Raw genomic sequence first — 70124 nt, forward strand, 5'->3', positions numbered from 1 at the left:
TGTAGGTAGTAGTATATCAAACCAAATAGTTGTGAGCAAACTATATGGAAGACTTTTAATAACGTAGATATTGTACTCTGCTATTCCATTAATACAAATCACAATCATGAGGGAATAATTGCAATACAAATTACTAACTTCATACGCAGAGCAATTGATCGCGAGTCCAACTACATTTCCTGCTCTAATTTCCCCTTCTCCTCTCGTTATTGTCGATGACTACAGTGTTAATGATTGCATCTGGCGGTGCCACAAATTAATTCTTGCCTCTCTGGCAAAAAGCTGTTCCCCACCTGATTATGCAAAGCAGGCCTATATTCTCTCTCTTTGAAGTGGAGGAAAAGCTGCTTCGAGATTCCCCCCTCGAGGAACGGCAGTAACATGGGTAACATCAACAAACTAGGGTTCGTAGAGAGGTCAGAAAAATGGCAAACTACACTTTACCCTCAATTCATCCCTTCAGATCTTTTGTCTTTGCAGAATACACACTTGGACGAGATCGGGTAGCTACGTAGATTTCAAAAGAAGAACAAAAATAGCCATAGAAATGTACTCAATAGACCAGGCTTGCCCATTGAAGGTGGAGGGAACAACTATACTGTTTTGTTTCTTTTTTGGGGGGTTCAAAAAATTAATTGGTTGGGCAACTAATCAGGAAAAAATGGAAACACATTTCAATTCCCTACAAAGACCACATCAAAACTGAAAAATATATGTACTATACTATACCTATTTTGCATACCAGTAAACACAGAAAAGTGTGATTGTGTGTGTGTGCGTGTGGGTGTGTGCGTGTGTATGTTTGGCATGCAAGCTTTTAAAAAAAAAAATTGGCACGTCAGTCATGCCCAGCAGGCTGTTTGGAGCGAGGATTCCAGATTATTTTCAAACTCACAGTCAGTTCCTCAGGCTCTAATGCATGAAGTGAGATGGCTAAATATAAAGCTGTAATATTTATTTATTTATTCCAATTGGCCACGTCAATACATCTAGTGCCGTTGTGATGGTAAAAATATAAAAGTGTAGGCAGTTGTATTCTGCATTTAAGGACATTTTTGCTGTGAACATTTCTTGCTGGGAAAAGAAGAGTTGTACTGACCACTCTGGCATGACAACATTCAGGTAATGAGCTACTGGGGGATGATAGAACTTGATGACTTGTTGAGGGGTGTATAATTTGATGTAATGGTACTTAAAAGTGGTGGTAATTTTGTGTAGGACAGCACATGGGAGCTTGCTGTTACATTTTCTGAAATGAGCAAACAGGTTTGAGAGCCACCGAAAAGCTTGACATATACTTGCACATACTGATGCAACACTACTAAGTGCACTTCACTTTTGTAACTAAAATCGCACGCCCTTAAGAATTAGCTTTGAAATTCATTCATTCATTTTCTGAACCGCTGATAGGTTCACCAATAGGCATTCCCAAATGCACGCACAAATAAAACAGACATCAGACTCATAACCGGTGTCTTGCAAGAGAGGATCCAAGATGTACTAAAATGACTTTTTAAATGTTAATAAGCTAAGTAAAGGAAATATATAATAATGTAAGACTAATAACCCTAAGTGAAGCAAAGCGTTCTTCATTGCAAGCAAATATATAATAATGTAAGACTAATAACCCTAACATTTTAAATGAAGCAAAGCGTTCGTCATTGCAAGCAAATATATAATAATGTAAGACTAATAACCCGAACAACCGCTTATCCTCACAAGGGTCGCTGGGGGTGCTGGAGCCTATCCCAGTTGACTTTCAGGTACCAGGCAGGCGACAGCCTGAATTGGGGGCCAGCCAATTATAGAGACAAATAACCACTCACGCTCATATCTAAGGACAAATGAGTGTGTTCAACCTGGCTACGATGCATGTTTTTTGGAATGGGGGAGGAAACCGGAATACCCGGAGAAAACCCACACCCATACATAACTCCACACAGGAGGACCAATGTTCCCTCTAATTTTTTGTTTGTCTGGGCAAAAAGACAACCTCCCTGAGCACACTGAGTACTGGTGTGAGCAACATCATCATTGCTCGCTATGGGCACACACCAGTATCACTCACACCTGCCATAAGCAGGTGTATGTCTACTACACATAAATAATTTAGTAATAATAAAATATAATGATTAATATCTATGAATGGGCGGCACGGCGGATGAGTGGTTCGCGCGTCGGCCTCACAGCTAAAAATAAATAAATAAAAATAATAATAAATTGGGATTTAATTTTGTGCGCTCCATATGATTTGCTGTGCGCAGAGAAGACGAGAGAAGTGCTCAATTGCGCACGCGCGCAGCTTAGAGGGAACATTGAGGAGGACCGACCTGGGATCGAACCCAGGATCCCCAGAACTTTGAGGCCGACGCGCTAAGCAACTCAGCCGTCGACTATAAGATAGTACAGCAATACCCCTACCCCACCCTTGTGAGGATAACGGGTTCAGAAAATGATTGAATAATGAAACATAGCACTGTGTTGAAGGTAAATGAGTGAACTTTGTAATTAACAGTAATAAGTGAAAGAATGCAAGAATGCCTTTCAGAAAACGCAAACTGTAATTAAATGCCATTTCCAAATAATTTGTACAGAAGACATTATTTCCTCCTTCTAATCCGCGATAAGAACATTGGCCCCCAGGTTTTATACGGCTGGGGAACTACGAGAATGCCGAGGGAATGGTCATACGGGGACATGACGTCACAATGTGGCTGCAAAGCTTGCGTGTTAGGTAACGGTCCACTAACATGACGGGCACGGCTAAATGTGAAATAGCTTGATAAGGGAAGCGCAATCTCCTCCCAGAGGTCCTCGGGTTCGGCTTCAGGGCAGTCTTTGAGCACAGTCTCAATCACAGCAAAGTTCTCCGAGTTGGACATGGTGCATGTTGAATAGACCACTGTGCCCCCTGGACGCACTGCTGACAGTGCAGACCTGCGGGGAGAGGACCGACGCCGCACTTTAAGACAAAGTCTGACACCCAACTTTTCATAACATTTTTTCAGCTGCAGAATTTGGTGCATCTGATGCCATCCAATACAAAGAATACGCCTCTGAAAGACAAGGTATCCATTTTTCAGAGTATTTTTGTGGTTTGTCCTGTAGAGTTGCAATGGAGCATACTGTGGACTGTTTCTAATATTCTGACTAATATACTAGATAAATATTTTAGAACTCTCAGTATGATGCACGGCATGTAGAAACTTTCATAATAAACACATTCTAAAATCATTACCTCTCATGTTTGTAATTATTTTGATTAACCTAATAGCCAGCGGTTATAAGTGAGTGAATCTAATGTAATTTCACCCCATTACTTTCATACCAAATCCTTCTTCCTACGAGATTTCCATGCACACAGGTAAATCATTTGTCATTTTGGCCCAAGAAATGAAAGCAGCTTGTTAGAAAACGCTTGTCTTAGTCATCAAATCTTGGAAGGCTCGGCAGATATTTTGACTTGCCTTAGAAGTTGGACCTGGAGGTGCGGCAGCCTGCCTCTCTCCTTTAGCCTCTGTTCCACCTGCTGGTCATTAGATGAGAACAGCCAGCTCCTGTCATTGGAGCATGGAGCATCAACCAGGACCTGTCACACACCAAGTGACATATGCAAGTGAGATGTTGTTCATGCTCTGCTGCTAATCCAGCTTTTCTATTGGTTTCCCCAGAACCACGCTTTGCTTCCAGACATGAAAAGATATGACACTCTGTATCCCATCAGGATCCACCCATCGTATTTATCCTAACCATGCCCCACATTTTTGCTTGTTTTAAAACAGGGGTGATCAAACTTTTTTTTCCTCCAAGGGCCCTTTTTAAAATAATCAAAGGATGGTAGGGTCAACTTGAAATCCTTCTTCTTGCATATGTTAAAGAGATAAGGTTTTTAAAATGTATGCTTAGCTATTAACTCATTAATTCACATTGATCAGGGGTGGCGAACAAGTTAGACACAAAGAGCAAAAGTTTTAAAATGTGAGTCAAAGAGCCACACCATGCAGTGACTTGCCAAAACAGACACACACACAAAAATACACAATTAAAACCATATTATTCACCATAACACTTTTTCCCATTACAAAACAACGTGTTCATTTCAACGTAAGTGTCCACCCTGACTTTGAGTGTGTTTTAAGAGAAAATAAAAATAAGAGAAACATGCAACGAAGCAAAGAGCCACAGTATATCCAAAATATGAGAAGCAAAGTGCTGCAAGCGGCTCGAGAGCCACGTTTGCAAACCGTGACATTGACGATGTTAAATCCAACTTGACTGGGGGGGCTATAGCAATTAAATATGATTATTCAGCCAGCTTTCCCAGTTGAAATGGATTTGTTGTCTATATCTCTCAATGGCAGTGAATGAGTTCAGATCTACAAATAACACAAAAATCCTAAATTATAAGGATTTGGGAGTAAAATATAATATTTTCATCATTTGCTGCACACCAATAAAAACTGAGCAGCAAGCCATAAGTGGTAGTTTGGACAACTTTGATTTGAATCCTTGGTGAATACAAATTCAAACAATTTGTCCCACAAGACCTTTGTTATTAAATGAACTGAAAGAAAAATGTGATCAACACAAGCCCAAAACTTCTTTTAAAAACAACATAATGCTAATACGGTTTATTCTCGTGCTCAAATGTGTCATTATCAAGTGTTTAAACTTTGGTTGCAGTTTAACAAGTTTGCAATTCTGTGACAATAGTTTCCAAAATTGTTGTCTGTGTTGAATTGTATATAAAATATAGAGCTATATGTGGTCATCAATATATTTGAATACTGTTCAGAAGAGCAATATCTGATTTAAAGCATGCATGGCCAAGTCTTTCTACTATATATGGATTTAAATGATTCATTAAAAATGTATTTTGACACATCAATTAGCATCACCAACTCATAAATTATTACTGCTGTATAAGATACACAACAGTACCTCTTATTCCTTACATTTTTTAATTTAATTTGTTAAAACAAACAAAAAAATGTTAAATTTGTTCATGAATATTAAGATTGGTATACTATTTTTCTAGTATGGTACATATTTTAATAGTGTGCAAATCAATCTCCTGGTACAAACAAATATTAAATCAATGCACATTACAAATAAGGAAGCAGAATTTTGCTTACTTTGTCATAGATCCCGGGCTGACTTTGCCCAAAGGACCGGCCATCCTGGTCTGTAACAACCACTTTGCTGCTCATCCATTGCGGCAAGAAAGACTCCAAGGTTTTAGCCAGCCAGTCGCGTCTGTGACCATCGGGCTCATTACAGCAGAGGAATGCTGGGAAACAGCATAGAGACAATGCAAAAATCATAATGACAGCCCGTTATAAATATTGCATAAAGGCTCAACTTACAGCATAAAAAAATACATCAATATAAAAAGCATCTACAGGCTTATAAAGTTGGTTTAATTTGTGAATCAATTCAATTATAAACAGGAGGAACTTTATATATAACCAAATCTAAGTTATATTTAAGTAAACTCACGTAATATCATTCAGCCTAAAGGTATTGATAATTTCATGTTTTATGAATATGATTAGAGCATACAGCAAAAGGAATCTTTAATTTATATTGAGAAAAATATATGTGATGTGAGATCAAATGTGATATGTAAAAAATATCGGAATATATTATTTTTAGTACAGACAGTAAATATTAATTTAGACACGTTTTCATGGGTATTTAATGAATATTCATGGTAGATTTTCATTTTTGTATCATTAGGTTAGTTACCGACTCAAAATGCTAATAAATTTCTTACATAAAAGGCCAAAAGGAACAAATTCTGCATTAAGGTGAACAAACTGTGCGTCTCTAAAGTTGTGCAACTCTATTTGAGGATTAATTCTTAAAAGGCTGCTTAAGTAAAGCAGAGTCACCTGGGGCAGCACACTGCATTATAGCAAAAGCTTTGCCCCCGGGAGCAGAGCAAAGATCCAACACCTTCTCTCCATCTCTGACTTGCAAAGCGAGCACTGGGAGTAGAGAGGCAGCGTTGAGGAGGTAGTACTGCTTTAGCTGCCCGGGCCTGTGAGCTTGCGATGGAAAACGCAGCGGATATGGGTGGATGTAACACTGCAGTGACGCCGAAAGTGGACCGAGGCGAGGTTCAGATTGAGCTTGAATGGGAGCTTCAGCGCTATTGTCAGCCTTGAAAAGGGAGTTATCGCCCAGGCGCTGGTGGAGAGTCTCTCCTGACGTTTGACATTCAGCATTGAAGACGGTGTCCAAAACACCAGACAATGTCAGGGCTTCTTTCTGAGGCAGTAGTGTGGAAAAGCCTTGTGACAAGAGGACACGCTGAATATCTGTCACTACAGTGAAGCGATTGAGCAATACACCGTACTGCCAAGATGCAGGGTTAAGAAGCACAGATCTGTAAAACATAAATAGTAGTAGCAAGCAGACATTGTAGGCAATAAACAATACACATTATTCTTGAAATGTGTATCGACCTCACAGATGTCCACAAGTCCCCGAGCTCTTCACTGTACTGCTGGTCAAAATGGTCCAGAACTAACTGACAGGAAGATCTTTGTTTTTTACGTGTCCTGATGACCTGTCATAAACAGAATGACATCAGTTCGGGAGATATACTAACAGCATCCAGTAGGAATCGTACTCTGAATATTTATACAGATAGGTATGAGTCATTCATCCTGGTGACCTATTTTGCTTCCTTGGGATTCTGAGAAGACAAGTAGTAAATATTTTGAGATTCAAACAATTATCCTGCAATCACAATAAATAATTTTAGTGTTGTAAAGTCCAGAGTGCCTTTACAATAACTCACTGGGGACTCAATTGTTGGTCTTTGTTATGAAGGTTTATATAAAGCAATGATAACACAAGTGTGGATTATCATTCATTTGATGTTACACGAGCTCCCTCTAGTGGGATGCAAAAATAATGTAATAGGGACAGTCACCTCGTACTGACTTTGGAGGACAGCAGCTTTATTTTTCAATAACCGGGTTAGAAATTGTTTTTTCCCCAATTATTATTTAACTCTCATTTCCAAATAACATTATTTATATACTGTCCCTCTCTAAAACCATTGATACTGCTCAATCCCTACATAATATAACAATTTCGTACTGTGACATTAAGCATTACTTTCAGCATCAGAAATGTATTTGTCAGCTTTACGAAGAGACATTACTTCCATTGAAAGAAAACAAGTCATATTTCAAAATCCAAATCAGCGTGATGTGTTTACCTTTGAAATTGAGGCTGGTTTTGGCTTGGGTTTTTGAACACCATCGTGACCTGTGTAACCAGCCGGCGAACACACAAGTCTCGGCGTTAACTTCCCACTTCTGTTTAATGTCCTCCGTAGAAACAATGAAATTGCAAACATTTGCTTCTTCCATAAAAACCTAAAACCAAGTACAGTGTCGATAAGTGAAACATCTATTTAATGCCATCTACTAGTCATTACATTTCTTGTTTTAGTTGGGTAGGCGTGTCTTTAGATATCGTTTTTTATAAGTTTAGATGTTTCGGGAGGCTATAGTATGAGACAAGCGCCGTCCCTTGGGGTCATTTTTTTTTTGCGTCGGTGCCTTTCGGCCTTTCGAATTAAAACATAACGGGATGTGCACTTTAAAATAGCTATTAATTGCTCCATTTTCAATTGATTTTCACAAACGTCGGAGATGAATAAAATACTTAAAATAATTACATTTATTTTGACATTAACCTGAATCCTAGTAACATTGATATAAAACTAACCCCGTTGCAAATGAGTCAATGATTAATCAATATATCCATCTAATGTCTAAATTTGACATCTTATTTCCGCACATGCGTGCGCACGAAGGCCACGAACACCGGAAGGTAACCCCGACGGGTGCATTGCGCATGTGCAGTCTTCTGGTGCGTTCGACCTCCACTCGTCACCGGTAAGAGCTAATCTCCTCTAAAGCACTGCGCTTTCAATTGAAATGTTAAAAAAATAAATGAACACGGGCCACCTCTGTTTAAATTTAAATGATCAAACTTGTTTTCCATTAACTTGTTGTTGGCAGCACACCTTTTCTATTACAGTGAACGATGACGCTGACCTTACTCGTATCTCCAGCAGCATTGTGCATGTCTTGCAGCAAATTACCGTGTTTTTCCTCAATGAGTGATGTCTCAATTGTCATTTTTAATTGCGGTGCAGACCTTAAATTGCATCCAGCTCCACTGCTCGATCCAACGAGGACGCCCTTTCGTCATGTATGCCTGTGCTAAATTCGTCTCAACGCCCTCTCTGGTGAGGAAACGCAAAGTATATAGATATAAATGACAAAATGTCGCAATATGTCTTTTTCTCCGTATTCTTACACTTTGGCTTGACAGCTGATCTGCCATTGACCTTTTGCTTCGCAAGTTAGCCTGCTTCGACAAGGACGACGAAAAGGCGAAGCCTGAGTGGACGTTCTCAGGGTCAAATTGTTGGCAATGCCTGATTATTTGGACAATTTAAGTGAAACAGTCATGCTAAATGAAGAATGATCAAAATAGTCAATGTTAACACTTTATGGAATTTACATTTCAAATGAATGAATATCATACTGGATGGAGCACAGTTCTATTCATTTTGGGAGCAGGAGCAAATGTCCTCTCATTTGCAGAAAATCTGACTGATTTGCAACAAAATATTTATTTTAACCAACAGATTAATAAAGTGATGTGTAGCTTCAATTCGAGCCTGTGCTTCCCTTGACTACCAAAAAAGCATAGTGGCCCTTACCACCATCATGTTGGTTGTCAATCTCAGACTTTTACTATTTGCGACAGGGATTGAACTTTACCCTCTACAAACAGCAAGGGTTCACTTTAAATCATATGGATCATTTTTTTAAAGCTACATTCCTGTGGTAGCAATGTGGCTTGAAATTGTGAAAATCAAGAATGACGGTTCATAATAGGACTATCATAACCTGGCATAATTTCCAGTCCATAGTTGTAGGCAACAAAAACACTCTTAGAAAGCAATTAAAATGTGTTGATGTTGTATACATTTGCTTAAGATGTGATCGCACTTGTAGCACATCAGAGGTTTGAATTGTACACTATTTTGAACCCTCCATTTACATGACAAAATATTTTCTTACTGCACTAAAGCATTTTTTCTGCTCTTCGTTCACCTTTTTACAGCTCCGGGCTGGATCTCGGGCTCTCTACAGACCACTGTCAGCAGCTGTTGTGTCAGATGCTAAAAAGCTAGAGGTGAGTAGCTACAGCTTCTGAAAGTTTGTGCAATTTTCAATAAAAAATGATTGCATTAAAATGGGTGTGATTTGCTGAAGTCCAGAAAAAAATAGATCAGATAACATGGATTGTACAAAACACAATGAGAAATGTTCTTTAAAGCAATTGCAATACTATGTATGACCTTTGTACTAACTGGATGCACACTTCTTGTAGACTGCGGCGCTCCTCCCACCACATGGCATTACCTCCTCTCAGCAGCAGGTGGCGCTGCGTGGCTTTCAAACCAGCGCAGTGAGCCGTGACATCGACACTGCCGCAAAGTTCATTGGAGCTGGAGCTGCCACTGTCGGAGTCGCTGGATCTGGAGCCGGTATCGGGACAGTGTTTGGTAGCCTCATCATTGGCTACGCCAGGTAAACCATAGGAATTTTCAATTTTGAATATCTTTATCACACGAGTTTGCATGGGCTGAGTGTTGTTGTCTTTCTCCCTGACAGGAACCCTTCTCTGAAGCAACAGCTGTTCTCCTATGCCATCTTGGGCTTTGCTCTATCCGAGGCCATGGGTCTTTTCTGTTTGATGGTTGCGTTCCTCATTTTGTTTGCCATGTAACCAAAGGGCAGCCAGTGATATGTCACAATGTTACTAAGAATGAGCAGTTGGCATATCCATGAATGGTACCAAAATGCAGTCATGGTGCTTACCCCTCATTGTCTGTAATGATTGTGAACAGTTGGCAAAGCAACCGTTCTTAGTGGTTCCTGCCAGTATATTGTATATTTAATCAAATGTTTTTTGTTAAAGATCTCATAATAAAAGAAAACATTTCATCTGTGAGCTTTGTGGGCCTTTTACTTGGCATGTTTTCAAACATTTTGGACTTTAAGACTAGAGGTTGGTTGACCTTGACTTAAAAATATAGCTGTGATGCAGCGATACAGGTATCCAATTTCGAAAGTAAAAATGAGAATACAGTATGTTTTAATTTTGAACTTGCAAATTCAGTCCAGCCCTTGAGTTTCATGTGTCTAGTTTTACATGCTTCAATGGATTAATTGGAGGTGCTTATCCCTGGTTGTGCCTTATCTCACCTAAAAGAGGGGCTGTTTCAACCACAGTCGAGTGGATAGCATGTCTGCCCTGAAGCTTGAGTTTTTTGTGTGTGGGGTTTCTCTGGGTACTCTGGTTTACTCCCACATCCCAAAAACATTCATTTTAGCCTGGTTGATCACTATAAATCAAGGGTGGCTAAGTCTGGTCCTCGAGAGCCCCTATCCAGTTTGTTTGTTTTCCATATCTCCCTCTACGACACCTGAATCAAATGATCAACTCCTTAGCAAGATGTCCAGGAACTTGATACCAATCCAGATTATTTGATTCGGGTGTGTTGTTAGAGGGAGATATGAAAAACAGACCAGATAGGGCAGGGGTGGGCAAACTATTCCACAAAGGGTCGCAGTGGGTGCGAGTTTTCATTTCAACCCATTGAGAGGGCACCTTTTCACCAATCCGGTGTCCTACAAGTGCAATCAGTGGATTGCAGTCAGGTGCTTCTTGTTTTCTGCAGGAATCTCATTGGTTAAACTGTCTGTGCTATATCGGTTGGTACCAAAACCTGCACCCACTGCGGCCCTCGAGAACTGGTTTGGAGACATCTTTTAATGGCTTGAAATGCATTCATAGAGGGTTATGAATAGAATAATGCCGAATCACACTTCATTTTGTATATTTTACATGTATACAACATATGTTAATAAATGGTGTTTTCAAGGTTGTTTTTTTATTCATGATTTCTATTGACTTTAAAGATCGTTTCAAAATGTAATGATGACGCTGGGAAATTTGAATTGCAATGCAACATTTTGCCACAAGAGAGAGAACACACGCAAGTAGTAAGCATTCATTCACCAGAGTCACATGCCGAAGGTCAAGTATTACGTCTAAAGATGACGAATAGTCAGAGTTCAAAATCTTAGTATATATAAAGCGAAATTACCCTGCTAAGAAATCCGCCATATGCAGGTTTCTGTACCAGCAAGATCAGTACCAAAGTCCACCAAATCCAGTTTTTTTGTTGTCAATCAAAGTTTTTCAGGATTTGTTGCCCAGCATTTGCTGGTTTCAAAATTTGCACCCCATGAAAAATGTTTACCCTTGCCCCAAACAGGAGGGTCAGTAATGCAACCACAATAAACCCACATTACATTAATAAAATGTTATACAGTGCATCGCGTAGGTGGCCCGGCGGACGAGTGGTTAGAGCATCGGCCTCACAGTTCTAGGGTCAGGGGTTTGAGCCCAGGTGGGTCCTCACTGTGTGGAGTTTGCATGTACTCTCTGGGCGTGCGTGGGTTTTATCTGGGTACTCTGATTTCCTCCCACATTCCAAAAACACTCAAAATTGCCCCTAGGAATGCATGTGAGCATGAATGGTCGTCCGTTTCCTTGTGTCCTGCGATTGGCTGGCAACCGATTCAGAGTGCCCGCACTTAGCTGGGATAGGCTTCTGCACCCCCCACGACCCTTGTGAGGATAAATGGTTGAGAAGATGAATAAATGTTAAGTGTGAGATTGGTAGAAAATGTGGTTGTTTGCCTATATGAACCATAGCTGACCTCCACTTCAGTGTGTCCCCCCGCCTGGGGTAGGCTCCAGCACCCCCTGCGACCCTTGTGAGGATAAGCGATTCGGAACATGAGTGGCGTATCGCTACATTTCTGTTCTTGAGCGGATCTATTGATGTTTTCGTCATTCTGATGGATGTCTGACTCACATGTGCATTTCGTTGTATGGATTGCCGGCACATCAAGACGAGGAGATCCTCTAAAATTAGCAGCAGAATTAAATATTTATTATCCCTGTAGCTTTTAGAGGGCTTTCCCTTTCCAAAGATCCGCGTGGGAGGAGGACTCCATTTGGCTTTGCGGAAGGGAAATTCCTCCACTCTTTCCAGTCCCCCCCATCCTCCACCTCCCCCTCCTGCTCCCCCTCCTCCCCTCAGTGATGGTACCATTACGCACAACTATAATAAGCACGGGGCGCGATTCCCTCTGACGTCACGTGCGCTTCTGTATAAATACACATGAGCAGAGGCGACTGAAAGAAAGACACTTGCGGGATTACCGTGAAGGCGACATCGTCGGACTTAATTGGACAGCACTACTCGTAAGTGATTTGACTTTTCTGCTTTGACTTACCATGGATTTGCGCTTTTACACAACCACGGTGCAAACATCCTGGATGACAGCAGACTTATCCCATGTGTCCGCAGGTCATCTGTTATTAAACGCAATGACTTTGAACAAGAGCGATAAATTGCGGAGCATGGATAAGAGGAGATGCAGCACCCCCTTCCCGACGAACATGGCCAACCTGCACCGGAGAAGCATGCCGGTGGACGACCGGGACCTGCGCGCGTCCGCCGTGAACCCCATCGTACAGAATCACGAGCTGTCCAAGCTTCTCCGCTGCACCCCCTATTCCCAGAAGGAGCAGCACCGAGGCAGTTGCGCCTCCGACTCGTCCGACTCGGTCATCTCCAACGGGAGCGACCCAGACTTGCAGGTGCACAAAGTGGTTCTCCTGGGGGAGCACGGCGTGGGCAAGTCCAGCCTGGCGCGCGTCTTCGGTGGACTTGAGGACCCCGGTCACGACTACGATGAAGCAGGTATGTAAATGAGGGGGTGTGGGGACAATGAGTCATCATAGACGATTTCACCCAAGGCCAATTCATGAGCAATTTTATCATTTAGTTGAGTTATACAGTACTGTCTGTACCTTGTGGATTGTTCAATTACTACATTGAGTTGATGAGATCTCCTTGTGAAAGTTGACCTACAGCAATCAACCTTAGTTTCAATGTCATTATTTCTGTGGTTCACAAGCCTGAATTAATTGCATGAACAGATCCCACAAAATAAAAGTGTTCATTCCAAATCATGCAATTTATACTGATAGGTCTATGTTTCGGTAAAATGATATAATGTACAGTCAATATGATTCTCAATGTCCAATTGTGTGATTTTTTTCCCATGGAAAAGGGAAATTGGCAAAATCCATAGAAATCTCTGATCTTTTTTCTGGAGTCTTTGACTCTTAAAATAATTTTTAAAATTCTGATTGCGTGCCGTGTGACTGATAGGTGACCGGGTAAGCGTATAATCTGCAATGTAGTCCCTATGCAGCTCCCTGCTGTCCTGAGCAGCTGGATAAGCAAGATAGAAAACAGACGGATTGATGCATGCACCAATTGTGCAAATCTGTGATGGCAAATTTGCTCTGATGGATTTCTTTCTTATTTCTGCACGCAAGAGTGTACACATATTGATTATTGCTATTTCCATCTCTGGTCAGAACACAGTGTTGTCGCAAGCACATCCAAACAGTACTGTGTAACTCAAAGTCAAATGATGCAGACCAGAACTAGCTGTGATCACCTTGAAAATGAAAATCACCATAAAATGGTCTTAGGTAGACATTTTGACAGTACATAATATTCATTTTTTTTCTACCTTCAGGAAACACCTATGACAGATCTATTGTAGTGGACGAGGAAGAATCATCTATTGTGCTGTATGACATCTGGGAACAGGTGAGGTCCATGATAATTCTTAATGATTGTTTCTTTTAATTAATCATCCATATATAAGGCTGAAAATTGGAAAATCTTTTCACTCTGAAGGATAACAGTCCGTGGCTAAAGGAGCAGTGCATGAGGATGGGAGACGCCTACATCATCGTGTACTCCGTGACGGACAAATCAAGTTTTGAGAAAGCATCAGAGCTGCGGATCCAGCTGCGTAGGACCAGACAGTCGGAAGACATTCCCATAATCCTCGTGGGCAACAAGAGTGACCTGGTTAGGTCTAGAGAAGTGTCAGTCGATGGTAAGTCGTTTTTTTAGAAAGTCTGGCTTCCCAAAACTAGTAAGGTGATAAAATGTTGTGTAAAATGAACCTGGCTATTTAATGAAAAAAAAATGTAGAATAATAATTTGAGATTTACATGAATGTTTTCTGGCTATCCAGTTGTGTTATAGACTTTTATTTACAAAGAATAGCTTGTAAACAGCTTTAGGAGCCTTTACATCTCTTTTCTTGGGGATCAGTGTACATGTTTTCGGATCTTCCCAGAGAAGTAATATATCCCCTTCCATTGTGATTGTTATCCTAGAGGGAAGTGCTTGCGCAGTGGTGTTTGACTGCAAGTTCATCGAGACATCAGCGTCGCTCCACCATAATGTGCAGAACCTGTTTGAGGGTATCGTGAGGCAAATCCGCCTAAGGAAGGACAGCAAAGAGGAGAACGCCCGGCGCATGGCGAGCTGCAGGCGCAGAGAGAGTATCAGCAAGAAAGCCAAAAGATTTCTAGGCCGCATGGTTGCACGCAAGAACAAGAAAATGGCTTTTAGACAAAAGTCTAAATCTTGTCATGACCTTACAGTTCTTTGAGAACTTTATTGGACACATGGACTTTTTCTTTTTTCCCCCTTTTGGCCTATGGAGACCCAAATGCTGTGTGTTTTTTTTTAATTTGATTTCAAAGTAAAATGGACTAGTAGGGCTGTACAGAAATATATTTTTGATTTTCAGACACTATAAAAGAAAAGTCTTGATTGACAGAAGACAGACTTTACATGTCACTTCTTTTCAACTGTGTTCACATGCATGAAGCTTTGTGTATTTATTTCATTTTGCCTGCCTTAAACCAAAAAAGGCTTGCTTTTTTTATTTGTATTTTTATTTTATGTTTTTTTTAGTTTGCCAGATTGCCTTTCTGATTTCACTGGAAGGGATTGGCATAAAAATTGTACCATGACTGTTGCTAAATGAAACATACGCACATACATCTCATTATGCTCCAGGACATTAAGTATCACACAAGCTTTGGAGTCATTTTTACTTGAAGGGTGGTACGCAGGTTCGTGCCTCAGTCTAGTAAAATGAAGCTAGAGCACTAAGAGAAATGATTACAGTTGTTCTTTAGCACTGAAGTCAGTTTGTGAAGCAATATGTTATATTTGTCTTGTAGACATTCAGTTTTTCTTTGTTTATCAATATTTTTTTCATTAAATTTTGAATGAAAATCCAACGCCTTCCTATGTGTTTTATTGCAGTTACAAAAAAAAACAAGAACAATGCTTTGGTTCAGTGGAAATGAGTGCAGTAATTTGCATCGTCTTTAATATTCATTGGTGGTGCTCTGACTTTGGCTTTAATGGGAGGAAACATGGTGTTTGAGCAGGGTTATTTTAAGGTGTTAACCATTAATCCCTCGAAGGAGGACAAAAACAAAACTTTTCCCACACTATTTAAACTCTGTTCACACCTCTCAAAGGCACCACACTCATCAACTGGAAGAAGGTAGGATACAACATAACAATCCTTTAAAAGCTTTTCTTGAATACCCTTTAAAACCCAACATGGGATGTAATTAGGATAATCTTTAATAGCCTTTCAAGATTTTTTTTCTTTCTCAAAATGGGCTTTCCTACATCTTATGGTGACAGCTTTAAAAATTCATAGGTTAGACATCACAATGGATAAAAAAATATTTATAATGCTGTGATTTTTTTTTTATTTCTGTCTGGAGCCATGAAGGCCTAAAATACTTGATGTTTACAGACAGTCATGGCGTATGGCAGAGTTGGACTTACTCACATCTTTGCTGTCACAGTAAGATATTTGGCATGATGCAACATTTTTAACATACGGAAAAGGAAAGTTTATCTAATGATCACTGAAATATACCACATCTTACTGTTTTACAGGTGGTGATAAATATATTTGACTCCTCTTTAGGAGCAAATGTTAAAATCGGTGTACCAGAGAACTATGATGGAATTTTCCCATGGTATTTGTCCAAGGTAAAAAAAAAAGTTAGTATTTCCATAGATTTACAAGAGAAAAGTACTTTATTGATACACAAAATTAAGCATATTATTTTTGTTAATGTAAAGATATATTATATATATATATATATATATATATATATATATATATATATATATATATATATATATATATATATATATATATATATATATATATATATACATATATATACGTACATATATATAATATATATACATATATATACGTATATATATATACATATATATGTATATAAGGTGCTATATATATAGCAAAAATAGCGAAATACAGTATCTTATATTAACCAATGAGAATTCATCCATCCAACATTGGAATAATGTTTTGTATCTAGTGCATGTAAGATTGCATCGGAAGCCACCATTGCATTTGTATCTTTAATTCTGAGTTTGCAGCGAAGGTTTAACATCAATCATTGCCTGGCTATAAAAAGAGTGCTGGCAATTGCTTTTAAGCCTTCACCTTGCGCATTTTCATTCAGTCCAGCTGGTCCAGTTGCCAGTTTGGATTTTGTTCATAAATGTCATACAATCAGCACATGTCGTGTGCAACAGTCTTAGCACTTGGTTGCTTTGTGTCATGACCCCATCTCGCGTCAACACCCTGTCAAGCTACATGGAAAGAATCAATGTTATTAACTTTCAAACAGACAGGAGAAAGATAATAAACCCACTTGGCGTTCTATAAATGGAACAGGCATAATAATTTTACGACTTGAATCACTACTAATGGTAGTCTGATAGAAATGCGCTGGATTTAGTTTATGGACACCTAAAATACATTTTAATCATATTTCCATCTGTAAATGATCTTGGAAAGTTTTCTTGTTATTTTACTTTTGAAATATTAAAACAACCTAGATTGATTTGCTCTGATTGGGTTCAGTATGTCAAAATTAGGCCATTTTGTCCTCTGCTTCTTTCATCGTGATGATGACGATGATGATGATGATGATGATTCTTGGCAAAATTCCAAATTAACAACAAACATTTTTCTTTTTGCCAACCTCATTTTCATGGTTGACTTAATTCCTTACTAACATTGTGTGCTCTTCAGCTCCACAGCCTTCCGGTCAATTACAGTGACTTGGCAGTAACAGGAGATGATGAAGGTATATTTGGAGTGGACTCTCAGTTTCTTTATGCTCTAAAACCACTGGACCGGGAGAAGCAGCCATCTTACTCTTTGCAGGTATGTAGAAATCTTGTATTGCCATTATTTAAAAATGTGACAATTTCCGATGTAACACAATTAACATAAAAACAAATACTAATTACAAGGGGTCAGCTCCCATGGAAATGCATGGTACATTGACTAATTGTGAATAATGAAAGGTTATTAAAAGGTGTCAAGTAGGGATGCTGGACAGATTTTAATTAAATACAGTCATAGTGACTATTTAATAAAAATCTTTTCCCTCAGAGGACAGAAATGACTGTAAAAATTATGTGCTTATGTGTTTTGGGGTTGTTTTGTTTGTCCAATATTGCTCTTACAACATTTTGGGTTGCTGACCCCTGCCCCAGATGTATTATTATGCATCCATATTTGCCCTTGAATTTCCTTGGAATTGCACAGATGTTTAGAAACAAATTCAATCTGTAATCAAAAGGCATAGAAAATAATCAACATTAAGGGTTCTTTTTTGGGGGTAAATTGGGCACGGCGGGCAGTGGAAATTTGCTGGAAGGCGCGTTTGTCACGTGTTGGTCATTTTGTAGACGAGCACGAGCCAGCACATGTGAAATAGAGAGGTGTGTGGCATGTGGGAGCAACCACCTGGATTTAATCATTTCCACAGTGGTCTTAGAAATGCAGTCGCCCACGTACAGTCTATAATGGCAATGGATTCAATGAATTGGCCTACATGCCTACGTTTAGACTCACTTTCTTTCCCAAATTGTCAGCGAGCCTTGCACTTGTGTGAAAGTATGGGTCCGCCAGCATATATGCCCCTGAGCCAATGTGCCAAGGATGAAAACAGAGTCTTAGAAATTGATATTTTTAAAATCCATATTAGGTCATTTGATTCAGAAAATACAACAACAATATAGTTATAATGTTCAGCCAGTTTTTTCTATATTATTATTTGTTAAAATTAACTTGACGCACATACTAGGCCAACAAATTTCCCATTTTTTTCATCAAGGTCTTTACTCAATGTTCAGTTTGAAGGTCGTCTGATCAGTTTCTGGGTCTAACAAGGTATCTTTCAGAATGTCAGGGCAGAGACAGAGTTTCACGGTCGAAGTGTGCGTCATCGACAAGAACGACAACGTGCCCACCTTCATTGAAGAGAGCAAGAGGGGCAGTGTGCAGCTGGGGCTTCTTAAAGGTAAGCAAGTCCCATGAGACTCATCAAGAGCATGGAAAGAAGAAACTCAGTCATCTCAAATGAAAATGGTACTGCCATGTATTTGAATGCTCCAGTTAGGTATGACTCGTATCTCATTCAATAAAAAAAATAGAATTTTCCAAGGTTTGGCTAGCTTGTCTGACGTCATCATTATTAAAGGCTGCAGTAAATTTATTGTAGAGTGCATTATAAAATGAATAAAAATCAATTATGAAAATAGACAAGGATAGCAGCTGTGTTAACTGCCATTGATGGTGATGGACATTTTTTTTAAACCTGTACCTTTCAGATCCTTAGAGACAGAAAAAAAACTAATGTGGGTCTTTCAAGGCTAAAACAGTCTCAATGTGGCACATGGAGTTTAATTTACTCCTTATATGGTTATTGAGTGTAGTATATACTACCTCTACTCTACTCATTTGAAGGAAGAAAATTAGGAAGAAATTTTTTATTGATAAAATTATTTAGAAAACATATTTAATTGTCATCCTACATTTTACTGTGTAACTGCTTATTCTTACACCTGCCAGTTTGTGTCTAATCTCGCTCTAAAGCGTGTTATGCTGAAAGGGCCTCAAATCCAATCCATCACCTTCAAAGGCTTTTATTTCAAATGCTGGCAGATATTATTTCATTTGACGAAAGATTATCTTAAACATTTTCATTGGCAAGATAAATAATAGTGCCTTTGAGAGCTGTTTTCTTCTAATGTATTCTAAATATTTGCTTTTGACTAGAAACTATGCAATGAGTGGGCAAGGGGTAAAAGCCCAAGAGTATGATTTAAAATTGGGCAATGACCACCATTCATTCTTTCTATTTCACTGGGGAGGTTGAATTTTTAACCCAAGGCTTCTTGACCTTCCAGATAAACATATAAATATACTTGTAAAACTTCCTGTTACAGCAGCAACCAATATTATGGGACTTACAAATTGATACTAGGTAGCACCATCTTCATAAAAGCTGCATGAGCATGCAAGGAATTTGTTAGTGTGCATCTGTCCATTTTTTCATAACTTCATTAAACATTTGTTATTCTTCACACTAACCTTTATTTAAGAGAGGGTCTTTTTCCCTTACTATACAGTGCTGCGTCACTGAAAGAGGTAAATTGGCTTTTCTACATGGCAGTTGTACCAATGGTGACTTCTGTCAGTTGTTCCTAAACCTATTTCACATCCAGTTCAATCAATCAACAATACTGAACAATAAAAGAATACTGTTATCTAGATCCTTTGAAATAATATAAAAACATATTTGGTGCACAGCTTGAGCTTGTGTTTTAAATTAAAAAAACAAATAGGAGCAAGCTCAAAGGAAAACCTTGTCATGAGCACCAAAATCATACAAAATTATAGTTTCACCCATCAAAGCCATTGGTGATTATTTTTTATACCACTTCAATCTTTGTAAACATATTTTCAAAGCTCATTTTCTCTAATGTAGACCATAAATAGGACTATCGTCAAACAATCAAATACTTTCATCTCGTCCAAGGACGACACTGCTGCTAAATCCCTTTTCCCTATTGAATTGATTACATAGCAAGCTACGATTGACAAATACTTGTTTAACATACAGTATACATGTGCTTTAATGTAATCCTGTATTCTGCACACTGTAGATTTGCACAACAGCTCATAACATGGCAACACAAGAGAAGGTAACAAAAAATTAAATGAATTTCACTTGTAATTGTGAGTTTTGATGGAGAACTTGCAAATGCAAGTTATTGCATCTAACTCGTTTTTTAAAAGTATAAGCAAAAATTATGATTAGTAGGCAGAACTCATCATTTTAACTCAGCAGGACTTATGGTAAGTAATGAGAACTTAAAATTTCAAGTAAACCTTACTTAAGTTTAAAAGGTAAATGTATATGAAGGAAAATCAAGATTCGACTTTGGGAAGTTTTTATTTTTAAATAGTACACATACAATATTATACAGTAGATTCTGCGATTGGCTGTCCACCGATCCAGGGAGTCTCCACCCTGGGGTCTGTAGTTGGCTGGGATGGGCTCCAGCACCCCCCGCGACCCTTATGATGATAAGCGGTTCAGAAAATGACTGAATGAATGAATAGAGTAGATATTTCTAGGGGTAGGGTATGTATAACATTATATATTTAAAATCGTATAAATTCTAATCATATAATCCCTAACCTGATGTTTTAATTTAGTAGAAAAATGGCTGTGTATTGCTGTAAGTAACTGGTGACAAGGTGACTACCATTATTTATCCCTTAGGGATACCCTTCATGCAGGTGGAGGCGGTGGATCGTGATGACCGCGACACTGCCCACGCTGAGCTGCGTTTCCGCCTAATGGAGCAAACACCGAGAATTCCCTCCCCTCAGATGTTCTTCATCGACTCCATCACAGGAGAGGTTTCCCTCACTGAGGACGGTCAGTCCTTTAATTTCATTTCCATACCTATATTTTATGATATTGTGTGTCCTAACCATAAACTCGAAGAATTCCCAATGACACTTAAGCCAAAATAGGCAATCTAATATGAAGCTTTACTGTCGGTTAGGGTTCATGTCAATTATTGGATTTACATTAACAAGCCTGTTAAGTATGATATTAAATGCGCCATGTTGTCCTGAACGGTGCTTGCGTCATCACCAGGTGCCTCAACACTGGACCCCGAGATGTGTGGTCGATATAAATTATCAGTGATGGTGAAGGACATGGCTGGGAAGTCAAATGCTTTCTTCACCATTGGCATTGTCACGGTTGAGGTGACAGGAAATACTTGGGCCTCACCTGACCCAGTGCGATTGCAGGAGAACCTCCCGGGACCCTATCCAATTGCTATCTCCCAGGTAAAACTTTCCAAACCTTCATCAGTCCTATTGCAGATGATACACTGAGACCAAATGAAACATTTCAGTTATTTTTATCATTGTAATATGATCAGCTACCATGCAGGCTACTTAACAGAGTTTGTGCACTTCCATCTATCATATCGTATTACAATGAAATCAACTTTCAATAAACAGGATGAAGTAGAATGGTATTACATTGCCGGTTGCTGTTTTTAGGAACCTCTCAGGTCTTCCTAAATGACCACATGCTAAATTATTGATGCTATTCAACTGTCATGGATCCTTTCAGGCTACATCCTGACTAAATCAATTTAAATCAGATTTATCACTCCCCTACCCCACCCAGCAAGTGCCTTAGACGTTAAAAGGGTTTTTCCACATTCCAAATTAATCTCTCTTTGCCTGCCTGTGGGTTTTGTCTAACTTTTTACATGATGACCTGTACAACAGCCTCACCCGCAACCCCTAAAAATAAAAACAGCAATGCAATCAAGTCAAGGATGGTAAAAGAATAACGTGTTGTGAAAATTCAAAGAATCAGTGAGCCCAGCAGGTAGTGAACACAACACCCCCTCCTCCTCCTGCTTTCTGTCCCCACCTACACGTTCGCCCTTCGCCTCTCATCTCGCCTGTTGTAACAGCCCTGTCCACCCACTCAAAGTGTGGATCATAAGTGTAGGCTCTCTGAATTTTCATTGGCGAAAAATGATTGCATGTCATGTTAAAAATTGTCAATCATGAGAGTTAGGGGCATAAATTATTCATTACTTTTTTTGAAATCCCAGCTAACTATGGGCACCAGGCAGGGGACCCCCTGAATTGGTGGCCAGCCAATCGCAGGACAGAAGGAGACAGACAGCCATTCATGTCGGCCTCACAATTCTGGGGTGGAGGATTCAATTCCTGGTTGTTCCTCACTTAGTGGAGTTTGCATGTTCTCCCCGGCCCCTCGTGGGTTTCCTCCGGGTACTCCGGTTTCCTCCCACATTCCAAAAACATGCATGGTAGCCTGATTGGACACTCTAAATTGCCCCTAGGTATGGGTGTGAGTATGCATGGTTGTCCGTCTCCTTGTGCCCTGCTTTTGCTATTTATACTTGATTCTGTCAAGGTGCTTTTCAGTCTTTGTTATGTATTCCAAGCCTATAAACTCCTGCTTGGAAATGTGACTGTGGAATACAATCATTAAAAGCACTTGAACTTAGTAATGCAATCTAGTGAGGCATCTGGAGTGGAAGAGAGGCGTCAATCTCTGAATGGTTTAGTCAAGGCTCTTTACTGCATTAAATCACTTTCGGTGAAAGTTTTTTGGGCTAAAATTAATGTGTGCCTCTTGACATTTGTCATACCCACTTAAATTGTGATCAAATCCCAAATGATATTCATAACCACGTCAAGCTCAAGCTATTTACGTCACACACGATTTAAAATTGCATTAGAAAGTAATATTTTCTCCTTTCCAAACTGGATTATAGAAGTCAGAATTTCTCTTAGCAATGATTAAAATAATATGCATAGCCACAGTAGTGAAAACCCATAAATTATAACAAAGTTCAAGGTTGTTTGATGTGCTGTAAATAAATTGCTTTAGAAACTTTTCACTAATATCATCTCCCTCAAAATTCTGCGCCATTACGAAATAGTTATAGGATTTGTGCACACCACTTCGATATGGTAAAGTCACCGCCAGACAATTCCTTGTCCCTGCCATCACTCTGGAATCTGAACTCCCATAATTAGTGGTATTATTGAGTGGAATTACACCTACATAACTTGCAGTTGCATAGAACGAATTTGCCCTCAAAAGAATAAGGCCAAAATTTCAGAGATCAAAAATAAGAATTATGAATAATCATGTGTATTACATCAGACCCAAAATACCCCACATTCGCCATTTTGGGGCACCATATAGCTGTTTATAGCTAGAGGTCATCATGTCAATTGTATAAACTCTAGTGTAGCTTTCTAATGGACTAAATCATATCTGAACTGTTTTAAATTTTTCCACAGATTGTTCACATTGATGATCTTTAAATGTTAGTATAAAGGGCCCCCAAAAATATTGCACTCAGATATGCTTAAATCCAAGACATGTCTTCCTTAATTGCAGGAAAAAATAAATTCTCTCCAAAATAACATGATGACATGACCAATGTTCCCTCTAATTTTTTTGTTTGTCTGGGCAGAAAGACAACCTCCCTGAGCACACTGAGTACTGGTGTGAGCAACATCATCATTGCTCGCTATGGGCACACACCAGTATCACACCTGCCATAAGCAGGTGCATGTCTACTACACATAAATGATTTAGTAATAATAAAATATAATGATTAATATCTATGAATGGGCGGCCCGGCGGATGAGTGGTTCGCGCGTCGGCCTTACAGCAAAAAAAAATAAAAAACAAAAAAATGGGATTTTATTTTGTGCGCTCCATATGATTTGCTGTGCGCAGAGAAGACGAGAGTAGTGCGTAATTGTGCACGCGCGCAGCTTAGAGGGAACATTGGACATGACCAACATTTTTTATTCTTCTCTGAATAACATCCCCCACTGCCAAAGTTCAGCCCACTTTCCCCTACTATATGTGCTTATCTTATTTGTAATACTGTAAATATATATATGTGTTAATGTGGGAGCATTGCAGTGTTTCTATATAAACCACATAGCTTACATCTTTATAAACAAATCATCCAGGGGAAGGGCCAACCAGAAAATACTCTTTACATTGCCTCGGATTCCAGAAACACACTAAGGATAGGAGGCCCCCACCTGTATAATGTCTTGACATGTATACAAAAACATAGCTTTTGGGCACCCGTTTCAGGAAACAGTGTGTCAGTGAGTTGAAGAGATGTAAGGGTACTATGTGTGTATTGGCTGTGCAAGCCTCCAGTCCTTGTTGGGTGCTGTTGGATTGCAACTGACGCTTTTTCAGCCCGACTGCACAGCACTCTGTCAAGGGCTGTAAAGAAGAACGGAAAATCCCCTTCAGCCTGTATACTTACTTTTGGTTGCACTCTCTGTTCCACATCATTGTCAGTGCAGTCAGCTGGCTCTTTATCATGTAAACAACTGGTAGTCAGGGCTTAGATTTGCGTATACGGAGCCTCTTGAACCGCGCCTAAAGTTTATAATAAATATACAGCGTATGTAGCCTCATACACTGTATATTTTTCAAAGTTTTACAAAACAATAACTTTAATGGATTGCACTTTGTGTGACGTGGTCGTGTGTATGTTTATCAAGGTGAAATGGAGTGGAAGTCAAGCAGAGTACAGTCTAGAAGGGGAGTTTCCAGAGATGCTCTTCACCATCAGCAGAGAAGGAATCATTTATTTGAATGCCCCTCTGGACAGAGAAACACAAGACCAGGTCTGTGGACCTGCAAGCTAAACATTTCCAGCACCTAATAATGAATAGTGTGCTTATAATTAAGTTTTGAAATATGTAAACACTGTAATGTAACTACCAGGCTGTGTTTATAAGGTAGTAGTAATACTTTCTCAAAGGCACTTGAGCAGCAGAATTTAACAAGCATGAATGCTTTACTGGGGAATCTATTTTTCTTATTGGTATTATTTTGATGATTAAGGATCATATATCTCCTAAAGGACTTTCACCTCAAGCCAATGCTAGCTGAGCTGGACAATTTATTGTTATTATTTTTTCATTTTAACGATAAGGATCTTACATCTCCTAGAAGCTTTTCACTGCAAGCAAGTGCTACCTGAACTGGGGAATCTATTTTTATTATTATTTTTATTTTATTGATATAGATCTTACAGCTCCTATAAGAACGGAACATTCTTTTCACTACTTCCCACAATCCAAAATTGGCGGACATGATTGCATCTGCTAAACATGCTGAAGTTCATTGTGTACATTATAGAGGGCAAATATGCAAAGACCTTAACTTAGCATGTGCAATGTAATTAACTAAATGTTGCTGTCGCATTAACAATACATGCTGCTGCATTCAAGGAAATTTCAGCCCCATTCCTGTAAGGTGCTTCATCTGTACATCAATAACATAGACAAAATAACAGCATTAAAACACACTCCTCACACAATCAAATATACATAGAGTCGGTGCAATAATGCCAAAAGAATAAATGATTAAGTACTATTCCTTGATAAAAGTGCTCGACTTAAGAACAATGCTTTCGCAGCATATTGTTAAGTTACCAAACAATTAGACTGGTAAAAAGAGCCTTTGTTATGTAATTAATTTGGTACATTTTAAAAGATTTGGTATGAAAACTAAAGCAGATCCACTCATGTTATGAGTAGCCACACAGTTATATAATATTTGGAATGATCACTTTGCAATGAAATTAATGAATATGCATTATTTCTCTTGCTGAGTCAGTTCCTCATCAGTATTGTGGTAGAGCGTCCAGATGGCCGAGAGATTGCCAGACCAGTGGAGTTAAGAGTAATGGTGGGTGATGCTAATGACAACAGACCCACATTTCCACAAGCCCAGTACCACACCGTGGTCAAGGAACTGGCAGCTCGAGGTAAGTGACTACTATTCCTTTCTTACATAGAGTTCTGACATTTTAGAACTTTTTTAAATGCCGTTGTTAACATATTTAAACTTAAGTAATTAAAATGTTTTACCTCCGAAATACAGTAGTCCATGCAATAATGGGAATTAACATACTCTACGCCTTTAAGACAATGCTGCAGTCCTCATAAGATTGATAAAACAAAACAAGGCCATAGCCTATGGACTGTTATATATTGTTATTATTTATTTGTCTGTTTGTTGTTGTTATTTGTGCACTTTGTGGCGAAGCTTTAAATCTCATTGTACTTGTATAATGATAATAAAAGCATTCAATTCAATTCATAACTATTTGAAAGACATCAGAAAAGGACAACACTGTAAAATATTACCCAAACAAGACAAAGCTTGTAAAAAAAGGAACGCACAAAGGGTTTTCTTTGAGAGACATCAGACACCTCAATAAAAGCTTTTCTGGAAAGGTATTTGCATTAATTGTTTCAAAGAAAAGCTAAAACACGGAACCTCTTGCCAAAAACAGTGGCTTAAACGTTACAGCTGTATATTTTACTGCTTTATCCCCAGGGACTGACATCTTGACAGTTCAGGCAGCTGATAATGACGATCCTAAGACGGATAATGTGCGAATCTTTTACCGTTTGGTTGGCCAAATACCAGAGAGTCCTCGCGCTCTGTTCAGAGTAGACCGGGATTCTGGTGTCATCTCTGTGCAAGCAGACAGCATGGAAGGAACGGCACCCCAGTACACACTCACCATCACTGCTGAAGATGCAAAAGGTGACACAATAGTCTTAACATTTCGAGAAAACACAGACTTTAAGTTGTAATTTACTTGAAATACTATGCATTCGCCTCAGTTGAGTAATTGTGAATTTGGTAATTCACAAAAGGCATCAGCCCAAAATAATACAACAGTAATAGCTTTGTTTAAACTCAAAGGGATGTCAATAAACACAATGTAACCAGCTGCTGCATGAGTCACACATGAGGATGAGATGTAGCCAAGATTAAGGACTTCCTGTTCCTTTGTGACCATTAAATGTTATTCTGGCCTGACCCTGACTCACCAATGGGTGTAATATCGTCCCTGGCAGGTCTGAACAGTTCATGTACCGTTGTGGTGACCGTGCAAGATGAAAACAACAACCCACCAGTCTTCTCTCAACATGAGGTAAGATGTCATATCTTAAATTACAATGACAGTTTGGGACATAGGGGACAACCAACAAAAGTCAAACCATTATAATTGGCCATTTGACTGCAGACTGTGATGCTGCGGGTCACTGATTTAATTTTCCTGGCAGGGAACTAAATAAAGAACATCGTCTAATCCAGGGTTTAGAGAGATGGTAATCCGTTATGTGACTTTTATTATCTTCTTTGTATTCTAACTAGACAGTGCACTTATATTTTAATAACATTGACCTCCTTTGGAGAGAAGTTTCCACTTGTGTATTTTTAGAGCACCCGACATCATCCCTGCAGAAAAGCGTGCTTGTGTTGAAAATGAGATCAGAAAAGATTTCATAATCTACAGTGTCATGCAAAGATGATAATTACCACAAGGTTTGCAGTGACAAAAGTGTCCGGCGATGAGGCTGCACAAAGTAGTTGTTATTAATGATGGAAGAAAGAACCTTAAAACTACCGCCTACATGTGCCACATGAGCGAAAAGAGAAAATTCATGCTGTGTGAGTGAGAGCCGTCACACTGTGACAGAGTGTACAAGCATTAAGAGAAAGGAATTAATGTGCTCTAAAATTAAAACACAGATATAGAGGGGGAGCGATTAGAAAGTCTGCCTCTAATGTGAGGTTCTGGTTTGAGTCAGGGCTCTGACATTCTGACAGTATGTAGTATGTGGAGATTTTATGTTCCCCCATGCTTGACTCGATTTTCTTCGCTTTTTGACGTGTCAACTGGAATATGCTGCTGCTCACAGTAGGCAAGAAATGAATGAATACACTACAAACGTCGTTTCCCGTACAAAAACATGATTAGGGTAAATGTTCTTAAGTTATGCTATGTTTAACAGCATCATTTACCAGCATCTAGTCCCAATTTAACAGTATGTACTTGCTTGCTCATGTACTACTGTGGTTACTCGCACACTAACAGTGAGGTGGAAAATGCTCTTGAGCAGGTCACGCCTGAGCAGTGCAGCATTTTCCATAGCCTTGTGGAGGCAACGGCAACTAGGCTGATGTGGGAGGTGAGTGGTGACAGGGCTGGGTTCAGCGACCCTGCGGCTGGGGCAGCCAGATCAGAGGCATGCTGCTTCACTGGAGGGCATTAGTGAGTGGTAGATTAAAAGCCTGTCTAAACTGGTGTGTTAATAAAGGTTAACCAACACTAAGAGGGCGACAGGCCATAGTACTGGGTGAGCCAAAAGTAGTTAGAAACTTTTTTTTGAATAAAGAAAGACGTTGGACCCTTAAGTAGTAGTATTGGAAACGTCCTGATTTAAGGAGCAGAGGGAAGCAAAACAGGTATAAAGCAGGTGATGAAGGATGAGATGCCAAGGGAAAAACAGGTTAATGAAAATTAAGACCTCAAACAATTTGGAGTTTGATTGAGCACATTTTCCCCAATCCATCCCTGCCAGAAAAAAACACTTAATTGATTAATTAATTTTATGGGGTTGCCTAAACTGTTCCCCAAAAAGCTTGAAACACAGAATTGTCCTCAAGTGATCAATACTTTGAGTTGCGCTTTGTAAAATGTAACTTTTATCAGTTGTGTTAAGCACTGCTATTTGTAATCTATTTTCCGCACTTCTCTGGCAGTATGGACCTTTCCATATTCCTGAGGACGCTCCAGTGGGCACCACCGTGACATCTGTACTGGCAGGGGATGGTGATGTTCGAGGGGGAGACAGCTGGCAAGTCAACTATCGTTTAGAGTCTGGAAACGAGGAAGAGGTCTTCTCATTGTTAACAGATGGTCAGACCAACGAAGTTTCACTTGTCCTTTCAAAGGTAACTAGTCGCAAAACTCTTATCTCTTTATTCAAGATCCTCAATAGTAAAGTTCTCATATAACATGATCTGATTGTTAGACAGATGGATACAAGTGTTATTTTTCTGTAAAATATGAAAAATATGGCGGCCCGGTGGCGCGAGTGGTTAGCGCGTCAGCCTCACAGCTCTGGGGTCCTGTGTTCAAATCCAGGTCATGTCCATCTGTGTGGAGTTTGCATGTTCTCCCCGGGCCTATGTGGGTTTCCTCCGGGTACTCCGGTTTCCTCCCACATTCCAAAAACATGCAAGGTAGGCTGATTGGACACTCTAAATTGCCCCTAGGTATGGGTGTGAGTGTGCATGGTTGTCTGTCTCCTTGTGACCTGCGATTGGCTGGCCACCGATTCAGGGTGTTCCCTGCCAATGGCCCGGAGACAGCTGGGATTGGCTCCAGCACCCCCTGCAACGCTAACGCGGATAAAATGAGATGAGATGAGATATTAAAAATATGTGAAAATGTTGCTGACAGATATCCTAAAATTGAAGATTGAGCATTGTAAAGGTGGAGACGATTCAAGAAGAAAGAATATCAGGCCACAAAGTATAAGAGTATCTGGTTAAATGAAAGTAGCTATAGTAACCATTATCTTTCCAACTCAGTACATCATAAATGCAAACTCTTCAAGGAGAGAGGAGACATTTTGCAATGCTGTTTGCATGTTGTTGCACGCTAACAATGCCTACATTCTGCACAAATAGAGGGTTCCGGCGGTAAAAGAAAGTAATGTTGATTAATTGCATTACCGTGTGAGGTCACTGCCCGAAGGAAGACATATTTCATTACTAGAAATCACACCATGTTCACAGCTAGTGAGAATAATTGGATTCATGTGCAGCAACTAATGGCAGTTAAGCACACAGGCTAGAGGGCCATAGTCTCAGAATGGTTTGGGAGGTGAATAGGAATCCAAAATCATTTGTTTGACATGGAAATTAATACATCGCTTCAGATGACTCATTGTAATGAAAAAAAAAATAGAAAAGAAACAGTTCAGATACAATGACAGATGGCTAGTGAAATACCACTCACTCACACTGGTGTAACAGGCATAAATAACCATTTATAGTCTTAATTCACACTTATAAATATATTCATTTCATATTTATAAACATGTTTTTGGAGTGCAGGAAGAGAACTGACACACGCATAGGTGGAACATGCAAGTCAGGGGTGACTGTTTGGTTCTCTGTATAAACTTTGTTCAGTTAACTTATAAATGATCTTTTCCAATATAGTATTATATTCTGGTATTTAAAATACCTTGCACATCAAACCATTGTGGACAGGAGCTGCTAAGATGACTGTATTCACAAGATAGTGGCGGCACATGTTGCGATGTGCTGATACACAATGAATAGCTTGATGCGTCACTTCCAGTCAGTGGCAGTTACCCCATACACCCCCCACCCCCTGGCCAAAGATCTGCGTTCTCCCTTCTTAGCAACAGAGACGCACTTTGTGCACGCAGTCTGATGTCAGACAGCAGTGGTTTGATAATGTCTTGTTTCACACGGCTCCAATGGTGATTGTGTCCGTGTCTGCTTGTAAGCCTGCTGGGTCTTGTTAACCTCGAGTTACATCCGTTTTGACATCCCTTGACTTTCCTATTACAGAACATTGAAATCATTTTTTTTTAGTCTTTCTTACTCAGTTTCTTTTCTTAGTCTTTGTGCTGGTATACCTGTCCTTGACGTCCAGAGAAATTTAAATTCATGTAGGATGTTTTTTTTCCGCTTTGTGCTACTGGTACACCTGTATTTAAACCCAACTGAATTTTGTGCTCTCTCTCTCTGTTTGAGCAGGTTATTGACTTTGAGCGCGAGAGTGAGTACATCCTCGTTCTAAGTGCCAAAAACCCTGTAGCTTTGGTCCGAGGCCGATATGGTCCGTCATCAACGGCAACTGTATCCATCTATATTGACGATATAAATGAAGGTCCAGTTCTATCTCAAAGCCATTATGAAGTGACTGTCAGAGAGGGTGAGGAACCAGGACGGGTTATCGCCACTATTCGAGGCTATGACCCAGATTCACACCCAATCAGGTAAAAATCATTTTCTCATTGACGGTCATCATTGAAGTTTCCCACAGAGGGATACTTTTGTACTTTCTAGATATTCTCTCCAGGGAGACACCAAGAAGTACTTTTCAATAGGGAAATATTCAGGTGAGCTCAAGACTGTCCAAGCATTGGACAGGGAGGAGAATAGCACTTACACCATGGAGGTCATTGCAGTGGATGGACGTAAGTTTTTTTTCATTTTTTTCATCAGAAGTTAATGTACCACAAAGTAACAATTAATCTAGTAATGAATATCAAGTATGTGATAACTAAATATACACCCAGAGCAACTACATCTTGTAATGTTCTTGATTCAAATCAATTCTAGAAAGTGCACCTTCAGAAATATGTTAGCATATCCAAATCAAGTCATGTCCTGGTTGTTGTTTTTCTTTCATTAAGGCAATTCATCTTTATCTGCGTCCACCTTGGTCACAGTACAAATTCTGGATGTGAATGACAATAGTCCAGTGTTGGTGGGTGACTACTCCTGGAAGTACCTGTGTACACCTCGCTGGGAAGACCAAGCACTGGTTTTGGCCTCACGGGACAGCGATGGGCCGCAGCACGGAGGAAGGCTCAATTTCTCACTGCGGAGTGACGCTATAGTCCGACGAAACTGGAAGCTAACTCCCATCAATGGTGAGGTGGAATGGACATAACCATCCTTTTTTAGCTTATAGAGAAAACATTAGACAATAGAAAGAGAAAATAAACTTTTTTCATCGAGATTTTACTTGATTGAAACAAATACAAAAAAAACCATTAGAAAAACAATCCAAATGACATCCACAAAAAGGCAAATGGAAAATGTGGCTCCTACTTTTCGTTAGACTTCTCATTTTCTGTTCTTCTTGCATTGCTTTTCTCTGATGGATAATCAAAAACATGCATGCATGCAAGTTCGTGAAAGACTTTGAATATCCCAACTGGGTTGAATGTAGTGTGAATGTTTCTCTTTATTTTATTTTATACATAGAAGAATACTGAAAGACTTAGAAGTAAAGTAAGTAAAAGTACTGATTGTTTTCGTATTAATAGACAGGGCACAATAGTCACCCGAATGTTACCAAGGAAACAGCCATCTGGCCTTGTTGCTCTCTCCACATATAAGATGGTTTCTATTGGCTGTAAAATGAGACATATTTCCTTCAGATTCTTTTCAATCCAAAATGATATATCAGTGGTTGTCATGTTTCTGCGAGACTGCTAATTCAACTCTTAAGTAATGTCAAAATAAATGTTGATTGTAGTACACTCACAAAAAAAATACTGTAAACAATGTACAATGTTTCAGCATTTTGTTTGTTACTTATCAAGAACAAAAAGGGAGTTTACCCCACCATTTTTTTTATTTTTTTTGCTGACACCTTTATCACATCGCTACAAACAGCTAAGCCCTGAATATTACTATTTGGACTTCTCCAAGGCCTTTAATAATATTCATCTCATGCTAGACAGGGGAAACTTGGAGTATGGACTTTCAGACATGAACAGCACAAGAGCCTGTTCTCTTTCTAGTTCTCTGAGCTCAGCCGTTGTGGGTTGTATCAGAAATTGACAGGATAAGCAGGACAAAACACTGAATAAGGAATTAGTCATACCCTGTAACTCCAGTGACCTTCGCTTATACTCCAGTAAGACAGGAGAACTGGTGGTGAAATTTAGAAGGTCCAGACTTTACCTTTTCCACTTATCGTCCTTAATATTCATGTTCCCTTTCCATGATATGACCGTAAACTACCGTTTCCATGGCAGTAAAAAGCAATCACGTGTAAATGGTAGTAGGAATGGTATATATTTTATGATAAAAAACACATATGGGATATTTGGGTTCCATACAAGACCTCCATCAACCACAATTGCTTTTTTTCCTGAGGTTTTCGTCTTCCCCTCCCCTACTGCTGTGAGCATTGATTGAGCTCAACTGTGATTACTACATACGTACAACCAAAATGCGTAATATCTTTGGCGTCATCACTAGATTGTGAGGAAATAGTGCTGAAAGTGTTGCACCCTCTTATCAATGATTGCTTATTTTGAATCCGAGCTTGCATCGATTCAAATGAGGCACCACTTTTGTCTGATTATCCATCAGGGCGAGGAGTGATGACTCATATTTAATGGATTTAATACAATAACCGTTTTCTTTGTAAAAGCTACCAAAACAAACCTGTCAAGCAACATACAAAACAGCATGTAAAAGGCTGCACAGCTCTTAACTGGCAAATGGAACATGAAGGAGGATCGCAGTAAGGTGCAAGTGAAAGAACCTCGGATAAGGGTTCAAACAAGTTGATAAACACTTCTCTTTATGTGGCCGGTCTCACGTGATACGATGTATTTTGAACTGATTTGTGCAGATAAGATAAAGAGCCCCACTCCAGCTCACTTCACCAAAAGTCTTTGAGTGTTGTGTCACTGGTAAAAGGGGTTTATAGGGGAGAGAGGCGTGTTTTCAAAGTCAGTGTGTGGAACTGGTCAGTCATCAGCATGTTGCATTCAGTCCCATGCAATTGAAAGTTTGTCAGTTCAACACAGAAGAAAACAAGGCTCTGAATTTTCATTTTCAGGAATGACACAAAATACATTTGGCCATGCAATTAAATACTCAAAGTTATAATATTCTATTCTTCAGATACTCACACCAACCTATCCCTGAACATGCCATACCTCGCCCCTGAGGTTTACACTGTGCCATTCACCATCTCTGATAGCAGTTCTCCTCCTAGGAGCACCTTCATAAACTTACCAGGTAAAAGTCAGACTTCAGTTGATGATCATACATACAGTAGTAGTAAAAAGAATGTAAACAATAACCATGCAAAATCCGTGTATATATATATATATATATATATATATATATATATATATATATATATATATATATATATATATATATATATATATATATATATATATACTGAATGTACATTATGTACTTCTATACAGTATGAAGAGAGAACAAGTGCCTATTCTATTTTTACAACTTCTAAAGAAAGGTCATTAAATCCCGACCATTCGATGCATTATACAGTGTAATCCTGTCTAACCCGAACGGCTGTTGTGGTGTGTGCAGCGATGACTGAGTCGTTTTGTTCTGTTCTCAGTGACAGTGTGCCCTTGCAACATCAGGGGGAACTGCAAAATGGCAGCTAAACAGCTGCAGGGCATGCCGACAATCCAGTCTGCAGTGGGCATTCTGCTGGGCACATTTGCCGTGATAGGTCAGTATTCATTATGCACGCACAGTGACGGTGACAGGTAAAATCTTCCTTACAGAGATGTCATTGATGGTTTGTTGATCCTTCACCCAGTCTGATAATTTACTCTAATGTGACATTATGATATTGTCTTTATTTTATACATTGTAATATTTGATTGTCTTTATGTTTACTAATGTCTCCAGTTTGGTTAATTGTGGCTTTCTTGATTTTTTTTTTAAACAGGAACGATCCTCGTTGTTGTATTTGTGCGACTGTCCTACCAGAATCCCAAGCAGCCAAACACAAACCAGGAAAGAGTTCCTCTTAAAATGTCTATCTGAATGTAATGATTTTCATGCAGTAGTACTATATTGATTAGTATTCTGCTATTTAAAAATGATGGTATATTTCTGATGTCCATCAGAACACACACAATGTAAAAACTATCATTAGGTCTTAGGTATTCCTGTACTTAGCATAACATGCTGTTTAATATATATGTAAGTATTGCATGTTTCTTTATTTCATCATTTTCTGCAAGCAGTCTATATAAATAATCACTTTATTAAAACTTCATTTTTTCTGGTGAACTTCAATTCAGTTCAATTGTTATAAGTCAGAAGTCAGATTAAAAGAACATGTCTTTCAGTACTGCCTATTTGAACTTGTATTATTGGTCTCTGCATTTGGTTCTCAAAATAAAGGCATTCTGTAACGAGACTCTAAGATGCACTCACAAGATATTAACTAATGAATGGCGCCCTCGAGCTTCCCAGCGACATACCCATTTTTTAATTCAAACTGGATTCAATCAGCTGCATATCATTAAGAATACAACTTTTGCAGAATTCCAATGTCAAGTTTTGCGGGATCATGGAGCGTAGAAGGACCCAAACGCAGGGAAGCAGGCAAAGACAGGGAGTTGAATGCACTAACAAAACTTTAATAGAATATGGCAAGGATCTAAAAAAATAATAAAGACTTCACATTGACACGAGCATGACAAATGCAGACAATCCAACCAGGACTGACCAACACACAGGGTTTAAATAGACAGACACGGGTTGATGAGACACACAGTAACACCCAAATCACACAAGAGGCAGAAAGCAGGAGATTCACCAGGGGCAGGGAAATGACAGGTGAACTCAATGGGCAATCACAGGGATAGGTCACATAGGGGAAAAACATGACGAACCCAATCTGTAACATCCAAGCCAATTTAACCAAAGAAATATCTTTAAAAAATGATATTCTGGGCCCTTTCAATACAAATTGTAGGGAAACAGGGTAAAATGGCTTCCAGGGTTATAAGAAGAATGTTTAAAAAACACACTGTTCTGTGGGGCACATAGTACTCAGTGTCCTGTGCTGTGTTCCCAAGTTATGCATTGTTAAGAAAACTGTGTTAGGTTGGATTTAATTGACAACTGATCTGTAATCCATTTACTGTACCCATGTATAGGTCCCCGGTTGTAACAGTCCAGGTGATGTCATCCGTTGACCTTTTTCTTTGTTAGTCATACTGGTGAGGGTTCAGTGTGGGCGGTAGGCCAGCCTCAGTGTAATTAAGTCTCTCAGGGAATTTTATTTTTAAAAACGCTGGTGGGTTTCTAATTAGCACAGTCGCTTTGGTCTGGTTTGGAACTGGCACAATAGTGGATAGTTTCAGACTCACAGGGCTACATGACCCCTGCAATAGAGGTATGGTGACGATATTAGTAAATACCTCTGCAGCACCTTCTTGGTGTTGATGCACGTCTCACATCAGCAGTGACGGAATGAGTGTGTGGCTGTTTATGGTTGAAGCCGGAGTGACAGTTGCTGCTGCATCCTCCTACACTTACTGCCACACTTTAGTCACAGCGCTTGGTGTGTGGTTGGCTTCAGCCAATCTGTTACTACAACTCCCCGGTCTCCTGCTGACCCACGCATTGTAGAATCACCCGCAGTGGATGTATATCCCCTTTCCTGCATAGATTCAGTTGTGTGTCCTGCATGATGATCGTTGTGTTTCCCACTGTATTCGATGGAAGCTGTAACCTTCAAAAATGGATACACTAATTTGAATATATCAGGGATGGACATTTCGTAATGACGGATTTAATATTCTGATGATGATGTTGATGACCCTCACAGCAATCGTCCATTTATAAAAGGCTATTTATATTCATAGAGGGAATGGGCCCCAAGTGAGACGAGAAGGCAGAGGGGAATAGGACAGTTTGGAACATGGGATCAAGTTCTAGGAAGAAATGAGCCATGCCACAGAGCGAGAAGAGGTGAAGGTTGCACTCAATTCTAGCTGCTTGGAAAAAAGAGATACGGTAATCCTTCTGTTAGGGATGGACAATTGGACACTGAAAGACATGAGCAGTGTTCATGTTTCGTGAAGTAGCTGCTCTATTTTTCATTGCTGATTTACAGATATAATCAACCATTCCATCAGTTCTCATCACTGCTGTATTTTAATCGATTTTGTTCATAGTTTCATTTTGGATACTATAATAATAATAGCAGTTGTCTTGGATAGTCCCCCACGCACACAGTATACAGTAAATATCCCAACAGTTATCTAGACTCAAATGCCCAATTTTCAGAAAAAGTGATTTTTCTTTTGTTGAACTGGCATCTTTGTACCCAAAAGCACCACTAAAATTATCAAAATATTTGGGGGAAAATATTTCTAATGAGAAAAAATGTAAATAGTTTTTGCGAAATAAAAAAGAAAGAACATTTCCAGTCAAACACTACATTTTTTGCACCATTTCCTAAATGATAGTAGCTTCTAGCAAATTAATGAAAATATGAAAATATATTTTTATTTTGGAGATTTGGAGAAAGATGTAACTAACTGCACATTGCTTGATGTTGCTAGGCAACAAGTGTGAAAAATAGTTATCCTTTTGCGGTTAGAAAAAAATATCAGTATACTTTGTTTATTTAATAATGTTACATATTATGAAGCAGTTAACATATCAGTGTGTTTTAATTGGTACCTCTGTTTACAGACTGACTTTACAGTATGTTTGACTTGGGCTCATGTCGAACAAAAGCAGTTGCCATGATGAATAATAGTGTCCGTTTTTTCTTCTTTTTTAAAATAAAACGAGTAGAAACCTGTCCTGAGGAAAAGGTTGAAAACATTAATACATTCTCTTCGAACATTCTAAGTTATTTCACTGTCTCTTGCTCTTTTAGTCAATCTAAATTGCCTGCAAGTACTGTTACAGAGCAGGTGGTTCAAATGTCCTTTGGGTTTTACACGTGATTGACAAATGCATTCTGGATTTGACAGGACTGCAATGCCAAAGCTGCACCCAATTCACAATATTTTGGGTGAATTGCAAAGTCTGTCCACTCAACAATTAACAGAAGCTTCTGGTATTTACCTATTCAGAATTCTGTATTTATTACAATCATATTTAAGGAATGAGCTACATCTGTTAAAACACGATACATACATACTAGATACTCAAATCTAACTCGACATATGTAGCTATGAACATTGTTCAAATACATGTAAGAATATTTAACCAATTTTCATCGTGATCTAAAACCACATTATTGTAGAATAAAAGCTTTTTCTCTGTTCTACTGCACATTTCTGTCAACCTGTTTGAATCCAGTGGCTGGCCACCAATTCAAGATGTCACCCACCTGGTTTCTGAGACATTATAACCACAAAACAAACAAAATAAGGATGTCCATGAAAAAAATACAGTACTTTTAACGAAAGCAATAAGCAATCATGGCCCAGAATAGGCATTCTCTTTGTCATAGGGGAATTCTGTTAAAAAGGATTTGAATTGCTTGACAAAAGAAATAGTCCTTCAACACTGTATACGCGTCACTTATCCTATTTCAGGCACTTTGGCTGTAATCAGTCTTTCAGTAGTAAATGCATATAAAAAGAAAAATGGGCTGTATATTTTCAAGAGCTCAGTTGCAATCAATTCAATTCAAGCTCCTGAGTCTATTTAAAATTACTAGTATAAAGAACATTTCTACGGAAGAATTATTGACGAGTGTTCGGAAAAGTGCACATTAAATACAGTGTGTACTACATGCAACCATTCATTCACACTAGTCTGTAACACAGTCGCATGTTTAGACGTGCAGGTCAAATAAATAAAATATATTAAATACAAAATAAATCCAATCTGGGGCAGCCCGTTGGAGCGCGTGGTTAGCACGGCGGCCTCACAATGGGAGGCCTGGGTTCAAATCCAGGTCGGTCCACCTGTGTGGAGTTTGCATTTCTCGGGCCTGCGTGGGTTTTCTCCGGGTACTCCGGTTTCCTCCCACATTCCAAAGACATGCATGGTAGGTTGAGTGGACACTCTAAATTGCCCTTATGTATGAGTGTGAGCGTGAATGGTTGTTTGTCTCCTTGTGCCCTGCGATTGGCTGGCCACCAAATCAGGGTGTCCTCCACCTCTGGCCCGAAGTCAGCTGGGATAGGCTCCAGCACCCCCCACGACCCTAGTGAGGATAAAGCGGTTCAGAAAATTAGATGAGATGAGAATCCAATCTGATTCTTTCTCACCGAAAAATCGGACAATATTTCAAGGCTTCAAGTTACTACCTTAGTGACAGACTTCCATGTCCCACCTACATCATCTACAAGCAGTGACTCATTTCCATTTCGTCGCAAGCATGTGTACATACAGCTGCTCTGTTCACACTTTATAGCAAAGGAATATGAATGGTAACAATGAACAATTTTTCACTGTCCTACAGAAAATATTTCAGACTTAAAATTAACAGCTAGAATAAGACATGATTGTTCCCACATTTATCGCAAGAGTGGCTGTCTTGAGATGAAAATTACTGCACAAAGCCCCCCCATGGCCCCCTCCTACACTTACCACACACTCGCAGTCCACCCACTCTCACTTAATGAGCACAAGATGAGACAGCTAACCTCTGGCATCAGTTATGAACTAATACTTGATTGAGAGGGGACCTGCAGTTCTTGAGTGGGCAAAGTTGCTCTGAAAAATGTAGAGAGAGGCGAAATGATTTGTTTGAGGTGAATTCATTTTGCTCTATTTACCTTTATAAATAATAACTACTTGTTTTGCCACATGGGCCATGAGGCAGTGTATTGCCGGGATTGGACTGTGGACAATCAGAGAGCACATATCAACAAACAGCCATTCAAACTCACAAAATTCTCATAGTAGGTGTAGGTTTAGCTTTAATTAACTGATATATCCATTATTTTGTATCTTGTAAGGAAGTTTGAGTACCCCTTAAGTGCAGAAATAATATAAAAATTCTACACAACAGGTGGCAACCCAGCATTTGAAACCAAGGCACCATCACTGGGAGGGAGTTGTGCCAAGCATTTGTCCAATGCACTGTCCATTGGATTAAAATGTGCCATAAAATATATTAGTAGTATTTCTCTTTGAGTGTACAGGGCAGTTGTGTGTATTAAAACATGTAAATTCCCCTAACTAATTGAGAAGATGCTTTGCAATGCAAAGCTTCCCACATATGCTATGCATTCATTTATTTTATTTTTTTATCAGATATAATTAAGCAAAAGTTTTTGAATAGACCAACACTTGAAGACAGTGGTGAGAAACTATGTTATATTTAAAAGAAGAACTGTTTGGTTGTTTTATTTCTACAGACGTTAAAACAATATATTTCCCGTTGCTAAGCTTCATGCGATAAAAAGTAAACATAACAAGTACAGCCAAGTGGACACCATGACATAATAATCAAATAAATCCCCATTTATTAGTTGATCTATTTTTACAGACTTTGCATAACAGTGTTAGAGTTTGGGTCAGTTAGAAAAATTGCATAGTTTGCCCAAAGTGTACGCTTATTTGCCTAATTGGATGGAAAGAATCTGGGGGAAGAATTACCAGGCTGTGAACTCAGCAGCTGTTATGCCATTTGTTTTTCAAAGAGATGCAGACTGACCAGTATGTAGAACCACTGATTACCGGTTTTACTGGACAGTGCTTTCCAATATGGGGCGGGCCAAGGTTTTGCCACACATAGGACTTAATGAGCAGTGACTGGAAAGCCTTGCAAGTGGTGCTGTCAACACCTGGACATAAATAAAGCTAAAGATAGGGCAACGTGGCTTCAGACCAGCCTTCTGGTCAGTCGCAGTCTTTTTATAGAATCACTCTGATTTATAAAAGGCTAACATGGGCTATTTTTACCAAATGGGCCTGGGGATAGAGATCTTGGAAACTTGTGATGCTTTTGCAAGCATGACTGACCCTTCTGACTCAAACGTGTTGGTGCGGTAGCTTGCACGAGTAGCGACAGATAGCAAATGTCGCACAGCCCTATGATGTCCTGGACAACGTCCAAGCGAGGAGATGGACATAAATCTCACCTTAAAGTTGATAATTTCGTTCTGGCTCATTGTCTTGGAATAATCCTTTGATAAACATTTTTTTTCCACAAAGGCCAAAAAAAGCTCAATACATTACATCTCAATAGTATACCAATGAAAAAAAATGCAAATGCATTGGACATCTATCATGTTTACTAGCGCCACATGAGTTTGTTTATAAATTCTACTCTAGTCCCAGACAAAATGAAAAACATATTATCTCACTTGTGAATAGCCAGAAATGTCAAAGCTTGAAATAATCATCTTTTAAGGAGATGCTTATCAAATAGCTTTTGCCAAATCGTTCTCAGAAAAAAAGATGCAGACAAACACCCTGAATTGGTGGCCAGCCAATTGCAGGGCACACGGACACAGACAATCGTGTTCAAATCCAATGGGTGAAATAACAATTGATGATTTAATTGCCTTTGCCTGGTCTCCAGAGAGCACTTTGCATCTACTTTTGCCTTCAAAGTTTACTCACAAGATAACAGAAAGCCATATTCTCTTTGGCAAACCCTACAATCATAAATAAGAAACACCTCAAGAATATTAATTAAAGAGCAGTGTTTTCACTGTTCATTGTTATAGTATGCCTACTGTTGCCAATGCATTAACAGAATTAACAAAGAATGTAAACACATCTGACAGTCTAGTCTTTTGTAGCAGTTTCCTCTATGAAATCTGTAAGCCAAATATCTTTTGACAGTGATTTCAAACAGACATGTATGAAATGAATATGCCTTGATGCGGTTCCGAATGTGTTGCTATAGCGACCCCGGAACAAACATTGCACTTGCTTACTGTAAGGGAAATGTAAGGGTCAGTCACTGCAGACACTTGAGTTTCTGTAAGAACATAAATGCTAACAGCCTACAGCAAATATAAATGTACTTCAGGTGAAAAGGGATCTTCTTACAAGGGTCAGGGTGCAACTTTCACAAATGTGAGAACTCACAAGCAAATCCACAATTTCTTATCAACACCAGGAGTGACCAATGGACAAGGAAATAAAATAAGCGCCAAAGCCACATTTTTTTTAGAAAAGGTTGAAAGATCAAAACATTTATGTTACTTTTGGTAACAGGCTAGTATGGAATTAGACATTATGATACAGCTTCCATAATTATAGTCTACTGTTTTCCTTGTTTCTCTTAAGAGACCACCAAGAGACAGAGGAAAATCCTCTCCTTCACCTCTGTGATTTATTGTCTACTACACTGAGTGAACCAAGGCCTTTGGCTGTCAACTTCAATGGCATTTGCTGTTTATACACAACCTGCTGTTAATGTGGCAAGTTGTTAGCACTGTACCTTAGACTTGACCCTCATTGTGGTCGCGAACTTAATGTCAGCATCCATCAGGGAAAAGGGTTGCTCAGAAACCAAGGCCTTTTACTAAACATCAAAACAAAATAGATAGATAAGACAGAGCTAAATAAAGGCATTCCAATGACAAAAGAAACAGTTGTTACCAGAGGAGTAACTAATTGGATATTTTTATTGGATGATTTTATTTCCTGACAAGGTGATGCAGATGGATCACGAGCCCAAAGACAAGTAGGGGAGATATGAGTGGGCTCAAAGTTTGCGCTTTGTTGCTCCGTTGTTTGTGTCCATGGTAACTTCACAGCAACTACTTCACGTTGCTGCCAGATAGTCGCTGTCAATACTGAGGAAATCAAGGGATTCAAGAAAACATTTCTTGACTTATAATTATATTTATATATATTACTTTCACTTTCACTAATATAAATTATATTTCCTTTTTTTACTTTTAAAAATGAAGTGACTTATGATGTAGGACTTCAAACACTAAATGAATTATTTTCAATTTAACATACCCTATCCATCATAGTTATGTAATTCCTAATGTATTTTTTAATAGAATTTGATAGTGATTTTACCTCTTACTGGAGTGCTTTGCTTTTAAAGCAACAACATATATTTTGAATAGCTTAACATAATGTATTATGCTAGCTGGCCTCATTTCTGATTTTATTTATGATGTAAATGTCATCAGTTAACTAAATTCTTATAAGATTGACCCACAATTGTCCTTGTTTTCCCCTTATCATATCTATTAGATCTTTTCAAGGGTTATAGCAAAAAAAACTATTCCAATGAGCAGAATGACTGTGTTAAATATATATGTGACTGATTCTATTCCTGAGGTCTGACTGTAATATCCAATAACATAGCACATCGATTTTGGCCCAGGATGATGTGCTTGCTCGGGTATTCTCAGTCTCAATGAAGCTTCCTGGTGCTATTTTGGAAGGGCTATTTGAGAGTATGTGTTAAATATATTTCACGCACGCCCACCCTCATTCTTTATTCATTAGTATGCAAACAGATTTGTCTCAACATCCATCAGCATTCAAATGCTGAGGACACCAATGTGAAAAATATATGACAGATGTAAATATACTTTATTTTGGGGAAAACAATGGCAACATCCAAGGTCATTAGAAAACAGCTTCAAGTTCATTTTTTTTCTCAGTGATAAGAGAAAATACCCCCCCCCCCCCCCCCCCAAAGAAAAAGAAGGAAGAAATATAGATAATATAAACAACTTACATTGATCGTAGGTAATATAGAATAAGGCAAGTTAACCTCAATGATGTTACAATTACAAAATAAGCGTGTTACAATCCATACTTATAAGGAGTATGCTGGAGCATAAAATAAAGCTCATAGTATATTTGTGACGGAATGTGACCCTCGCTGCATCCAAATAAAGAGGGGAAATGCTGCCATCTACAGGAGAATGCAATTCTGCAGCTATTGATGCAGCGTTAAAGAACTGTAGTAGTTGAGTACTGTCAGCAATCTATGGAGGGTAACTGGATTATAGCAGTCATTATTCGCCCTTTTAGCCAAAATGTGCATATATATGGGTAATTTATTTTTAGATCGTTTTTTAAAAATTAACATAAAGTAAGCCAATATTTCTTCATGCCTTCTAAGGGCCCCCTTGCATTGAATCTTCTCAAATGAGAGGGGATCCTCACAAAAAATGCAAAGAAAAATGATATGTATAGCCAGAGAGAAATATTATTTGTTTTTTTGTTTGTTGTTGTTATTTGTGCAATTTGTGGTGAAAGCTTTACATCTCATAATACTTGTATAATGACAATAACAGAATTCAATTCAAACAGAACATTTTCGTTTTCAAATAATGATTCTTTACTTGATTTCTCAGAACGTTTTTGAAGTTCCTCAAAAAGCACAGTGTTAATAATTGACGGTGTATGCTGTCTGTATGCTCCTCCACTACAATCCAATTTAGTAATTACCTTGCTCACTACCTTGGAGGTTTATGCAAAACTGCAAATTTCAATGGAAACATTTGCTTAAAAATGGTCAAACCTTACACAATGTAGATAGATTTACAGTTATGGAGGTGAGCTTATAGTAGCCGTGCGGAGGAAAACAACCCTGTAGGTGAAATCCTAGAAAAAAAATAATTTGAGACGGCACAAAACAACTACAATCGTTGCAAACACTGGTTTCACTCAAATAAAAATGGCATGCCAAAAAAATAAAAAAATAAAACAACCCCCTGACAAACAGTAATGGGCCTGAGATCAGTCCATCTTGGGCAAACAGAGCAATCAAGATAAACACAGCACTAATCCAATTCCTGCTGCAGTCGGGTTTGTAACGATGGAAATGATCTATGGCCACAGGGACTGACTGGCTGCTCACCAGAAATAGGCTGGATCAATAAAGGATCATATTACACCAGCATGGAGAAAAGACATGAGTATGGCATGGTAAATGCACACAATCAGATGAACGGAATGCCAATGAAATGCAACCATAGTTTATCAATCATACTGTATAGTATATGGCAGCACATAAATTGTAGCTTTGTAAGGCTCACTTTGGTTATAAACAGTTATTACATCAGTGGAATCTAAATTACTCATTCATTCATCTTTCATACGGCTTATCCTCACAAGGGTCCCATGGATGCTCCAGCATCCCTGGAGCATTATATTTTTAACTAAATAATTAAGTATATAAACTGTTTTTGTAGTTATTTCATTTTCTATTTAGTATTAAAAATATTGTGGTGGTATTTTTCGAATTAATTCTCAATGATAAATGATGGCTGATCATACATCCTGGTCAATGCATCAAATTCAGACTAGTATGTGTATTCTCCACTCCACAACAAGCAAGCAGACCCTCCCTATATTTGCCGACAGTAAATCCAATCTCATTCAATAGCATACATTAAATTCATGCTTTATAATGATTGTATTTTTCAATTATTATCTAGGAATCTTTGGGTTTGATGTGCTGAAAATGCGAGTGTGAATCGCATTGTATGGAAAACTGTGTCGAATCTGTGGTTGCCAAAGCAAATTCGCATAAACATACCATTGACAGATTCCATGGCAGCCACCAAAACAGCCAAAGAACAGAAATATGACCGGCAGCTCAGGTAATTTATCTTACAGCGAGGTCGTACGTGCTTAACACTACTTTTACCCGTGGCAATTTCCTGATTAATGTCCACAAAATTAATGCCGGGACAGCTAAAATGTAACGCTAGCATTAGCCGCATTGCTACCTGCAGCGTACGCGGACTACAACACTACAGCCCTGAATGAATGAATAAAGCGCATGACCTGAAAATTGTCTTGAATATCTCAAGTTCCTTACTGTAAGGATTATATTGTTTACTATCACCAATTAGTCACATCTCATTTCCCTGGCGAGTTTTGACATTATCGGGTAGGGGTTAAATCAGAAACATTTATTAAGCATGTCCTCTCAATGAATGTGTTGTTTTCCATTGTTGGAGTTTAGCCATCTCATCTTTCATCTCATTTTCGGAACCTCTTTATCCTCATTAGGGTCGCGGGGGGTGCTGGAGCCTATCCCAGCTGGCTTTGGGCCAGAGGCGGGGATTGGTCCCTGGATTGGTGGCCAGCCGATCGCAGGGCACAAGGAGACGGACAACCATACACACTCACACCCTTACCTAGGGGCAATTTAGAGTGTCCAATCAGCCTATGATGCATTTTTGGAATGTGGGAGGAAACCGGAGTACCCGGAGGAAACCCACGCAGGCCCGGGGGGAACCTCCAAACGCCACACAGGTGTACCTGACCTGGATTTGAACACAGGACCCCTTAGCTGTGAGGCCGATGCGCTAAACACTTGCCCCACTGCCCCCTATTTTATACTATGTTTATAATTTCCAAAATAGCTTTTAAAAATAAAAAATAGTAGTCTTATTTGCGGAGGAATATCAATACTTATTTTCAAAAATGTCTTTTTTAAAGCACATTTTTAAATTTCAGGTCATATATTTTTGAAATATGTATAATATTATTTAATTATTTTAAAATCCTTTTTTATGATTATATTAGTTCATACATTTATCTTGAGAAATCAAAAATTCTTAAAATTATTTGTTAATTCCTTTTTTTAAACTGTATATAACACAGGGATTTTTGAATCCAAATAAGTGTGCAACAGAATTGTGACAATTATGCAGACTAAAACTGTGATGGATGAATACATGCTGTGTTTGCAGATTGTGGGGGGACCATGGTCAAGAAGCTCTTGAAAATGCCCACGTTTGTATCATCAATGCCACAGCAACTGCGACAGAGATATTGAAAAACCTTGTGCTTCCTGGTAAAATGTTTCTACATTCATCAATGCTGGTAGAACATTTGTTTGTTTTTTAACTACCATAGTAGAGTAAGCCAACTGTCTTCATCAGGTATTGGAGCATTTACTATAGTGGATGGACACACTGTTTCAGGAGAAGACGTAGGACATAAGTAAGACACATTTCCGTTTTGGGCTCTTATGGACAATATAATCAATTATTTTGTTCACCTGTCGTTTGTCTTTGGTGTTAGCTTTTTTCTTAGCTGGAACAGCATTGGAAAGGTACGTTCATCTCTGTGTAATTAGTGTAAGCCTTGTCAAATCAATTGATTTATAATACTCAAGTGCTTGCAATATATCATTGACCTTTATGTTACAGAACCGGGCACAGGCTGCCACAGAACTGCTTCAAGAACTGAACACTGATGTATCGGGAAACTTTGTTGAGGAGGTTAGTGTTGGTTGCTATTATTTGATCATAGTGTCATTGGCAAGTTGATTTAGAAAACACATTATAATACTTATCTGAACAATAGGAGAAAGTATCAAAGAAATGACATTTTAACATAAAACAAAGAACTGTTGTTACCAAAATCTGTTAGCATACACACAATCATGCTCATGTCAGCCTCTGAAAATATCACGATCATACGCCCGATATTTTTTATTTACAGATTTTTTTCTTATGTATGTTGTGGGCATATTAACCATATTGTACACTATAGTGTATTTTACCTGAGAAATTGCGGCAAATGTCCTTTCTCTCTTGTGTCATCATCCTTATTTCAGAGTCCTGACACGCTCTTGGACAACAATCCAGAATTCTTTCACAGATTTACCGTTGTAATTGGTGTGCAGTTATCTGAAAGGTATGATATAACTTTTGTAATTTTTACTTTCACTGTCAGTTTTCTCAAGGTAAATAAATTTAATTGCTCACTACCTCGGGGGAAAATCGTTGATCCACTTTACCTTAATTTATGTGTACTCTGGAACACTTGTGAATCTGGTAACAGTGTTTTACTCCCTTTATTTATTTATTTATTTTTTCCTCCTGAAACATTATAGCACAAGTCTGAGGCTAGGTGCAGTTTTGTGGAGTGCCTCAGTGCCATTTCTGCTTTGTAAAACGTACGGCCTCATTGGCTACATGAGGCTTGTCGTGCAAGAGCACACAGGTCAGTAGAATCTAATTTGCTTGCACGGACAAATAGACCTTTCAACATCAGTGTTTTTTTAAACATGAATTGAGTGTGTAACACAAGTATAATCATTCAGTGTAAACATAAGGTTATTCATAACTTCTGTGTAGCTCATTTTCTTATATATCGTATTTAAAAGTGTCATATATCCCTTACAGTGATTGAGTCACACCCTGACAATGCTTTGGAGGACCTGAGGTTAGATCAGCCTTTTGCTGAGTTCAAGGAACACATTCAGTCTTATGACCTGGAAAGCATGGATAAAAAGGTGCTTATTTTGTGCAAGAATGTATTTATTTTTCTTGCTTTGCTCAGAGAATACTCATGCTTATATTTGCTTCTCTTTGTAGGATCATAGTCACACACCTTGGATTGTCATTGTTGCTAAATGTCTTGAAAAATGGCTCAGCGAGGTACAGTAATATAAATCAACAATACGGATGTTTACATTTGTAAAAATGTGCTATGACATGCCGTTGTACTTTTTAGCAAGATTCCCAGCTGCCCCGAAATTACAAGGAGAAAGAGGCCTTTAGAACGATTATTCGCGAAGGTATTTGTACTGAGTCTTTCATTGAGTTGAATCTCATGTGTGTGTTACTTCACTTGTCAATTTGTTTTATTTAAGGGATTTTGAAGAATGAGAATGGGGTCCTTGAGGATGAAGAAAACTTTGAGGAAGCCATTAAAAATGTCAACACTGCCTTAAATCCAACCAAGGTTCCTGTTTAGATTGTGATACTGTCCTTTTTTAGATAGGTTCTATTCTATAGGTACTTTTCTTGCTAGTATTTTTTTTATATAATTATAAATACGTTTATGATTTAATATGTTGTTAATAACGATGAAATGAATGAAATTCAAATCAATAATGACAAAAATAGGCACTGTTTAAGGCTGTTTAACATACTTGAACAGCATGGATTGAACATTTAGCTCCATCAATAGCAGTCACCGAGTTAAAGTGCCCTGTAATGGTTAAAAATGTATAAAAAAAGAATTCTGCATGAGATGAGAAAATACAAAACCGTTGGTAATCGTTGTGATTTTTTTTAAAATTAAAATGTAAATTGTTTTTTCAGATCCCCACTGTTGTTAAGGAGCTCTTCAATGATGATCAATGTAACAACTTAACATCGCAGGTTTTGGACTTGAGTATTGATTTTCATTAAATTGTGCACCTATTCCTGTGAAAATATTTAAGATCGAATCCACTCTACTGGCATTTCTTGACAGAGTTCACCATTCTGGTTGATGACACGAGCTGTGAAGGAGTTTGTACAGAATGAAGGCGGTGGCAACCTACCTGTACGAGGGACCATCCCAGATATGATTGCAGACTCCCAGAAGTTTATCAACCTCCAGAACGTGTAAGAAGCTAGCATAAAGAGAAACAGTAGTTTGAGCGTGGGCAGCTGTTAAAGTGAACGTTTCCACACAGTTACAGAGAAAAGGCCCTGCAGGATGCAATGTCTGTTGGCAGATATGTTGAAAGTCTGATGCAGTCTGTTGGAAAGGTAAGCTATCATCCAGTGTGAAAACACGACAATGCGACACAAATAATAATATGCACTAGTGTTAGTAAAATGTGATAAGCCTTTCGGGGAAATACATAATACTACAATACATCTGTGGAAAAGAAAACCTCCAGTGATAACCAATCGTTTTTAGCATTTACCTTTTTTTATTGGTGGTGCATTGATGAAATATATTGTTCTCTCTGACAGGCACCTGAAAGCATCTCTGAAAAAGACATCAGACTGTTCTGTAAGCAGCAATATATTTTGTTGTTTTTCCTGCACTTTACCAAGTTTATTAAACTTAATTTATACTTTACTGTCAAATGTTGAAGTATGGTTAATCTTTTTATTCAGTTCAATCCTAAAAGTACTATGGAAGTCTCGGTTAAAAGTTTTTATAATTAATTCAGTTTTTGAAACTTGATTATCTCCCTTGTCTTATTTAAAACTCTCCTGACTATTGTGTCATCAGTTTTAATTGTTTTTTGTGTCACTGATTTCAGCACATGTTGTTGTTGTTGTTGTTGTTGTTGTGTAGGCAGGAATGCGTCATTCCTGCGGGTGGTGCGCTGCAGATCTTTGGCGGCAGAGCACAGCGTGGATTCAGTCAACAGAGATGAAATCAGTACGTAGGAGATGCACTTTCTGAAATGTATCCTATGTCATTTTTAGTGAGAATATTACGTTGCTTTTTAGCATTAAGCATGGCCAAATCACTCAATAATAATTATTATTTCTTTACAGCCTCATGCATGGACAATCCCGATAGCGAGATGGTCCTCTACCTTATGCTTCGAGCAGTTGATCGTTTCTACCAGCAGCACTCACGCTATCCGGGTATTTGCAATCTTTGGTTTTAAGTGAATTATCTTGGTGCCAAATACACATTTAAATAAAACCGTGCTCTAACAGTTTTTAATATTTTTTTCAGGTGTGTATAACTATCAAGTAGAAGAGGACATCAATAAGCTCAAGCTCTGTGTCACTAGCTTGTTACAGGAGTACAACCTTAATGTCAACATTAAGGATGATTACGTGCACGAATTGTAAGGCTTACTTAAATTTTTTAGTTCTTTATTTGATTTTGGGGGGTGAGGGATACATTCCCAATTTATAAGTTATTTATAAATATATGAATTCACTTTTTTGTAGTTGTCGATATGGTGCAGCAGAGCCCCATACAGTTGCTGCATTCATGGGAGGTAATGTAAAAGTTTACAGTATGTTCTGTGTTTCGCACATTCCTCTCTTTTTCATTACATTACATTTTGATTGGCTTGATTGTATCTGTTCAGGGTCTGCTGCTCAAGAGGCCATCAAGATTATCAGTCACCAGTTTGTGCCATTTAGCAACACTTTCATCTACAACGCCATGTCACAGACCTCTGCTACGCTACAATTGTGAGACAGGTACACATTCTAAACCCATTCGCAAAAACACAAGATGGACATCCTAGAATATTTTCCTCTCTCCAAGACTTTTTTTCTTTTTTCTAAAAACCTGCACTTAAATTATGATTTGGTCAAACAAATATCATTCTGCTTTGCTCATATCTCTTATTATACTCTGTGATAAAAGTGGACTTATTCTCTAAAACACAATTAGTATACAAGTTTTGACTCTGCCCCTTTTTACCCAAATATTATCTGGTTTAGTTTTCTTTTTCATGAACTACAGTTCAAAGTATGCTGTTTTTTTGACCTATTATATAATATTGCAGTATACTGCTGTCATTTGGACCCACAATATGTCTTGCTAAATTCAATACAGTAATACAGTAATACCTTGACATACGACTGCCCCGACATACGAGGACTTTGAGATATGAGTAAAATTCCGAACAAATATTTGCCTTGAGATACGAGACCATTTTTGAGATACGAGCACATGAGACAGTCAAGCTGCTGAGACGCCAGAGGCTGCTTATGACTGTCTTTCTTGCCGCAACTCCCTCGTATAAAGATCTCAAAGAGCACTGGGTGGAGCGTTGCATTTTTAAAAAAATATGAGAGTGGTGTACGCATGGCGGAGCTTGCTCGCCAATACGAGAGCAGTACTTCCTGGACAAGTTGGCAAGTGGTCGTGCGTTATCCTACTGTGAGAACATTTGTGTGTGTCATTTTCAGAATATTTTGAAGGGAAGACAAAAGCAAACAACCCTCGATAGGTTCCTTTTAAAAACTGCGGCTGAAAGTCGGGGTGGAGGCGGGGCAAAAAGAGCCAACCCGGGGGGAAGAAAGGTAAAAAACAAAAAAAAAACAAAACTAGAATTATGTTTAGTGTAAGGTAGATTAAATTTATATTTGAATGTGTCTGTATCGTAATCCAATATCACTTAAATTTCTTTATTTTATGTTACGATCGTGTTGCCGTGCAAAAAGTCTCCCGTTCGCGCTGCCATCCGTCTGTACTGAATAATGTCTATTTTTAGTATTCAACATCATAACCACTAGTTATTAGTTACTCTGTTAGTAGATGGCGAATTAGAAAAAATAAAAATGTTTTTCCATTCTAATGTCCTTTTTTGTGTTTTTTTTTTCAGAGAGTGAATTAATTTGTATTTAGTTTATTTCTATGGGAAAAGTTGATTTGAGGTACGAGTAAATCGATGTACGTGCTCGGTCCCGTAACGCATTAAGCTCGCATCTCAAGGTATTACTGTATAGGTGTTTCATATGCCGCTGAAAAGTGTTTGAGGGATCTTCTTTTCAATCAGTAGATGGCACACTTTTCTATTCACATTATAAGCATTCTGTTGAAGATTTAATGTGCTTCATTGGCTACACTAACACTATCTAAAATGACGAGATCTTTGCCATAAAAGTGTATATGATGTTTTGTTTTACACTGGTTATTAAAAACACAATTGTTTTACAAAATTTGGAAACAAAGAGGCAAACATGAAATTAATGAGACACAGCTGAAATATTTTTGTAAATTATGGTTGCTGTCATTTTCTGAAAATATATCTTACTATTTCACGGTACTTCAACCTACCAAGAACCTGATGGCAGATGCAGTGTACTTATTGTGTGTCCCATCATTTGCAATATAAAAAGCAAAAGTGTCAACTGTAATCAAGCATCATTAACAAACACAACAAAACATTGGCTAAAATAAGTTATGCAACTACTATCTAAATAAATTATGTTCAGGATTATAATAATTAACCATCTATAATCATTTAGTTTAGTGGTTGATGTGACTACCTGCTATATTGGCACTATCCGTATACAGTGGTACCTCGACATACGAGTGGCCCGACATACGAGCAATTCAAGATACGGGTAAAATTTCGGGCAAATGTTTATCTTGAGATACGAGACAAATTTTGACATACGAGTAGACAGCGGACGTGAGATGTTGCTAATAAGAACATCATGGGCACTGTCTCGCTTCCCGCAACTCCCCCGTGTAATGTCTCTGGTCGCGACTCCCTCTTTGTACTATCTCTGCGAGCACTGGGCGGAGCGTTGCATTTTTTGCATTGTTTTTTTTCTTCCCGTTAGTCAGTGCGAATGGCGTATATACTACTTCTCGTTGGCAAGTGGTCGTGCGTTATCCTATTGAGAGGACATTTGTGTGCATCATTTTGGAAATATTTTGAAGGGAATACAAACTCAAATAACCCTCGATATTGACTGAAAGTCAGTGTGTAGGCGGGGCAAAAAGAGCCAACCCGGGAGAAGAAAGGTATCAAAATGTCAAACAAAATTAGAGTTAAGTTTAGTGTTAGGTTCATTTAAACTTATTTTTGAGTGTGTCTGCATCGTAATCCAAGTTCATTTCAATTTGTTTATGTTATGTTACGAGTGCGTTGCCGTGCAAAAAGCCCCCCCCCCTCTCTCTGTCCGTCTCTCCCTCTCTCCCCCCTTCGAAATCCGTATAATTTTAGTACTATTAAACACATTTTAGTAATATTAAACCACTAGTTATGTTACTTTGTTTATAGATGGTGAATTAGAAAAAAATAAAACATTTTTTTCCAATCCAATATCCTGTTTTTGGTGTTTTTTCAGAGGTTTGGAACAAATTAATTTCTTTTTAGTTCATTTCAATGGGAAACGTTCGTTTGAGTTACGAGAAAATCGACATACGAGCTCAGTCCCGGAACGAATTAAGCTCGTATCTCGAGGTACCACTCTTATTTTTAACATGCACATGATTATAAATTAATGGTATGGGAAAATTCCTTTACAAGATTAACTGGAAGGAAGAACACTCCAGTTTTTGCTCATATTTTAGCGTTTTGTAACTAAGTAATTATACAATTTAAAGTGAACTATAGCAGCTTGTTAAGTTGCTCAAACAGTGTAACAATTGCATCATGCATGTACCTAATGCTTGCATCACCAGCAGTTTGATTGCTTTAAGTGATTTATTATGAATAGCATTGTTTGGTCTGGTTTGATAAAATTGCATATTATTTCTCTCTAAATACTAACAGCTAAGAGCGATATACTGATCATAGTTACCCACAACCCTTGTGAGGATAAAGCGATTCAGAAAATGAATGAATGATCAAAGTTATTATTATTTAATGTTGAAGGTAAGACTAAAGCAGTGCTCAGTGGCCAAAGTAGTCGATTTATTTATTTGTATGAATGTAGTTATACATTTTGTGGATTCTTTTCTTATCACAGCCTCCATTTTTGTGTCATTACAATCCCGTATACCACATCTTCACACGGCCGCAAAAGTCACTGAATTCGTATCAATTTATCCTAGTGCGAGGGTCCTTTGCTAGAATCAATCTAAATCAGCAGGCCCTCCTGCGAAAGGGGAACATGGAAGCTTTAAGCAATAAAAAGTAAGGAAATGGGAGTGAGAACAAGATGACTCAGCTAAAAACATAAATGGTAATTGTGCCATAAAGGTGGTCCGCTTTGTCTATAGCGGATGAGGACTAAAGGCAGAGAGGGCCTTCGATTAAAAACCTGTTTCTTGATAGCTCATCTCGGCTACTTTTAGCTATTTGCCTGGCCAAGATCCAACCAATTCAGGCCTCACCTCCTCATGAGGCCCAGGCTGAAAGGAAAGCAGTCTGCCTTGGCGTTCAGTTTTTACTGGGAGACTGCGGGAGGCCGGCATACTTGAAACCTCTGAGGGGTCGGGGCCGAGGACCTCTCCATTCTTCCCACAAACAGATGGAGCTGCGACACTGGAATTTGAAAGTACAATAAGTGCATACCCAAAAGAAATGAAAGTTACCCTTTTTCGCAGCAAATAACAATTATTTTGCTTATAACATCGTATAGGGCTACATTTTTAACTCCTACTAACTTTACATACAGTTTTGGGTTTTTTCAACCTGACATTTCCTTTACATTTCTACACCACAAGGCTCATATCTCACTGCTAAACTGTCTCATCTATGTAAATGATTTCATGCCTTCCAGTTGCATTGTTAATCAGGTAATGCATCTCTCTAACCAATCAGTACTTGGCTTGCATTTGTAAGATAACTAATGCTGCATTTCACATCAAATGTATTATGTATGCTTTCATTTGCCTGCACTTTCAAAGGCAAATATTTATTGAAACAAGAGGAGCTTATGTATAAAGATTATTAAAACCCCTTGGTTGTCTCAACCACTAATATATTTGATTGCAAAATTTTCATGTATTTTGGTCCATAACAGTAAAGAAACTAAAAAAAAAAAATCCAACTTAAACAAATTTTTATGGCGCGTTGGTTTTACATTGTTAAGTGTGTCCGGTGCTAAAGCAACCACTAAGGCAGTATTTTAAAAGTGTTATTATAGATGGCACATTTTTTTAAATTACATAATTGTGACGAATCAATAGCTCGTAGTGCACCTTGACACACGTGTCGGCTCTTCTCACAAGCGGATCTGCTGCTCTATTTTGTTACTGATTGTTCAGTGGATTAGCTCTGTCAGTTGTCAGTATTAAAAATAATTACAGATAAAATTAAAAACAAATGGAAGTTTAGACATTCTGCCGACTGATGTCCCCCAGACTCCTCCCTTTGGCCTGAACAACACTCATCAAGTCCCATGAAAAAAAAAAATCTGTGGTAGTGTTTGTGTAAACCTGTCAGACGCACCAATGGCAGTGTCGACATAACCTACGACTCGTCACCTGGAATCGTGTTCTTTTAGCTGCTATGCCTGTAGAGTCAAGAAGTTGATATGTCCAGATGGGGTCAGAAATTGACGTACTCCCTCCTGGGAAACTTTGGTGTCCAATTTCACTCAACCCCTCCTGCCTACACATGGTACGCATGTCATCATTCATGTGTTCACACTGTACACTCTCATGGGACTTGAATGCACTCAAACTCACATTAGCTTGATAAATGGTGCACACATTGTTTAAAACATTCACACAGCTGTAATTTCTTCAAACATTTTTGCTCCTTTATTACATCCAACCACATTTCTTCCCCAACTATTAATTTGTTTGTACATGTGGTATATAATAAATATGCTACACTTTGGAATTACTATACAATACAATAATGGAAATAGAATACTGTCAAAGATAGTGTGCAGTATTTCATTCTTTGTTTAACAAATTCCTGATAAATGTTGGTGCCTTTTGGGGTATATGTATATAAATATTCTTTCATTAGAATTGATATGCCAACATTCCTGAGGTACTGCTGAATGTGAGAGTATGCTTGTTCGGGTACAGAATGATTTACTTGCATTCTCCAGGTGCCATTCTTATCTCTGTCGCCCCTCTCTGGCATTTGCCCCGTCACTGAGATCAGTCAGATGCAGGCTGGGAATTCAGTCTGCCTGTTTTAATCACAATTCCCTTAACATTAACAGATGTGTACTCAACCAATCTCATTCAGTTATCCTATGTTAAATATAAATACTTCTATCCTGATACATCCATATCTAAAAAGCCGATCTTTTGAAGTAGACTGCTGCGCATTTACATGAGCAACACTCGCTCTCCTGATGCATGCATGTTTTCTTTGCCTCGTCTCATTTTTCAAGAGACATTAATGAAGACCACCTGTTTGCCGGGTGCAGGCATTGCATTGAGAACATAAAGAAAAAGAACTTTGTCAACAATGTGAGCCAAGCTTCAGGAAGTTACAGACGTGATTGATGGTCGATGGAAGAATTGCATCATAGATTTTTATCACCATTGTTTTCCCCCCCTTACATTTGTGGTATAGTTCATCCAGTCACGTGTGTTTGTGTGTATGTGTGGTTAAGAGAAGCAGAGAGTGATGATCTCCACATGGAAGTGTTTATGAAGAGTAGATGCTCAGGGTGAATTCCTCAGATAAGTGACACGATGTCTCTGTTGTGAGTGTAGAGTAGCCCAGCACCTCCCTATATGGACAACCACAAAAACCTGCCTTTAACATACAAACCAGAGCTTCCAGTCTTGGGCACTCAAAAGCGAGTGCGGATGTTTGAACTGTTGTTTGCGAGACACAATTTTGCATGTTGGAAAACTTTACTCAGCAAACATCACTGAGGTCAAAGTCTGCGACACAGTCAGCTGCATCGGCACCCTTTAGCTGACAACATTTTTCAGATTCCTGCCTTTTAACTACACTGGTACCTTGCATTCAACTCATTTTTTTTTAATCTACCATCTGAAGATAGTGTTAGTCATCCTCTCAGTGTAATCAATAAATCCAAAGATGAGGAATTAATCCTAAAAAGCAGTTGTGTGTGCGTGTGCAAGCAGACTAAAAATATTAAAAGCCATGAACGCAGAGTGGGGAAGATAAGACCAGTGAGACGTAAAAGAGGGAAACCCAAAAATGGATTTTGATTCATGTTGAGTTCCATCGTCTATTTAGATGGCAGAGGGTTTGCTGAAAGATTTTAGGCAAAAGTTGCTCTACTCCTGGAAACGCTCCTTTATCCATTTATTAGGAATCCTTGTGGGAGGTTTGGTAGTTCCAGACTTGCCTGGGCTCACAATCAGGGTAGCTCTCCAACCCTCTCCTGCTTCCTCACCCCTTTTCACTTAGCATCAGCTGCGTTGGCAGTTTTGGTTTATTGCCGAGGGAAGCGCTTTCCCCTTCTTTGCCTGTCATGTCATTGAGCATTTGGATTGATGAAGCCTTGACATTACTGCATCAGAAATTCAGAATGTGAGATGACACTTCCAGAACGGAGTAATTAAGTGTATTCTACCTGGTATTTCTAAGAATTAATGTCAAGTCTTATTTATAGAAATTCTTTCAAAACTGGTCTGCTCAGTGAAGGTTTCGTATTTTCTTCACTAGAAGCGTGTCCATTGTGACAAGAACACACTGTTCATTGTCATGTCAATGGTTGATATGACCTGCCCTAGATGATATAAAAGTGCTTTCTCAAGTAATCGTCTCTTTAAAACACCTTTTAAACTGTTCAAAACTTTGACAAATATGTCATAGTTGTGGGAAACCATAGTACTACAATGAAGAAAAAATGTACCCTCTTGTTAACAGGAAAATAAATCAGTTTGTCTGCTTAAAAACCCACGAATAACAAAATGTAATACATAATCTAGTAACTTGAGTGGAAAAATATATAACAGCCAGCAGCACACTTTGCTGTAGACACTGTGTTGCATCAGAGTGCGCTCATCTGCATTTTCCAAAGCAGTCACCATTACTGCTACAAAACTATGAGGGGGCCTAAAGGAGGAGGGGTTTAGGTTTTTTTTTTGCATGTTAATTTGAACTGTAAGGGGAGAGTACACAGCAAGGAACTGCCAGACCCTGTTAGGTGGACATATGGCAGTGCTGTGGCCTGGGGCGTCATTTGGGGAGGGGGATTGTATGCACCGGGGCATTATGTGTTTCATTTTGTGTGCTTGCATGGGTTTTGCGATGAATCTGTGACAAAGTTAAGGGGTTTAATGAGGCATTGCAGGGGGTTAGAAACAGAAGGGCGGCCCGGCACTCGCCCAGGGATTTTCTGTAAGTGCATTAGAGGGAGGAGTCAGTTTGAAGTCCTTGTTGCGTCGACACAATTGAGTTCCCTGCCCACTTTTCTCTGATCCCCACTTTCCATTAGTTCTTTTGTTCACCACTTTCACCCAATTTTGCTCTCTCGGAGACGCTATTAACAGAGCATCACAGCACAATCCAATAAAATAAGTAAATGTTAAAGAGTAAATAAATGTTGGTAGACATAAAAGGCAAAATTCTATTATGCATCTTTTAGGATGCGATGTGTCCGGTTGGACACTTTTTATATCCCTAATGAGCCATTCCCAAATTTATACAAGCACATCAATTGCTTATATTTGCTCTGATTATCTTTTTCTCCACTATTACACATTGGAAAAAAATTAGATTTTTTGCTTTTCAGTTCAATAAACAAGATTCTTTCCGCAAGGATTGACATTATCAAGCTATTGTCAAGCCCTTTAATGGTAAATTGCATAGTGTGATATAACATTTACAATATTTATAACACAAAAAATATATTTCTCCTGCTCATGTGGTAAGCAATGCTTATTTGGGGAGCGTAAAACTCAATTTTAACTCCACTATAGAGCAGGGTTGCGCAATTAGTTTTTTTTTTTATAAATGCATATCTAGCTTTTTAAATGCCGACAACAACTTCATCTACTTAGAGCCGACATTCTCCCCTAACATAAAAGAGCTGTGACAGCTGCTTGTTAAGTGATATATTGATCTTGGATCAAACCCAGGACCAAAGAACTGTGAGGCCGACGTGCTAGCCGCTGAACACCAGCATTTGCACCAAAATTTCATTCCGATTTGACAAAAAAGTGCTTAATTCATTGAGTTTTAGATTTATTTCATTTGTCAGCATACTATAAGTTAGATCACAAATATACATCATATATGTGTCATTTTCCTTGCAGCAGCTGGATTGTATGCGAGATGCTTGAAGCTGTTATTTTTAGTTAGCTACGTAGAAAGACACCAAACTGTCACTCACCCTGGTTGACCTTAGCAACTCTCGCAACTGCCTCTTGGCATTTGAATGTGAACTACAATTTAGAGTATCTATACTATGTACATATTCGAATAATTCATAGTGGTCTTTTGCTTTTTGTGTGTGAGTTCGAGCTGAACAGGCGTGTTTTTGGAATGTGGGAGTAAGTTTGTGTATCCGGAGAATACGTATTTTAGTATCACTTTGTTGTATATAAACATGAACAATTTGGAGAGTAATCTTTCTGCAACTTCCTTTTTCTGGAATGCATATTTTCATTCCATCAAATGGTTTTTACCCTCCCCCTCTCTGCATGTAGCTGAGGTTATATCATTTCAAGTATAAATAATTCACCAGGGGGTGTGCTGCTAGTGCAGTGTTTGTCTTCAAAGTGAGGAGTAATTTCGTCACGAGAGGAACAGTGAAGGTCATCTCTTTGCTGTGCACACTCTTCTGCCGTTATGGTGACTACAGTTGAAACAATGTACCACAGGAATGCTGTTAGGGAGTCATTGTAGATTACATGCCTTTTTAAGGAAAAACAGCCAATGTAACTTTTTGGCTATATATATTACAAAATGTCATATCTTGACACATTTTACCACCACAACAAAAGCACAAGCTGAGACTGCTTGGAACTTCGAACATTTTTGCTGTGAGGCAGCTGTGCTTGTCAGTCATCCATTAACAATAATAATCAAGCATCTACAATTGCACCGCCAACCAGTCCACATGAAATCATTTGTGATCATTTCATTTCAAATATTGTTTGGATAACCTCAAAATAGATTAAACAAAAAAGAACAATGCATTTTCCTGAGACTACAGGTTTTTTTTTCAGTTTATGGCCTTTTTAAAGCTTCCTCTAAGCAGAGCAGGGAATTGAGTTGCTGTGTCGTGTAAAACAAGTTTTGTTACGAAACGACAACTCTGTCATCTTATCTGTGTTGCAAATACACTCATTGTGAAATGACTACAGGACACGTTGACAATGCATTCAACTCAATGGTGTTATTGATTCACTCTAAACAGGAGGGGATGTCTTGCAAATTTAAGCGTTAAAGCACAATGGATATAAAAATATGCAGTCTTAATTTTAATGTTGGGGGTTGTCTATCAGCAACACAGCAATATATAAACTGTTGTTGACCTCAAATGAAAAGTGGGAAGGCATTTTCAAAGAACTATTACTACAGATTTGCTAACCATCCCAACATGTTCATGCAGTGCACTGAAAATGAGCTGCTATAATGTGCCTCGTCAGGGTAGCAGCTGCATCAGCAGAGTGCGACAGAATAGAAAGCAGTGTCTTTGTTTGCGTGTGAGTGTGTGTGCTTCTGCGCGTGTGCATGCTTTCGTGTTAAGAGAAAACCATGCTAGGAGTTAAGGGTGATGGGTATCTTGGAGCAGACAAAGGGGAAATCACAGCTACTCTCAGCATCCATTAGACCCACACCATGGATCAATATTGATCCTTACTGCAGCTCTGTCTAATAGGCTTCTGGTTCAATGACAGAGCATTAGCACATATGTCCAATAGGACTCAAGGGTGCACGAGTTTAAGGTTCAGTCAGAAAAGCAGAAAATGAGGTATCAAGCTGTGCAGAGGATTTTCAGGCACTACAGTGTTTGTGCCGTGTTTGACAACAAGGTTACTAATGTGTGAACAATATGCCCTGGAAACTTTTTCTTATGATATCATATGTAGGGGTGTAACAATATCTCAATCTGACTTAACAGTATGTCGATTATTTAAGCAAAATTGATAGGTACACAAAACATTTATCAATATCGTCACCTGTTAATTGTACTGTTCTGTTCAAAAGAAGGTTGACAGTTTAATGAAATGCTTCAAAAATCAGAATTGCTTTTTTTGTAGTTATAGGTGAAATCTAAACAGTGTGTTAAATGTGTACACATTATCACATTAAATTGATCGAAAGCCCTTGAGTCAAATCCAATCATGGCAGCCTGTAACATCGGCAATATCGTTAGCCAAAGAATCAATCTATCATGTCATCATAAAACTGGTGATTTATACCCTTAATAATTTGATCTGATAATTTTTCTAGCCACATCATTCACTCGATGCATTTTCCACTTACTCTTACCAAGCGTAGAGGAAAAGAGAGAACGTCTGCAAAATCTTCATAATTAATGCTTCGAGAAGTGAATGACAGAACGTGGGTTGTATCTGTTGGGTTTTGGCCACACCATCTGTATGATCTCCTGTGACACCCTCTTCTTGAAAAACAAACAACACTAAGCTCTGCCTGTTAATTCGCCACCTAAATCATAGTTACCAGCATGGAAAGATGGAATGAGAAAGCATTTCATCTTCTAGACACAATGGCATGTAAGAGTTATAATTAGCCACCATTTGAAGTTGGTGGTTTAAATCAAATATGGGACTTCAATTTGTACATTTTCTGAACCGCTTATTCTCACAAAGGTCGCAGGGGGTGCTGGAGTCTATCCCAGCTGACTACAGACACCAGGCGGGGGACACCCTGAATTGGTGGCCTGCCTATCAATCGCAGGGCATGAGCAGACAGACAACCATTTACGCTCACACTCATAGCTAGGGGCAATTTAGCATGTTTTTAGAATGTGGGAGGAAACCGGAGTACCCGTAGAAAACCCACGCAAGCACCGAGAGAACATGCAAACTACACACAGGAGGACCTACCTGGGATCGAACCCAGGACCCCAGAACTGTGAAGCTGGTGCGCTAACCACCAGCATTTAGATGTTCGGAGAGAAAAAAACCCACTCTGTTCCCTATTGAATGGATGACATTTTTTTTATATTTAGGCTGTTAAAGTGGGGGGGGGTCGAGTTAAGAAACAATTTATTTTGTTAAATGCAGTTCTGCCTCTGTATGAATTTTTTTTGCTATAATTTATCAAATCAAAAGTTTTTTTTTAATGTATTGCAGCCATTTTTTGACTGTGACATACCAGTGCCATTTCTAACCAGATCCACCAGCTTGGTTAACTCTTTGTCAGCCATTCTGACACAAAAAGTGGATTTCTAAATCACACATGCCACAGACCGAATACAATGAAGATATTGTTACTTGATATTGTCAGGAATTCTCCTCGAGACATTCGGTTAAAATTATGTATTGTTCATTAATGGTTGTTTACCCCTGTTAGCCATCTATTTCTTATTGTAACTCCATTATACATTGTCAAGAAATCAATCATTACAGAATTCTAACAATTCTAGTTCAATTCAACTACACTAAAAAGGATACACAACCAATTATGTTACAGGAGTGTAGTGTAGTAGATCTTAGTGTTTTAAGAACCAAATAGTGTTTCTAGCCCGACCTAATGCGCAGTTTGAACATTAAGAATGCTTGAATATAGGAAACACATTTTTAGGAATTTCCAGTAGAGTCCAATGCTGGTGTATTGTCCAAGACTCAGGATTGTTTAATTTGGGACAAATCAAGACACAAAACTACTAAATAAAACACAGTGGCCCTGGAAAAGGCTGCTATGGTGTCATTTCTGGGCCACAAAGCAGATTTAATTAATTAATGTATTTTTCTTTGTGAAAAGTGAAAAACTATATCATAGAGAGAAGTGGTTCACTGGCCGTCCACATGGTTTTGACATTGAGTCTGCAAATATCTTCTTCTGTTGATACAGACTTTTTAAATTATTGTATATATCAAGGCTGATTAAATCATTGTGTATTTATCTGTAGCTTCAGAGTTAACCAATCAGCTCCATATCTGCATAGCCTTGAGCCCATTGGTGTGGTGTGCTGGGCCATGCTTGTGCTTGTTCATTTTAATCTCGGGTGTTTTGAGTATTTTGATGCCAGTCCCAGCCCAGCGCTCTAGTGGATTGGTGCCTCATACTTTATCAAATAGCTGCTTTGGATTTAATTCAAGGTTTTTTCTTCCCTTAGCTTGCGTCTCAGAGTATCAGTCAGAGTTAGCTAACGGCCTCAGGCTGAGAAACCTGGAACACAGTCTGCGCTTTGTGCAGGCCTTTGCATATAGAGCACATAGTGTTGGGGTAACCAGGCAGTGCAGCTGGCCTTTTGGCCTTTCACAGCAGCAACTTTAAATCAAGAGCCAAAGCACAAGAGCCCTGTTCAACCATTTAAAAAGACATTGAGAGAAAAGATAGAGGGAAATGTAGGGATTCGTTGTTTCAGAAAAATACTGAGTTACTGGACTGTTGATCATTAATCATAAGAGAAACATTTATTTTGTATGACACAAAGACAATGTTTCACGCATTGTATAATAAAATGATGATTTTTCTAGCTTATCATTGCAAAAAAATCACATCTCTTTTAGTTGAATGTACCAATAATAAGTGTCTGGCATTGAAATGCATAGAAAGTACTCATTGGAAATAATGTTGAGAAAGAGAGGACAACATGTCAGCAAGCTCTTCTTCCCCAGCCCCCATGAAAACCCTTTCCACAACATTCCTTTCATAAATATGCGGCACCAGAGTATTTTTTTTAAGAAACTAGAGAGAGCCGGTATGCGGATGGGCCTAGAAAGAAGCTATGGGAGTTTTTCATGATTACTATCAGATATCCGCCTATATGCTTTGACCCACGGTCCAGTAGTTTGTTCAAGCTTGGGTGACCACCCCACTCCTCCAGTTCACACACACATGCCCAACCACCTCCCAACTGTCCACACACAAAAGTACACGCACACAGGCCAGGCTGATTTCTTTGACTCCCCCATGCTAATGTGTGCACGTTAGCGTTCAAGTGGCAAAGACCCAAGGACTTTAGACAACGGTGTGAACAGCAGGTCGGGCAATCCTAAAACCTTATGTACGTAGATGGTCAATATATAAAACATACACATCGCCCTGTGCCTTTTTTGATCAAATGTTCGAGGAGTGACTTTGCTTGAAGTGCTGCCAGTGTCTTTTCGGGCTCCGCAAAAAATCTGAGTTTTTCTTTTCATCACTTCCCCCCCTTCCACTCACTCCCTCGTAGGTAGCATTCTTGCCCCTTCTCTGCTAGATAATTGGTAGTTGCGAGCTGCCTTAAAAAAAAAAAAAACGAGTGTGAAGTATGTGCATGGTGACACAAGCGTGTGTCAGAACATTTCCCGGACTGCAATCAAAGAAGCATTTTATACCCAAAGTGCCAACTAAAAAATGTTATTTTAATTTGTACCAAAACATAAGGAATGCAATAGAAGGCAAGAGTTATTGTAGAATAACTTGGTAACATACCATTACAACATGAATGTTCAACAAAATGCCTAATGGAGAAGACCATTGCCTAGCTGTAGCAACCCCCTCCTCATCTGAACAAGCTCAAGGGGGTCATTGAGGGTAGCTGTTTTTGTTGTGGAGGATCCCGGAAAATTCTTCTAAGGGTGCATGAAGGCGTAGCAATGAAAGCCAAGAAAGTGATTTAGATTCTAGGAGGATTACGCAGAAGAGGAAAAAAGTCATAGTTTGCAATCGGAGATTTGAAATGTATCGACCGTCCAGAGTTGTTTCTAATACACATAAGGCAGGAGTTTATGCTGGAAAAATGGCATCCTTCAAAATGTACTTTTTCACATGTATACTCCATAACCAAAAATACAGTAAAATGTGCTTGCTTGAAACATATTTTGGCAAGTGCAATACTAAGTAGTATAACCCTGACTCAACATATTTGTGTTGATTTCACCAATTCATTTGCATAAGGTCAACTATAATGTAAAGTTGAGCTTGGAAAGAAAGCAAACCCTCACTAGGCAGCAGTGTTACACAAGCCAAAATATTTGCATTGAGCATGGCAGGGACATATAGACCATTGCGCTCTCCATTATGTGAATTATCAGCCAACATCGGACCTGCATTGCAGCTACGACTGCTTGTGTTTAGTGAGGTGCTATAAAATCTGCAGTATTCAGTACCTTAATCACTTACAAGAGAGTTGTTTGGTCAAATTTGCATTAAATTAACAGATACACGAGCTAATTTGTGAGGTTAAGCTGTTCGGAAAATGAATGAAGAGCTGATTATTTTTGATGCTGCAAAGTTCATGGAAAGAAAAGAAGCTCAGTGTGGGCTTTAACAAGCTTTTATTCCCGGTTCAATCATTCAAAATTCAACAGATTTTACAAGTATAATTTGTTATAAAAGGCCAAACATTCTGTGGCTTTTTAACATGTTATAGAAACAATAAATGAAAGTCAGCTAATATTATCGTATCAATCCGGCTCACAAACAAAAACAGATTTAATCACTTCATTTGTTAAAACATGTCCATCATTTGCCCTGTATTTTGAAACAAGTTGTGTTGTTAAACTGTCTTGACTCATGCCTCAAATTCTAAAATCCAGTCTGTTCTTGTAGTTTTATTATTTCCTCTACCTAACCTGCCTGTGCCTATTACCATGTGACCGTTTCTCTTCCTTTTCCTTTCTTTTTTTTTTAACTCAAAACAAAATTTATAAATGCCTTACTAACAATTTAACCCAATGATTATTTTGACATTTCTAAAAGTTTGGATGCTTTTGCTTCTCTCACACCCCTGGAAGATTTCTCAAAATTTCCATGAAGTTGAAAGATCAACCTTCCTGTGTGATCTCGGTACTGAGAGCCTCCGTCATACCATCGGCAGCCTCTGGAACTTCCTGGACATCTCCACCTAAGTTAATGTCTGTTTTCAGTTCAAAGTCACTCAGCTTCTTGACAGGCGACTCCACCAATTCCTCAATACCATTAACACATTCCTTAGGGGTGGTGGAGACTGTGCACTCTCCGTTCACAACCGGTAAAGCGGCTACTTCCATCACATTCTCGGTAATAGGCGAGCTCTCCATATCACCATTTTCAATCTTTGTTTCTCCCACATCCTCAGTGCAAGGCACATCTTCCTCAGAAGCTTCAGTTTTTGCGTTAGTTTCAACAGGTTCTGTTATGTCTTGTTCAGCTGACTCATCATTTGAAGGCATACTTTTGTCATGGTTTTTCTCAGCATGTACAGTCTCTGTTTCCATGCTGTTATCTGGGACCACTGCTGGATCAGGCTCATCTGCTTGGCCTTGTTCCTTTGTGTCAAACTCCTGTACTGGCTCAGTTTCTTTCTCTGGCACGGACTCCGCTACCTGTTCTATTTCGGTCTTGAAAAGTGTCTCTTCCTCTCTTACTGGCTCGGGCAAAGGTTGAAGTTCCTCAGTGGACGGAGGTGGGACAGTGTCCACAGAAACAGTCACTGGAATGGGTTGTGGCTCTTGAAGTTCCTCTTCTGGACTGGAAGGAACAACCTCTAGTTCATTCACATTTTCTTCAGCAGTAGCAGGTTCTTCAACAGGCTCGGGTACAGCTGTATTCTCCGGTTCAACCTCAATTGGTGCAGCTTCTTGGTCTGTAGATTCTTCTTGTAGTGATGACACTGCCTCAGTTAATGTAGGCTGTTCTTCTAGAATGGGACCTGGCTCCTCAAGTACCGCATTAGGTTCTTCTACTGCAGCTATTTTTTCCTCTTGAACTACAACTGCTACTTCTGTAAATGGAACAGGTTCCTCTGTTGGTACAGCTATTTCCTCTTCCACTGTGACTGAATCGTCCAATGCTGGAGTTGTCTCTTCTTTGACTGTGGCTTGCTCTTGTAGAACCGGAGTAGCTTCTTCCTTGACAATGGCTTGTTGTTCTGGAATAGAAGCTGCTTCTTCTTTGACTAAGACCGGTTCTTTTGGAGCCGGAGCCGCTTCTTCTTTGATTGAATTTGGTTCTTCTGGAGCCAGAACTGGTTCGTCCTTAACTGTAACTGGTTCTTCTGATGCTGGAGCTGGTTCGATTTCTTTTTCTTCAGGTGGATCAGATGTCGACTCTTCTTGGGCTTTGGCTACTTCGGTTACTGCTGCCACAGCTGACCCTAAAGTTTCCTCTTCAACATTGGCTGATTCAGCTTCTACATGAGCTTCAGATGGTGGTGCCTCATCTGCAACTTTAGCGGACTCCTCAGCACTTGCAGCTGGTGCTGCAGTCTCATCCTTTTTATCTTTGGGATCACTCACATCGTAACCCTTCTTCTTCTTGCTTAATTTCCCTCCCATGGTGTCACCTGGAAAAAGAGATGACACTGATTAAGACATTGCATCGCCTTCGAACACGTTAATTTGATTTTAGGAAAGGCAGGGATTATTGCATTCATTTCAACTGGCAAATTAGATCATTCCATTTAACTGACTGACCTGAGTTAAAACACAGGATGCACTTGATGTAACACTCATGACCATATTAGCATGACACACCAACTTAAATTTGAAATCTTAAAAGGATTATACTGTCTTTAATTGCGTATCTACTGTTTGGTCCAGCAACCCATAAGATTTATTCAGAGTAAAATATCATCTATCGAATTCTTTAAATAAGTCTGTTAAATGGATACTCTTCTTTGTTGCAAAAAGTATATATATTTTTATTTATTTCATATGCTATTTGAAAAATAAGGTGAAAAATCCAGAGTGAATATTTATATGACACATCACTGTATTACGTATAATTTCCCTTCCCGCTAGAAACTAGCAGTGTAACCCACAGACAGTGATAGTGGAACAAATGTTCAATGAGGATGTCTAAAGGGCATCAGCTGATTACAACACAATTGTTCTTCCTTTCCGAGTAATAAAAAAAGGAGAACTGCCGTCTGTGTTTTGTCTCATTTTGCTGCCTTTTTTCAGTATTGTTTGAGAAGAACTAAACCCGTTAGAAAACAACAAAATCATATCTTTGAATCGTTTGATTAAAATACTCCAACCCAGAATAATGCAAGCACCCTTCTATGTAAAAAAAAATGCAACCATGACATACGGTACCCCCGGTGAGAATCGTTTGATTAAAATGCTCTAATCCAGAATAATGCAAGCACCCCTTCATGTTTAAAAAAAACGGTAACCATGACATACGGTACCCCCGGTGAGGGCAACATGTTGGGATGGGCACCTAAGTGAAGGACCAGGGAACTGTCCATTGTACTGCAGTGGAGCAATCAAGGCACGCCATGACCACACACCACTATTGCGGGATTGGCTGGAAATTCATTTCACCTATGTGACCACTCCCCACTACGCCATTTCGGTGAAACTGTCTTGTGTCAGCTTTAAAACCACATCGTCTCAATCGAGTTGATTTAAACGTTGTTTGCATGTCTCAACAATATATTATCTGCATAATCTATTATTTTTAAATAACACAGCAGTCATGTGATAGATTTTTTTTTCATTTTGAACTGTTAAGGTAATGTATTGAGCAATCCACAAGACAAATGTGCAACAGACCTATTCGGACATTTGGTTTTGGATAAATGCATAAATTGAAGCAGTTTTTATTGGCTGCTAAGTAAAGGCGAGTCACCACAAATATTAGAGAAACTGGGTTTGAATAACAAACTGATAGGGTAATATGTAATTAAGAGATAAGACGGCACTTTCCAACCACTGTCCATCCCCCCACTTAAACCCACCAACGCCTCTCTCTCTCTGCCTCTCTCTGCTCTGCTCTTTTTGTTCACCAGTTCGAACAAAAAGTCTTCTCTAACATGGCATACAGCAGAAAGAAAGCCTCTCCTCGTGTAATGAAAATGAAACCTGAGAACTTGTTTCCCCTTTGTGTTTTGTGTGCTTCATTATTTTGAAATGGCCTACTTAAAAAAAATCTGAGCTGCTGCTGGTAAAGACGCACTAGCACACCCACACACACAGGCTGAACCAGTCACGAGAAGAAAAGAGAGAAAAAAACCTCATTGGCTTTATTATTGAAATGGTATATATTTGCATATTTTGAGAAGTGGAATGCTGAGAACAATAGGAACACTGCACATAAGAATTGGTACTTTCTCCACCTTTTTTCTCCTTTCTCCCATTTCTGTCTAATGGGGACATAAAAAATGGACCCATTTTACAAAATAGCAAATACTAAGGCGATTTGACCAACCTGTATGTGAGGAGGGCGATCAGTTGTTCTCCAGCCTTGGCTTGAAGGTGATGATGGAGTGAAAAGCCTTGGGAGTGACAGCTGCGAATTCCGGTCTTGCTCCCTGAGAGTGCAGTGTGGATCTGAGGAGTGCCCCTCAGACATCTGTCGCTATCACAATGCAGGCTGGCCCACTAGGACTCTCACTGCAATCTATAACCTCCGGATTTTTAAGCCCTCCCCTCCAGTACACACCCTCTCCACTGCACAACTACCAATAATGTAGTACTACATCTGCAGGCCAAAGAATTATAACAACATAACCATATAAAATATGCAAAACCAAGATATGCTAAGTCATAACAGGGGTCCTCCTAGAGGAGGGGTCATAGAAAGATACATTATGCATGAGAGGCATATGTCAGTGAAATCTCAATAGCTTTGGGAAGAAACCCAAGTATTCATATAGAATATGTAATGACAACTATAAGTAGTTTTAATCAATAAATTAGACCAATGGATAAATCATATAGTCCACAAATATAAAGAGAAAACTGTAGATTCAACAAAACAGTAGGTCACTATTTAGTATTTTGAAAAACTTAAATGACAAAATAGCCATTAGGATTTGAACTATTTTATTCGACTGCATCTCTCAGAAAATTATGTCAGTGATTTGGTTTGACACTGTTTAAGAGCCATTGCTGGATTTATGCACCTTTTAATTTTTTATTTTATTTTCCCTCAATTGTACATAAAATGTCTGCGAATGTTTTTAGAGAAACAGCACCCTCTTCTGTAAGAACAGCAAAACACATCATGCAAATGTTTTTTGAAATGGATAGTGAGAATAACTCTTGATTTTAAACCTTTTTTTGTTCATGCGGTCTGACTTTATCACCAACTAAAACGTGGAATATAAGTGGAATATTGAAAACCTAAACCACATAATCTGTGTAGCCTAATCTTGTTAGCTCTAGGTCTTGAATTTTTAATTTTGGTGCAGCGATGGCACACAGATGGAACAGAGATTCCTTTTGTGAGGAAAGGTAAACAAGAAAATAAGATCAATTTGGCGTGTACTTTTGCTGGAAGCAGAATTTGATAGTGACAAAGGTGCAGAAGCAAAGGCCGAGTTTCACATGACGCTAATATTCTGGAATGCAATTCCCAGGAGTTGAACCCAAACCCCGTAAGACACTTCCATGCTGTGCTTCCGTGCACAGACAGTGGAGTCGTCTGCATGCGAGCATGTTGGAAATTCCCCAACTAGTCAAATGAAGTTGGGTATCTGTGCCTATCCAGACATGCAAGGGGAAGAGTGAGAGAGAAAGATTAGTTGAGGCACTGGAAATAATTGAGTTTCACTCAATTTCTCCTAAAATTGTTATTAAATAAGTAAAATATATACATATACTTACTGTATTTTTGGTCATATATTCATTTTAGTGCTTTTTTT

General features: G+C 38.8%; 6 protein-coding genes across 9 annotated transcripts; 4 read left to right on the forward strand and 2 right to left on the reverse strand.

Annotated features, from left to right (window-relative positions):
* Positions 1-2542: 2542 nt before the first annotated feature.
* On the reverse strand, positions 2543-8184 carry LOC144067680 (tRNA (cytosine(34)-C(5))-methyltransferase, mitochondrial-like). Of its 3 annotated transcripts, none has more exons than XM_077591509.1 (7): positions 8082-8184; positions 7235-7394; positions 6471-6574; positions 5895-6391; positions 5136-5290; positions 3468-3589; positions 2543-2937 (listed from the first exon to the last, which is right to left on the reverse strand). In XM_077591509.1, exons 1-7 carry the CDS (start codon positions 8102-8104, stop codon positions 2601-2603), a joined length of 1398 nt encoding a protein of 465 aa, XP_077447635.1. In that variant the 5' UTR covers positions 8105-8184; the 3' UTR covers positions 2543-2600. The 3 variants fall into 3 exon arrangements, with proteins under 3 accessions (XP_077447635.1, XP_077447625.1, XP_077447645.1); XM_077591499.1 differs by lacking the exon at positions 8082-8184 and adding an exon at positions 7822-7913; XM_077591519.1 differs by lacking the exon at positions 8082-8184 and adding an exon at positions 7750-7795.
* Positions 7788-10056, forward strand: LOC144067693 (ATP synthase F(0) complex subunit C3, mitochondrial-like). Its single transcript, XM_077591531.1, has 5 exons — positions 7788-7919; positions 8183-8275; positions 9163-9234; positions 9433-9632; positions 9717-10056. Exons 2-5 carry the CDS (start codon positions 8237-8239, stop codon positions 9829-9831), a joined length of 426 nt encoding a protein of 141 aa, XP_077447657.1. The 5' UTR covers positions 7788-7919; positions 8183-8236; the 3' UTR covers positions 9832-10056.
* A 2244-nt stretch (positions 10057-12300) lies between these two features.
* rrad (Ras-related associated with diabetes) lies at positions 12301-15230 on the forward strand. Of its 2 annotated transcripts, XM_077589686.1 has the most exons (5): positions 12301-12384; positions 12491-12886; positions 13737-13810; positions 13901-14105; positions 14392-15230. In XM_077589686.1, exons 2-5 carry the CDS (start codon positions 12511-12513, stop codon positions 14667-14669), a joined length of 933 nt encoding a protein of 310 aa, XP_077445812.1. In that variant the 5' UTR covers positions 12301-12384; positions 12491-12510; the 3' UTR covers positions 14670-15230. The 2 variants fall into 2 exon arrangements, with proteins under 2 accessions (XP_077445812.1, XP_077445803.1); XM_077589677.1 differs by lacking the exon at positions 12301-12384 and having other exon boundaries at positions 12395-12886.
* A 278-nt stretch (positions 15231-15508) lies between these two features.
* Positions 15509-34843, forward strand: cdh16 (cadherin 16, KSP-cadherin). Its single transcript, XM_077590268.1, has 18 exons — positions 15509-15581; positions 15843-15893; positions 15989-16084; positions 17166-17300; positions 18315-18444; positions 20716-20874; positions 21100-21296; positions 24549-24674; positions 25672-25822; positions 26398-26610; positions 26928-27004; positions 28621-28812; positions 30658-30899; positions 30970-31100; positions 31320-31559; positions 33556-33672; positions 34028-34144; positions 34367-34843. Exons 2-18 carry the CDS (start codon positions 15849-15851, stop codon positions 34462-34464), a joined length of 2466 nt encoding a protein of 821 aa, XP_077446394.1. The 5' UTR covers positions 15509-15581; positions 15843-15848; the 3' UTR covers positions 34465-34843.
* Positions 34844-44675: 9832 nt separating this feature from the next.
* Positions 44676-51370, forward strand: nae1 (nedd8 activating enzyme E1 subunit 1). Its single transcript, XM_077621120.1, has 21 exons — positions 44676-44708; positions 44784-44948; positions 46050-46153; positions 46242-46302; positions 46384-46414; positions 46512-46583; positions 46922-47001; positions 47201-47310; positions 47493-47602; positions 47685-47747; positions 47824-47887; positions 47963-48054; positions 48417-48476; positions 48571-48704; positions 48776-48851; positions 49062-49101; positions 49393-49479; positions 49599-49691; positions 49786-49900; positions 50007-50056; positions 50150-51370. The coding sequence occupies exons 2-21, from the start codon at positions 44899-44901 to the stop codon at positions 50257-50259; spliced, it is 1602 nt and encodes a 533-aa protein (XP_077477246.1). The 5' UTR covers positions 44676-44708; positions 44784-44898; the 3' UTR covers positions 50260-51370.
* A 13440-nt stretch (positions 51371-64810) lies between these two features.
* LOC144089893 (uncharacterized) lies at positions 64811-68940 on the reverse strand. Its single transcript, XM_077621135.1, has 2 exons — positions 68687-68940; positions 64811-66815 (listed from the first exon to the last, which is right to left on the reverse strand). Exon 2 carries the CDS (start codon positions 66805-66807, stop codon positions 65317-65319), a length of 1491 nt encoding a protein of 496 aa, XP_077477261.1. The 5' UTR covers positions 66808-66815; positions 68687-68940; the 3' UTR covers positions 64811-65316.
* Positions 68941-70124: the final 1184 nt, after the last annotated feature.

Source organism: Stigmatopora argus, chromosome 2, assembly GCF_051989625.1.
Source record: "Stigmatopora argus isolate UIUO_Sarg chromosome 2, RoL_Sarg_1.0, whole genome shotgun sequence".
Lineage (NCBI taxonomy): Eukaryota > Metazoa > Chordata > Actinopteri > Syngnathiformes > Syngnathidae > Stigmatopora > Stigmatopora argus.

What these genes read in the sequence shown, in the direction of transcription:
- LOC144067680 (XM_077591499.1), bottom strand. Translation starts at nt 7,880, where the DNA reads ATGCGCAATGCACCCGTCGGGGTTACCTTCCGGTGTTCGTGGCCTTCG. An exon ending in AACCAGCCTCAATTTCAAAG is followed by an intron (nt 6,575 to 7,234) that starts GTAAACACATCA and finishes TGTTTATGACAG; the next exon opens with GTCATCAGGACACGTAAAAA. An exon ending in AGCCCGGGATCTATGACAAA is followed by an intron (nt 3,590 to 5,135) that starts GTAAGCAAAATT and finishes GGTGTGTGACAG; the next exon opens with GTCCTGGTTGATGCTCCATG.
- LOC144067693 (XM_077591531.1), top strand. Translation starts at nt 8,237, where the DNA reads ATGTATGCCTGTGCTAAATTCGTCTCAACGCCCTCTCTG. An exon ending in TCGTCTCAACGCCCTCTCTG is followed by an intron (nt 8,276 to 9,162) that starts GTGAGGAAACGC and finishes ACCTTTTTACAG; the next exon opens with CTCCGGGCTGGATCTCGGGC. An exon ending in CAGATGCTAAAAAGCTAGAG is followed by an intron (nt 9,235 to 9,432) that starts GTGAGTAGCTAC and finishes CACTTCTTGTAG; the next exon opens with ACTGCGGCGCTCCTCCCACC.
- rrad (XM_077589677.1), top strand. Translation starts at nt 12,418, where the DNA reads ATGGATTTGCGCTTTTACACAACCACGGTGCAAACATCCTGGATGACA. An exon ending in TGTATGACATCTGGGAACAG is followed by an intron (nt 13,811 to 13,900) that starts GTGAGGTCCATG and finishes TTCACTCTGAAG; the next exon opens with GATAACAGTCCGTGGCTAAA. An exon ending in TAGAGAAGTGTCAGTCGATG is followed by an intron (nt 14,106 to 14,391) that starts GTAAGTCGTTTT and finishes TTGTTATCCTAG; the next exon opens with AGGGAAGTGCTTGCGCAGTG.
- cdh16 (XM_077590268.1), top strand. Translation starts at nt 15,849, where the DNA reads ATGGCGTATGGCAGAGTTGGACTTACTCACATCTTTGCTGTCACA. An exon ending in GGTTTCCCTCACTGAGGACG is followed by an intron (nt 20,875 to 21,099) that starts GTCAGTCCTTTA and finishes CGTCATCACCAG; the next exon opens with GTGCCTCAACACTGGACCCC. An exon ending in CACCTTCATAAACTTACCAG is followed by an intron (nt 33,673 to 34,027) that starts GTAAAAGTCAGA and finishes TTCTGTTCTCAG; the next exon opens with TGACAGTGTGCCCTTGCAAC.
- nae1 (XM_077621120.1), top strand. Translation starts at nt 44,899, where the DNA reads ATGGCAGCCACCAAAACAGCCAAAGAACAGAAATATGACCGGCAGCTC. An exon ending in GCTGGAACAGCATTGGAAAG is followed by an intron (nt 46,415 to 46,511) that starts GTACGTTCATCT and finishes TTTATGTTACAG; the next exon opens with AACCGGGCACAGGCTGCCAC. An exon ending in AGTCAACAGAGATGAAATCA is followed by an intron (nt 49,480 to 49,598) that starts GTACGTAGGAGA and finishes ATTTCTTTACAG; the next exon opens with CCTCATGCATGGACAATCCC.
- LOC144089893 (XM_077621135.1), bottom strand. Translation starts at nt 66,807, where the DNA reads ATGGGAGGGAAATTAAGCAAGAAGAAGAAGGGTTACGATGTGAGTGAT.